This window comes from Hordeum vulgare, chromosome 5H (assembly GCF_904849725.1).
Source record: "Hordeum vulgare subsp. vulgare chromosome 5H, MorexV3_pseudomolecules_assembly, whole genome shotgun sequence".
Classification (NCBI taxonomy): domain Eukaryota; kingdom Viridiplantae; phylum Streptophyta; class Magnoliopsida; order Poales; family Poaceae; genus Hordeum; species Hordeum vulgare.
The window spans coordinates 145,573,895-145,645,983 of NC_058522.1; positions in this window are offsets into that span (position 1 = coordinate 145,573,895).

Genomic DNA, 72,089 nt, shown 5'->3' on the forward strand with positions numbered 1-72,089 from the left:
AAACTCCTTTCCAAGGCCACCAAGGCGAGTCGTTAGGAAAGTTCCCTTATCTCACCAGAAGCTTATTTAGCTCCTGATTTCCTTTTGAAGAAAAACCTTTACAATCCAAGGAGCCATACCCAAAGTGGTTCGGGTCAACTTGTATCTGGGCTACCCAACAAGACGACTTCTCAAAAGCGTCCCAACAAGTTACTTCTCATTCCAAAAAATTTCCTGTTCAAAAGCTAGCCTTTTATGCCATCTTCTTGACCCTTTTATTCAATTTATCAGAATTCGCCCCAGTCATCATGCGACTCAACTACTTCAAAAATGCCACCCCTTATCATCAATCCAGGGTAAGATTATTTCTATTTGTTCGTAACATTACTTTGGCTCCTTTAATATTTGTATATACCTTGATGTACTACATTCATTTTGCCAGGCTCAAGCCAAAAATAGGAAGGTAGGCGGGTCATCAACGAATCCAAGTGCAACTGAGATGGAAACACAGGAGCTTAATCCTCCTGAGTCGACTGATCCTGCTGAAACTCACGTTGAACCCCCCACGGTTCGTCAAGTCGCCTGTGATGATCTACCTTCTCGTGGTGAATCGGCGAATACCAATGATGTGGTCATGAAGGGAAAACAACCAATTGATCTCACCCCGCCAAATCCTCTTGAGAAAACAAAAAAGTTTCTCCTTCTGAAGATAAATTTGTTGTTACTTGGACGGGTTTTAATGCTCGTGTCTTTATTGCATTGGTCAAGCACACCGCCTAGGATGAAGCACTTGACAAGGGAAAAATAAAGTTGAGCTTCCCAATATGGAAATACTTTCTTTTGAAGAGTTGCACTCTGGTTATCTGTATCACCTCTCCATAAGCCGAGAAATGGAGACCAACTTAGTAGGCATGATGAGGAAATGCTATGAGGTATACCCATGCTTATCTCATACTCTATTCCCCCTTATGTAGCCCCCATGAGACGAGTCATCTTCCTGAAGATGAGTCGGGTCTTGATATAAAATAGCTGAAGTTTGACCTGTAGTCCGCAAGGGTCGGGTCATCTTCTTGGATATGAGTCGAGTCTTAATATAGAATAGTTGAAAATTGATCTGTAGCCCCCAAGGGCCGGGTTATGTTCTTGGAGATGAGCCGGGTCTTAACATAGAATGTGGAAAATCGACCCGTAGCCCCCAAGGGTCGGGCTATCTTCTTGGAGATGAGCCGGGTCTTAATATAGAATTGTTGAAATCGATGTGTAGCCCCCAAGAGTTGGGCTATGTTCCTGGAGATGAGCCAGGTCTTAATATAGAATTGTGGAAAATTGACCTGTAGCCCCCAAGGGCCAGGTTATCTTTTTGGAGATGAGTCGGGTCTTAATATAGAATTTTTGAAAATCAACTTGTAGCCCCGAAGGGCCGGTGCCTCTTCCTGGAGATGAGCCGAGTCTTAATATAGAATAGTGGAAAATCGACCTGGAGCCCCAAGGGCCGAGGCATCTTCCTGAAGATGAGTCGGCTCTCTATGTGAGACTAAAAAACAATATACATTAGCCCCCAACTGTCAAGTATATTGCTAGAAATCTACATGAGACTTCTGACAATCCTTCTGACAGCCCCCAAGCATTATGGTGCACTCATCTGCCGGCTCATAAAATGAAATTGATACTCATGTGAATATGTTGAAAAGCAGGAGATTTTAACTCTAGCCGACTCTGAATTATATAGCATGAGAAAAATCCTTGGGAAACAACAGGATGCCCGGGCCACAGCTGATGAAAAACTCAGGGCGACTTATGAAGAAATAGAGAAAATAAAACCACACTTCAAGGCTTTCATAGAAACTTCGGATACTGAAAAAGCCGCTCTGATTAAGCATGCTGAAGTCACCGAGAAAAAGCTAAAGCCAATCACTAAAGAGTTGAGTGGCCTAAATAGCCATATCTCGCAGATGACGACTGCTGTCTTTGGTAAGTAATATATGATGAAGTTTTGTGTGATGATCAAATCTGTCATAGAATAAAGACTCATGAGGCGACTCATATGCGTAAATAACTTGTTTGCAGGTCTCCACAAACGTAATCTTCAAGATGACGACATTGTGAATTAGAAAGCTTTATATACTCTTACACAGCAGTTGTATGTTGGAAGCTTGATGACAATCAAAGCAATAATATGTGAAAAAGACCGTGCAAAGTTCATCCCCGACGTGCTAAGGCGGCTTTCAACAATCCCCAAGAAAATTGAGGAAATGAATAGATCGGCTACCCGAAAAGTTGAAATAGCTGCATTGACCCGGGAATTGGCTTACGCACCTGAGCTCAAACTAGAGAAAATCACTGGAGGTTTCCCTGAAACCAAAGAAGACGGATCGTCTTTTACTCCAAAGGATTATACCACTTGTGTATGGGTGTCTCGCATGCCGGTGAGTCATCTAGCAGCGGAAGTGAACCTGAAGTCCTATCAGCCGGCTTACGATGATGACAACATACAAGTTCGATCTCCTAGTTGTGAGCCAATCAACTTAACTCCTCGACGTCGTAAGCCTCACTTTGCCCGTGAAGTTGACCTGTCCCCAATCTTGCATGAAGAAGTTGAATTCCAGCTTTAACCCATTGCAATTTGGATATGGGTAATCTTCAAATCCATGACCCAGAAGACCTGTAGAGGGCTAATACAAAGGCGTCTTAACAACCCAGACTTTCTTGAAGTTGACTCGGCACAACATTTTGACCGAAAGAAATATGTGATTGTGTAAAAACTTTTAACACAACTTATTTGGGCTCTATGTAGCCTTGTAATAGCCATAGGGTCAAAACTTTTGTTCTGCGTTATGCCTTCGTGCCTGCTGAAAACCTGTGGCATTGCTTTTTGTCAGATAAGCCGCCTTTTTGAAATTTATTGTCTTTCAATTAGATTTTTTCCTTTAGAAGAAGAATGACTTCATAGCCACGATGCTTTGTATGAGCCGTAGGAAAACTGAATCCTTTCCTGGAAAACAAAACACCACATAGGGCATCATATTAGTATAAAAAAGATGGCTTAGGGAATCACGGCAGGTAGACGGGCTTGCTAGGCTCTAGCCATACCTGAAGAGAGGTTTGTGTAATAACCTTTATAATTTAGACAAGCGAATCAGGTTCAAGTCAGACTTCAGTGAAGCAGGTTTCCATGAACGTATGGTTTGTCTATTTTCCATATGTCGTCTCTCACACAATAATTCAATGTGTTAACATTGACAAGTCAAGGTCCATAATGGATTGACTCACCAAGAGTACACCGGGCCAATAGGGGGAGTGGCAAAGGTATATAATCCAGTATAACCATTATAAATCGATATTTTTTTGCAAGCCGAAAGTGTAAGAAAGCTGAATTCAATGAATTGGAAGCCCCCAAGTGACCTATGGTCAAGGAAAAGCCAGCATAGGATACCAGAAGGCAATGCTATTACTGCTAAACGACCTGGGGACTAATAGCCCCCGGGTAAGCCGGCTTGATCCTCCAGAACATAAATTGGTGCCTATGTTTGAACCATGCATCATGGAAACTAGATCTCTTTGGCTTATCAGTATCCATGTTTGGACGATCGCAACGTGGCGGCTCATTCTCTTTGATACTAATAGTGTCCATGTTGGAATGACCTCCTTGGTGGCGGTTCATCCTTTTCGGCAGCTTGCAAAAAACAATAAAGACTCATGCTCATTATATAGGCTGAAATGGCTGAAACCCCGAATTTCTTGGGTGTCGGCTTTATTAACTTGATAAAAGTAGTACAAAATATTGAACTATGTCCATGGATAAGGAGCCAAAAGGCTCTAAGTATAGTAAGGCCGAAGGTGGGCAATGTTCCACGGCTAGGTCGTCTCCTCCTCTGAAGTTGGCTTATCTGGGCGAAGGGCTACCGGATAATAGGAGCCATTATGAAGACTTTTGCTGAGGACGAATTGACCTTCCCATGGGGGTGACAGCTTGTGCATGCCTGTGTGATCTTGAATCAATTGAAGCACTAAGTTGCCCTCCTGGAAAATCCGTATCTTAACCCGACGACTATGATAATGGCATAGGTATTGTTGACATATAGCTGATCGTGTTGTAGCCAAATCACGTTCCTCCTCCAGTGCATCCAAGGAATCCTGACGATCCTGCTCATTATCTGCTTCCACATATGCGGCGACTCGAGGAGAATCATTCCTTATATCACTTGGTAATACCGCCACGGCCCCATAAAGGAGAAAAAAGGGGGTGTAATCGGTGGATCTGTTTGGCGTAGTCCTGATACTCCAAAGCAGTGCAGGGAGCTCGTCGACCCGCAAACCCGAAGTACACTACAAAGGAAACATAAGTCAGGGCTTGATCCCACGCAGAATCTCCTGATTAGCTCGCTCGATTTGACCATTGTACTTCGGATGGGCTACCGCGGATACATCAAGTCGGATATGCTCTTGTTGGCAAAACTGCTTCATGGCGCCTTTGGATAGGTTGGTACCATTATGAGGAATAATGCTGTGAGGTTAGCCAAAACGAAAAATTAGCTTTTTGAGGAACTTGACGACTCTTTGTACTTCACAATTGCTGACCGGCTCCGCCTCAACCGACTTGGTAAATTTTTCAACCACCACTAATAGATTAGTCTTTTTGTCGGAAGACATTTTGAACGGGCCCACCATATCAAGCCCCTAGACCATAAAGGGCCATCTGATTAGGATCATGCACAATTCCTGAGCCGACATGTGAACTTGACGGCCAAATTTCTGACTTCCATCACACTTGCATACTACCTCTTCCGCGTCTGCAAGAGCCGTCAACCAGTAGAAACCATGTCTAAAGGCCTTCGATACCAGGGTCATGAACTGAGTGCAACAAAAAAGTACAAAGTCATAAGCTCAACAACGTCTCCAACAAAGCAGTCAGTGTGATTTCGGAGATTCGGTTTGCATAGGTCACAAGTACATGATAAGCAGGAAAAGAGTAACTTAAAAGAAGAATTTGAGGTGAGGATTTCAGAGTAAGTCTTCAGTCAAATTCTTCAAACAGTAAGGATGAAAGTATTAAACATGCAATTGAGGAAATGAAGCTAGTTGAGGAAATAGAACGAGTTTCTCGACTAAAACAGTAGTTGATGACCCAGTTCCAACTACTGTGACACTTGTACGTTTGGTTTGGAGTGGCTTGGTATTGAATCCAAAGGGCACACAGTCCCGGGACACACAGTCCCTACCGTATTCTCCTTAAGCTAAGGACACACAATCCTCGCACAACACTCGTGGTAAGTCTTCAGGGAGACTTCCAAACCCTCACAAACTTGATCACCCGGTGATCCACAATTGACTCCTAGATGCTCTAGACCATGACGCCTCGCCGTCTGGAGGATGCACAGTCCTCAAAGGTAACAAGCGTTAGTTCCACAGAGGAATAACTTCTTAAGTCATGCTCAATCACTTGGGTTTTGGTTTGGGTTTGGTGTTTGGGGTATTTCCTCACTTGATGATTTTCGCTCGAAAACTCTGAGGAATTTGGGTTGCTCTAAATGACTAGTGTAAGTTTCTCTCGAAGAATCCAACCAGCTAGTGGTTGTGCAGGGCGGCTATTTATAGCCTAGGAGCATCCCGACATGATTTTACATAAATGCCCTTTAATAATATGACCGTTGGGTGGATAAGATCTGGGACAGGTGGCGCGTGGTGCGGCAAAGGTCAGAACTTTCAACTGTGAGAGTCCTCATGTCTCTCATGCTCCCCACTGTGAAGATTTGGTAGATGTAGGATTGAGTTGAGCATCATGAGGAAATTTTTTCCATATGTTTACCTCGACCCCCTTTAACAGTACGGTGTTCCTGTGACTCAAGTATATAAAGAAAATGAAACAGCAAGAGTAAATCCTCAAGCTTCAAAGTCTTCAGTGTATTTTCTTCAGGACACACCGAATACCTCATCTTCAATATCTTTATGAGGAAAATCAATTTCTTCGCAATTTCTTCGCGATCTAAGTCTTCAAGGAATTACCAAAGTCTTCACCTGAAGATATTCATTTTTAGGGGTCTATATTCATCAAATAACTCAAACTCCTCAACGACTTACAGAGCGTGTGTACACTTACAAACATATCAGTCTCTTGATCTATAAATCTTCAAACCACCAAAATCACCGAGGGGCACAAGATGCACTTACAGTCTCCCCCTTTTTGGTGGTTGATGACAAATAGGTTAAGTTCTCAATGGGGATAATAATATGAAATGTAAGTACTCAGTTTGAGGAATTTGAAGGTAAGATACAGAGAAACTCCCCCTGAAGATGTGCATGTTTTGAGAAATTTGCTTTGAACAGCAAATGCACATTGATGATATGTATCATGGAGATCTCCGCTGTATCTTGTAATTCATGCATGCATTTGACATAGACACTACTGGAATCACATAAATTGCCATTTGCCTAGTCTCTGTCGTCTGCTGGCTGATGGAAAAGACCCTCTTTGCCTTTTGCTGCCACAATTCGGACGGCAGAGATCAGTCTGGTGGCAAAGACACTATTTGCCATCAGTCAGAACATTATCGTCTGCGAGCTGACGGCAAAGAGGCATCAGGCAGATGGCAAAGAGCGAGTGCCATCAGTTAGAACTTTGATGTCTAGCAGCTGAGAGGCAGACGGCAAAGAGATGGATCCCTAACGACCGTCGCCGCCACCACCTCCACCATCTTTGTCTCCTGCCTTGTACCTCTTTGCCATCCGGGGCGGACGACAAAGAGGATGGCGCCCTAACGGCACCCCCACACCCCCTCTCTCCCCTAATGATCGTCGCCCCCACCCCCACACCCCTCTCCATAAGGGATCTCCCCAAAAACCCCCACCGCCGCCGGTGCTCGCCCTTCCCTCCTACCCGTGCGCGACCCGCTGCTCGAGCTCGCCCCCTCCTCCACCACCGCCTCCTCCTCCTCCCCGGGCCATCCTCCTCCCTGTGCCCCTCCTGCACCACCGCCCCCTCCTCCACCACCGCTCCGTCCTCCTCCCCGAGACCTCCTCCTCCCTGCGACCCCCTCCTCCACCACCGCCTCCTCCTCCCTGCGACCACCTCCTCCACCACTGTGCCCCCTCCTCCACCATCGCCCCTCCTTTCCATACCCCCTCCTCCAGCACCGCCCCGCCCCCCTCCTCCCCACGCCCCTCCTCCCGAGGAACTCCTCCTTCACCATCGCGCCGCCCCTCCTCCACCACTGCCCCCTCCTCCCAGTGCAACGTCTCCTCCCCGAGCCCCCTCCTCATCTACGGCCGGCCTCCCTGCGCCATCCTCATCGCTCGGCCGTCGCCCTCTCGTGAGTCCCTATTTTCACCTTTTTTTGTCTAATTTATTAATTAGGTTAGTTAGGTTAGTTGTTAGTTATGTTAGTTGTTAGTTAGGTTAGTTGTTAGTTAGGTTAGTTGTTAGTTGTGTTAGTTGTTAGTTAGGATAGTTGTTAGTTAGGACAGTTGTTAGTGGTTAGTGGTTAGTGGTTAGCTAGATATAAAGTGAATAAGAAGAAGAAGAAGAAGAAGAAGAAGAAGAGGAGAGAGGAGAAGAAGAAAGAAGATGAAAAAGGAAAAGAAGGAAGAAGAAGAAGAATAAGAAGAGGAAAAAGGAAAAGAAGGAAGAAGAAGAAGAAGAAGAAGAGGAAGAAGAAGAAGAGAAGAAGAAGAAGAAGAAGAAGAAGAAGAATAAGAGGAAGAAGAAGAAGAAGAGCAAGAAGAAGAAAAGGAAGAAGTGGAAAAAAGAAGAGGAGGAAGAAGAAAACGACACCCTGACACCCCGACACCTCGACACCCCGACACGACGCCCCGACACGATATCCAGAAACCCCGGCATGAAACTCTGCGCAGGTGTTAATACGCCACCCCCGACCCCCGATACCTCTTCGGCCTCTTGTTGACCGAAAAGGTGATCTTCGGCCTTCCAGAGGCTGCCGGCCGCGTACCTCACTAGGAGAATTCTCAGAGAGGAGAGGAGAGGCAGAGAAGAGACGTCTCTGAAACCAGAAGAGTTGGCGTGCTGACCCTTCGATCGTGCACCGCCATACCTGAGGGCGTCGGAGACGAGTAAGTTAGGGGGTTCCTCGACATCGATGGAACCCTAAATGACATCTATATAGGTCATATATTTGTGTTAGGTCATATATTTTTCAATTTTATTAATGAACACCAAATATTTGTGTTGATCGAGTGGATTTACATGTGGAGTCGTCTCGTTGTTGCAAGGTCTGCTATTTGAAGACCTCACCGTGCAATCGATGAGCTCCACCCCTACGTTTCTGGGTGAGTACAAATGACATCTCCTCCTCGCCCCTTAATTTGCTGTGGGTCGGACTTCGGATGAAACTTGCTTGATATAGGTACATTAAATTATCAGCATGCGTGACCAGTATGTGTCTCCTGTTCGAAAGGGTTACAGTTATAAATATGCATGCATTTGCATATATTTATAACTGTTATTCTTCTGAATTGTCCAATGTTATCCATGGACAGCCCGAGTATGTGTAGATTGGGTTCGTTTTCCCATATGCTTTGTTTTGGATCGGATGCATAATTTCGCCAGTGCCTCCCTGTTGTTCTCTGGATACACATCCTCTCTGTTTATTGCCGAGACGTGTATCATGAGAACAGCAGGGAGGTGCTGCCGAAATTTTGCATTGGATCTGACGCACAGCATGGGAAAACGAACCCAATCTAAACATACTCGGGTGGAATTAGGACCTCTCTTTACCTATTAGCGTGTAGGTTGCATGGACGTAATAAAACTGGCTAACTTGATTAACTGATGAATATATATGCTGAATTATATATATATATATATATAGATATATATATTTCTTGTGTGTTTAGTAGTTAGGCAAGATGAGTGATCGTGCGTGGATGTACGCCGGTCACCCTAGTCAGAAAGAGATGACGAATGAATGGTTTCTAAAAACCAAGGACTTTGTGAAAACTGCATTTGCAAATGGCTAGGAAACAAACTGGTGCCCCTGTCCACAGTGCGGCAACTATAAAAAGAGGATAGATGATGTAATGATTAAACACCTACAGAGGAGGGGGTTTAAGCCTAATTATACGATGTGTACATTTCATGGTGAGTCTATACAACGCACCAGAGCTGAGGTGGTTCGTCGTCGCACCAACGAGCATGGTACTGGGATCGAAGACATGGTGCAAGACTTTGATGATGTTCGGGTTTCGGACGAAGAGATGCAGGAATCTGCAAAGGCATTCTATGAAACGTTGGAGTCTTCAAAACGTCCTCTCCACGAGCACACTGAGCTTTGTCAGCTAGATGCCATTGCACAAGTAATGGCTCTGAAGGCTCAGTTCAACTTGGGAACAAAATGCTACGACGCGATGATGACACTCTTTGGACGCTTTCTACCCAAAGGCCATGTCAAGCCTGCAAACCTGTACCGATCGGACAAAATACTTCATGTACTTACGATGCCCTATGAGAAGATAGATGCCTGTGAGAAAGGATGTGTCTTTTTCAGGAAGGAGCATGCACACTTGGACTATTATCCCAATTGCAAGCCTTGCAGGTATCTTGTTGTAGACAATGGTACGGGTGAGAAGAGGCAGACAAAAATTGCAGTTAATGTTCTTCGATATATACCAATCATACCAAGGCTTCAAAGTCTTTTGATGGTCGAAGAGACAGCCAGACAGATGACATGGCACAAATTGGGCAAAAGAACCAAACTAGATGCGGATGGGAATAAGATGGCGGTACACACATCAGATGGGGAAGCGTGGAAACATTTGAATGGATTACATCAGGATAAAGCTGCAGATCCAAGGAATCCTCGAGTGTGTGTCGCCAGGGATGGGTTCAATCCCTTCGGCATGACGGCAACCCAATACAATAGTTGGCATGTATTTGCCATTCCACTCAATCTCCCCCCCCCCTGGGCAGATTATGCAAAGTAAGAACATATTCCTGACGTTGATAATTCGAGGGCTCAACTATCCGGGGAAGAATATGAATGTGTACATGCAGCTGCTTAAGGATGAATTGCAAGAATCTTGGGATAATAGGGTCAAGATATACGATGCCGCTAGAAAAGAAAACTTCAAAATGCATGTGCGGTACATGTACTCGATGCATGACTTGCCGGCGTATGCGCTATTCTTTGGATGGTGTGTGCATGGAAGGTTCCCGTTCCCCTTGTGCAAGGCAGCTCTTCAGTTTTGTTGGTTGCCGGAGGGTGGGAAGTATTCTTCCTTTGACTTGCATAGAGATTTCCTGGATCCTCACTATCAGTTCAGAAAAAACAAGAAGAACTTTACCAAAGGTAAAGTTGTCAAAACCTTGGCACCACATGCATTGACAGGCCAACAGACCCTGGATTACTTAGACGCCCTCGAGCCTTATCCAAAGCATCCTGGTTATTTCAAGGGGTATAATTCAGAACACGCCTAGACACAGAAGCCATGCTTGTGGGATCTTCCTAACTTCAAAGACCTCCTTCTTCCACACAACATCGACATGATGCACACTAAAAAGAATATCGGAGAGGCCATTTTCGGTACATTGTTCGACATAGATGGGAAGACAAAGGATAATCCTAAGGCTAGAGTCGATCAAGAGACACTATGTCATAGACCGTTACAAAACATGCGGGAAGGCAAAGGAAAGCAGAAGTGGTCGAAGCCAAAGGCCTGGTTCAATCTTGGAAGGCTAGCTATGACGGAAATTATCTTGTGGGTCAAAATGCACTTGATGTTCCCCGATGGGTATGCAACGAATCTAAAGAGGGGAGCGAGTCTTGAAAAAATAAAAATATTTGATTTCAAGAGTCATGATTGGCACATATGGCTTGAGCGGGTAATGTCGGTGATGTTACGTAGCTTTATTCCTGAGGATGAATGGCTAGTACTGGCGGAGCTGATCTATTTCTTCCGTGTTCTTTATGCGAACGAACTGTCGCCTGGCGTGGTAGATGACATGGAGGAGTTGGCGCCGGAGTTCCTCTGCAAGTTAGATAAGATATTTACGATGGGCTTCTTTAATCCAATGCAAAATTTGATTTTATATCTACCGACCAAGGCAAGATTGGGTGGGCCCGTGCAACATCGTTGGTGATTTGAAACTGAGAGGATCCATAAGATGCTTCGAGCTAAATGTAAAAATAAACGTAGAATTGAAGCATCGATGGCCGCGGCATTCATTATTGAGGAGGTGGCTAACTTTGTGACAGCACACTACGAAGCCAAAAATTGTCATTTTCATAATCCGAAGCCTCAGTACAATGATGCCGATCCTAAAAAAGGTGGATCCAACCTCAGGCTATTCAAAGGGAAGCTTGCACCAGCCGGTGCTTTGAAACCAATAACGTTGGATGTCAAAGAACTACGGAACATTTTGTTGTATATCTTCAACAACCTAAAATAAGTGCGGTCATACATTGAGTAAGTTCTTGACACATTTTTCCATAACTTCTAATTCCTTTGACCTGCTCTTTTTCCCGGATATTTAATACAGTTGATACGTCGCCAAATAATCGGATGGAGCGGTGATCCAAAATGATTCCGTCGAAGAGTATGAGCATATGGGAAAGCATGGAGGCGGCTATCCCAGTTTCATCTCTTGGTTCAAACAAATGGTAATTATCAATAATGGACCATTTCATTCCTTGGTCTAACTTGCGGCTAATTCAACAATCATTTCGTATTAAACTTGTAGGCTAATTCAGAGTCTATGGACGCCGAATTGAGACAAGCCACTAATAGTTTTGACTATAAGGTGTGTTCATTTGAGAAATACAACATCAACAGGTATCACTTTCGTACCTTCGGCAAAGAGCTATCTATGCCATACCGGAAATCTACAAATTATGGTGTCTCTGCTATTGTTAAAGGTGGTATCGAGTATTATGGAAGAGTTGAAGCAATTTATGAACTTCAATTCTATGGTGAAAACCCACCGAACGTCGTAATCTTCAAATGTTATTGGTTCGAGCCGAAGGAGACTAGAAGGACTCATGAACATATAGGGCTAGTCGAAATCAATCCAAGCACCAATTTAGATGTTCCCGATGTCTATATTACGGCTCAACAGGCGACCCAAGTTTTCTATCTACCATGGGCATGCCAAACTGATAAGAATCTAAATGGTTGGTATGTTGTTTATGAAGTGTCGCCACGTATTAGACAACCTGCCCCAGATGAAGAGGATTACGAACCTCACATTAACCGAGACACATATGACGGAGAATTCTTCCAAGAAACACGTCTTTCCAAGAAACGCTTCGAGAACCGCCGTGCTTCACCCCGGAACATGGAAGTAGATAGCTACAGTGAATCCGACTTCACCCCTGATCCAGAACCAACAGAGCCGGAACTAGAAGAGGTTACTATTGCGGATGACCTGTCAATGCTTGACCGATTATAGAAAGGCCTTCCACAACTTCATGTCGTTGAACCCGATGATCACGTCATTCATGAGAACATGCATGATAGTGATGATAATTATGCATTTATTGAACCAGACTATTATTAATTTGTATGCATTCCAACTTAAATTATATATGTACATATTATTATTCATGTCATGTATTCAATTTTTTTATGTTGTACTAATTATTTTTACTGTTTATCATGGTAGGTGTTAAAATATGGTGGGCGCGGGTCCAGATCGCATGGAGGGTTCTTCTTCATCGGTGGCCCGCGCGAGGGGTGGTACTTCCATTCCATCCCTATCTCTCCGTAGAGCCTTGGCGGACAGTCTGATGACACCACCTGTGAGTGCTTCTTCGTCGTCGGCCTTTCCCGTTACGAGAGGAGGTCGGGCAGGGAAGAAGGGGAAAGGTACAGGACGTGGCCACGGGAGAGGTAGGCAGACTGCTACGCCGTCCTCGCCACCATCACCAGCTCATTCACCCGAACACAGGACTAATATGGTGGACTCGTTTGCGGTGGATGCTACGGGGACTCCGGTCCAGGAGCCTCGGGTCGATGGGCATTCGGCCCGTAAGACTCCAGTCTAGGAGCCTCGGGACGACGGGCATTCGTCCCATAAGACTACGGTTCCTGAGGTTACGTCCCAGGAGACTCCTGCCACATATGCTTCGGCTAACGTGGAGACATACGGATGGGGTGCCTGGCCGGATTGGACCGAGGAGCTGGATTGGACCGAGGGGACGGGTGGCTATTCTGTTGGTGGCGGGGATGAGTCTACGGATAGTGAGGGCGACGTGGTGGATGGGGTCATCGTGTACAAGCGTGGCAATACACGTCTCCCAATCGTACCGGCGACCCGCAAGCAGAGGCCGGTGATTAAGCGTGAAGGGGAGAGGTAAGTCCATTTACTCTTTTTTACGTTTCGCCTTCAAGTTTCTTCAAATATGTAATGCGTTGACCTTGTCATACTGGAGGGGTTGGATACACCCCCTTGTAGTGGGCAAGCCGAACACCGCCGTTGGTGTGCTTTGCTGGACAATTTCCCGGGGTTTGTCACGTTGCCCGGTGAGGGTCAGATTCCTACACTAGGATTTACTTGGGAGCACTACCAGGCTACACGGGCCCCGCCGGAGGAGATTATAGATGGTGTCTTGTGCCACACGAGGGCCGAAATGGTGATCAACACCTTGTCGGTAAATTATCCTTCTACACAATCTAAAATTAACAATATAGCTAATTATTGTACTAATCGGTGTTGTCTCGTTTGATTGCAGACCTTCTACAGGTGTGAGGAGAGATATGAGGAGGCAGCGGCCAATGTTGTCGAGGCCGAGTGCAGGCTGCTATTATAGAACTTGCGCCACGAGGCTCGGTCGCACGCTATTTGAGACTACTATGCCACACGTGGTGTTAAGAAGCAGAAGGAGTGCCGCGAAAAGTATTTGAAGAAGGAGCAGTACATGAAGGTAATTACCTATTCTTAAGGCCTTGTACGTAGTTTTATTGATTTCATTCGTAGGCGTTGCACTTAAATTCTTTTTACTAACTTATAGGTGCCCCCGAGATGGTGTGCGGATAAGATGGATTGTTGGGAGGTGTTGGTGGATGAGTGGTGCACAGGCAACTGGCGAGCCGTCCACGACAATGCGAAGGAGCGGCAAGCCCAAATGGTTGGTGTGCCACACTATCAAGGCAGCGCCAACTTAATTCAGTTCGGACGGAACTGGGTACGTGGTTTGCTTCCTGTTTATGCAATTAATTCTTCATGCTAGCTTTAGCCCTTTACTAATACTTTGTTCCTCCCTTTTAGGCGCATCACAATACGACGGATGTGCCAGAGTTGTACGAGCTTTATGGCATGGCCCATACCGCCTCCTACAAGAAGGCCAAGGCATTCTCAGAGTCTGACCTGGATCATCCAGAGAAGTTCACCAACATCTCCTCCCACCACAAGCTCGTGTAATACAGGTACGTGGGGAAGGCTAGGAAAGGGGAGGAGTTGAACCCGAGCCAGGAACCTTTGGATCCAGAGTTGGTGATGATACCTGGTGGCGGGAAGCCCCATGGCTAGATAGCCATTTGAGATGGGATAATACGTTGTCCACTCACTCTCCCAGAGATCAAGGCGCGCTAGTCGAGCTCCTGTCCTGAGATAACGCCTCGGCCACGACCATTCGATCTCGCCATGGAGGTTAGTTGAACGAACTTAGAAAACTTTCATCCATTTCACTGTGTTTATGGCCATTGATCATTATACTGGTAGCGAGGAATGGTGTTGCCGGCTTCTCTTTAGAAAGAGAGAGCCGCAAACCATGTTGTTCTTGAGAAAGAGAGAGTGGAAAACGAGGTTGTTCTTCACGCTGTTGTTGAGGAGAGGGACCGGACCACGACTCGGTTGTTGGAGGAGAGGGCACGGAATGAGGCGGGTCACCTCCCCATGTACGAGCTTATTGTGGTAAGTTCCTTTTTCACATTAGCCAAATCATGCGTGTAATGTATGTTTCATTGCTAACTAATACGACCGACTCTTAAAAACCAAATGTGCAGTCTATGTGCGAGAAGACCGGTGAGCCCCCTCCGCCGATGCCTGTCTTTTCTATGATTGGCACGGTGAGTTTCATTTCAATGGTCATTATAAACTAGTATTAACATTTGAGTATCATCATGCTAAAGAGACATTGCAAAATATCTTTTCTGTAGAATAACTCCCGAGCGGCATCGCATGACCCTTCTCCAGGGCAACCGTCTCCAAATGCAACCGGCCCGAGCAACCCTGGTGCTTCTCCTAGATGACCATGATGGTAAGGAGATGACACAGTTAGCTAATTTAGCTCCGAAATTACGTAATTAGCTAACTTAGCTCCAAAATGACGTAATTAGCTAATTTCTCCTCTTTCTTCTTCTCCTTAGCTTATTTTCCCAACAAAGACATACTTAGCTAATTATTGTCCAAAATGACATAATTAGCTACTTTAGCTCCAAAATGACATAATTAGCTTAGTTAGGTAAAAACATCACAAGAACCTTGGTTAGCTCATAACTTAGTGTATCTTCCTCCTAAATCACATAATAAGCTCAAAATGGCATAAGGGTTGTAATCATCCCCTTCCTGTTCTTCTCCTAATTCTTCTTCTCCTCCTACTTCTTCTCCTTCTTCTCTTTCTTCTCCTCTTTCTTCTTCTCCTTCGCTTATTTTCCCAACAAATACATACGTAGCTAATTATCCTCCAAAATGACATAATTAGCTAATTTAGCTCCAAAATGACATAATTAGCTACTTTAGCTCAAAAATGACATTATTAGCTTAGTTAGGTAAAAATGGCATAAGAACCTTGTTAGCTCAATAAGGTCATATAATGTGCTTATTTCCTCCAAAATGACATAATAAGCTCAAAATGTCATATATTGTTCTTCTTCTTCTAACTTTTTTATTCCCATTTTGCAGATTAGATTTACTACATGGATGATGGCATTGATGGAGTTCTTTCGTTTTTGTTTTCATTTGAGTTTATGAACAATGTAGAACTATATGTATGTATATATGGATGAACAGTGTAAAACATTGTATGTTGGTTCTTTCGATGTATGTGTTGTGATTGATGAACAAGTGGCATTGATGAACTTTATATGTATATCCTATATGTGTTGTGAACTATATATATGTGTTGTGAACTATATATAATATATGTGTTGTGAAATATATGTATATCATATAAGTGATGTGAAATAACATAAATAAATAAAACAGTGACAATATGGGCTCTTTGCCGTCTGCTAGCTGATGGCAAAGGCCTTTGCCATCAGCTAGCACACGGCAAAGGGGCCATGTGGCAGATAGCTGTGCAAACTAGGAGGTAGGCGGCTTGCCCATGTGTGTACTTTGTCGTATGCTGCCCCGTAAAGCAGACGACAAAGGGTTCAAAAAAGGAGATGGCAAAGAGCCTAAAAAAGGCAGATGGCAAAGAGCTGTGCAAATTGGGCAGCAAGCGACTAGCCCATGTGGGTACTTTGCTATCTGTTGCCCGTAAAGCAGACAACAAAGGGATCAACAAAGCAGACGGCAAAGAGCCTAAAGAAGGAAGACGACAAAGAGCTCCATTAGCCACCTGACGGAGTGGTTCCCTGTCGGCTACCGTCTAATCAACTTTGTCATCTGCTTGCACCTCTGACTGATGGCAAACCCCTTTGTCGCCCGCTTTGTCCAAGCAGACGACAAAGAAGGAGATTTACCGATGACACTAGTCGTAGAAGTTTTGCTGACAGGAGGCTAAAGGCAAAGGCTTTTGCCGACAGTGGAACACCCCTTTGCCGTTTGCTTTGGCAGACGACAAAGGAGCTGATTCCTGTAGTAATAGTATGAGGAATTTAAAATGCATGATGAAAAATGGTGTCTGACGAATTTGAGCATGCATGCATTAATTAACTTGAGGAATACGCATGCGAGGAAAACACACCATTGGGCTTAAGTTACAACACATTACGACAAAAACTTCAGAAGAACCAAGAGTTTGTAACTGAATAAATTTTATAAGCGTATAAATTAAGTGATTAAAAGGGACGAAACTGAGGACTAACGCCCATGAAGATCTTGACTTCTGTGTTGAGGAAGAGGCGTGAGAATTCTTCGAGTCAGACTTCCTTGTTGGGCGAGTTGCAGTATCCGCACGTTCTTCACCGGAATCAGTAGTGCGGAATGAAGAAAATGAGATGTCCACCAAGTCAAAACTGGAATATTCTTGATTTTCTTCTTTGGTGACCATAACCAATCAATGTCGCGAATGAATTCCAATTCTTCAAGTTCCTTTGGAGTCTTGAGGAGATACAATATGGCCCAAGTGCAATCAAATACCTCATGAAGATAATAGTGATTTTTCTTCACAACATTTCAAGTAACATTGAGGGTTTTCACAGTTGAGCCAAACTCGTGTTTTACCCACATGTGATTGTGATCGGCTTTCTAATGAAGACTAAGGAGAAGCTCTTTGTTAGTCATCACCCTTGGGGCCGTTGGGCTTGGAGGTTTTGCTCTGCCATCAGATTCTTGAGTGGAAGTGTCATCATATGAGGAATAGGAGGCAACCTTGTGAAATTGACCATCCAGGGGCCGATTTCCTTCATCAATCATAGACTTGCCTTAGCCCTCAATAGGTTAAAAAGATTTCTTGATGACTTTGGGCGACAGCAGATAACCTAGGTGATTCTGAAAGTCATCTTGGTGGTTGATGGCGGATCTATTTCTGATGAATCTCATAATCCAAGGCACATAAATCTTCAGCTCAAATGGTGACAACGTATTATTGGTCAAAGTCCTCAAGAATAAATCCCGAAGGTTCATTTTGATTCCATGAATCACGTTAAACATGATGTTTTTTATGATTCCAACAACATCTTCTTCGTTATCATGCCCTTTGATAGGTGCGATGGAATATGATGTCTTTGCGTCACCTGAGATATGCAGTATGGCATAGAACTGAAGAATAATGTATGTATTCCAGTCACTGATATTTGTCCAGAATGGCAGTAGCCCAACTTCGTGAAGAACACTCGGTACTTTGTTGAAGCAAGGAATTTCCTCATTGCCAGAAAGCACAGAGGCATAGTAACTAAGTTGAGTTCTGGTCAAGAACTTTCTATGCCTGATATGATGCCTATCGTAAGGATTTTCTCCAGTGAAGAAATGATGTTCATCATATAGATATTCGTTTAGAAACTTTGGCCTCTTTGAGAAGGACTGATGAGGCTTTGAGAAGAATTTATGGCCACGACAATTGCAGTTTCCGGATTTGCAACTACAATTGCAATTTCATCAGGAGTGTTTTTATCCTGTGATGAGGCATTTTCATGAGGGGCTTGTTCTTGAGTTTGAGGAATTTGTTGTGTCGTCGGAGCAGAAGCAGTTTCTTCACCTGATGCAGCTGATTCTTGATCTGGTGCTGATTTCACATGTGAGCTCTTCTCTTCAGATCCAGTCACAATTTCAGTGGCTGCAGGGGGTTGAGGAATTTGTGTCTTCATGGGTGAGTTTGGGTGAGCCTTTTCCCAAAACTCGTCATGGATAACAGGTGTGCTACTGCCAATGTCTTCGTCAGCCTCCTTTTCTTCAGTCGTCATTTCTGGGTTTTGAGGAGGAGGTGTTGAGACCTGAGGAATTTGATCAGCTTGAATTACGTCATCAATTAGTGTGGATGCAGCACCGCGATTGTCATCCATTTCCTCATCCTGTTCTGGAATGATGTGCTCTTCACCAAATGGAACAATCATATATGATGGTGCACCACTGAGGGGAGTCGCATCCACTGGAGCTGATGATGTAATACGCAGGGTCTTGAGGCGTTTTGCCTATGAAGACTTTAAACGTGTTGATGATTTTCTCTTCTTTGCTTTCTTCTCAGCAGCTTTTGTTTTCTTTACGTGTGATGAAGACGTAAGAGTCACTTTCTTCATCTTTGAAGACATTGGTGAAGGAGCATTTTCATCACGCATTTTCAACTTTGAAGACATTCGTGAAGGAGCATTTTCATCTTTGAAGACATTAGTAGCTTAGGGGCTGCAACCCTACTGTTGTATTCATCATTTGCTTTAGTTGCGGCTATGACAAACCTCACTTTGACACCTTTTCGGTCCGCATGAAGACTAGTGTATGCGTGAGTGAGGGTTTTCAGCTCTGCCTTAGTAGAAACAAGTCTATCACGCGTCAGGTTTTGCTTCAAGTACTTTTCCTTTTTAACCTTTGCAGCCCGAGCTTGTTTGGCATGCTGATCCTTCCATTTTGCTTCATCGATGAATCAAGATACCATATGATCGAGTCCGGGTGGAAGTTTCAAATCATCAATTGGTCTATTTGGATCCTCATACCAAAGGTCGATGAAATTTAGCACGACTTTCGGATCCAGTGCAAGGGAGAATGGTGTTGCCAAGCTTGTGCAACCCTTTATTGCCTATTTCTGATGGTGGCTTGAAGAGTTTCATCATCCTATTCTTCACTTCCTTCTGATGCGGAAGGAATGTTGACAACCTATTTAGAAACTTTGGCCTCTTTGAGAAGGACTGATGAGGCTTTGAGAAGAATTTATGGCCACGACAATTGCAGTTTCCGGATTTGCAACTACAATTGCAATTTCATCAGGAGTGTTTTTATCCTGTGATGAGGCATTTTCATGAGGAGCTTGTTCTTGAGTTTGAGGAATTTGTTGTGTCGTCGGAGCAGAAGCAGTTTCTTCACCTGATGCAGCTGATTCTTGATCTGGTGCTGATTTCACATGTGAGCTCTTCTCTTCAGATTCAGTCACAATTTCAGTGGCTGCAGGGGGTTGAGGAATTTGTGTCTTCATGGGTGAGTTTGGGTGAGCCTTTTCCCAAAACTCGTCATGGATAACAGGTGTGCTACTGCCAATGTCTTCGTCAGCCTCCTTTTCTTCAGTCGTCATTTCTGGGTTTTGAGGAGGAGGTGTTGAGACCTGAGGAATTTGATCACCTTGAATTACGTCATCAATTAGTGTGGATGCAGCAGCGCGATTGTCATCCATTTCCTCATCCTGTTCTGGAATGATGTGCTCTTCACCAAATGGAACAATCATATATGATGGTGCACCACTGAGGGGAGTCGCATCCATTGGAGCTGATGATGTAATACGCAGGGTCTTGAGGCGTTTTGCCTGTGAAGACTTTAAACGTGTTGATGATTTTCTCTTCTTTGCTTTCTTCTCAGCAGCTTTTGTTTTCTTTACGTGTGATGAAGACGTAAGAGTCACTTTCTTCATCTTTGAAGACATTGGTGAAGGAGCATTTTCATCACGCATTTTCAACTTTGAAGACATTCGTGAAGGAGCATTTTCATCTTTGAAGACATTAGTAGCTTAGGGGTTGCAACCCTACTGTTGTATTCATCATTTGCTTTAGTTGCGGCTATGACAAACCTCACTTTGACACCTTTTCGGTCCGCATGAAGACTAGTGTATGCGTGAGTGAGGGTTTTCAGCTCTGCCTTAGTAGAAACAAGTCTATCACGCGTCAGGTTTTGCTTCAAGTACTTTTCCTTTTTAACCTTTGCAGCCCGAGCTTGTTTGGCATGTTGATCCTTCCATTTTGCTTCATCGATGAATCAAGATACCATATGATCGAGTCCGGGTGGAAGTTTCAAATCATCAATTGGTCTATTTGGATCCTCATACCAAAGGTCGATGAAATTTAGCACGACTTTCGGATCCAGTGCAAGGGAGAATGGTGTTGCCAAGCTTGTGCAACCCTTTATTGCCTATTTCTGATGGTGGCTTGAAGAGTTTCATCATCCTATTCTTCACTTCCTTCTGATGCGGAAGGAATGTTGACAACCTGTTTAGAAACTTTGGCCTCTTTGAGAAGGACTGATGAGGCTTTGAGAAGAATTTATGGCCACGACAATTGCAGTTTCCGGATTTGCAACTACAATTGCAATTTCATCAGGAGTGTTTTTATCCTGTGATGAGGCATTTTCATGAGGGGCTTGTTCTTGAGTTTGAGGAATTTGTTGTGTCGTCGGAGCAGAAGCAGTTTCTTCACCTGATGCAGCTGATTCTTGATCTGGTGTTGATTTCACATGTGAGCTCTTCTCTTCAGATCCAGTCACAATTTCAGTGGCTGCAGGGGGTTGAGGAATTTGTGTCTTCATGGGTGAGTTTGGGTGAGCCTTTTCCCAAAACTCGTCATGGATAACAGGTGTGCTACTGCCAATGTCTTCGTCAGCCTCCTTTTCTTCAGTCGTCATTTCTGGGTTTTGAGGAGGAGGTGTTGAGACCTGAGGAATTTGATCAGCTTGAATTACGTCATCAATTAGTGTGGATGCAGCACCGCGATTGTCATCCATTTCCTCATCCTGTTCTGGAATGATGTGCTCTTCACCAAATGGAACAATCATATATGATGGTGCACCACTGAGGGGAGTCGCATCCACTGGAGCTGATGATGTAATACGCAGGGTCTTGAGGCGTTTTGCCTGTGAAGACTTTAAACGTGTTGATGATTTTCTCTTCTTTGCTTTCTTCTCAGCAGCTTTTGTTTTCTTTACGTGTGATGAAGACGTAAGAGTCACTTTCTTCATCTTTGAAGACATTGGTGAAGGAGCATTTTCATCACGCATTTTCAACTTTGAAGACATTCGTGAAGGAGCATTTTCATCTTTGAAGACATTAGTAGCTTAGGGGCTGCAACCCTACTATTGTATTCATCATTTGCTTTAGTTGCGGCTATGACAAACCTCACTTTGACACCTTTTCGGTCCGCATGAAGACTAGTGTATGCGTGAGTGAGGGTTTTCAGCTCTGCCTTAGTAGAAACAAGTCTATCACGCGTCAGGTTTTGCTTCAAGTACTTTTCCTTTTTAAACTTTGCAGCCCGAGCTTGTTTGGCATGCTGATCCTTCCATTTTGCTTCATCGATGAATCAAGATACCATATGATCGAGTCCGGGTGGAAGTTTCAAATCATCAATTGGTCTATTTGGATCCTCATACCAAAGGTCGATGAAATTTAGCACGACTTTCGGATCCAGTGCAAGGGAGAATGGTGTTGCCAAGCTTGTGCAACCCTTTATTGCCTATTTCTGATGGTGGCTTGAAGAGTTTCATCATCCTATTCTTCACTTCCTTCTGATGCAGAAGGAATGTTGACAACCTTGATTGGGCTTGGCCTTGTGCCTCTTCCAGCAGTCGTCTTTGTCCTTAGTATGTCAGGTGAAGATTTGAGTACTGAATCTGAGGTAGATGGTACTGAGGAACTTGGATTTTTAGCTTGATGTTGTGTGAGCTATGACTAAAGTGGAGGTGAAGATTTTGCTGCAGTTGAGAACTTGGCAGCTTCTGTTGCAATTTTTTGAGGAATTTTCTCTTTTGACAGTGTCGTTGAGGGTTTTGCCTTGAGACATGGTTTCTTCATCAGGACCTTCTTTTGAGGTTGTTCTATAGCAGAAGCCTCAGCAGCAGAAGAAGTGGCAGCTGCAGCTGCAGCAGCAGAGTCCTTATTAAATTGTGTTACAGAAATGTTTGCCTTTTTTGTAGCTTAGACAAATACTTGTCTTTTTCATCAGGATAGTCCTCATTTGTGGCTACGCTCGAGGGATGTGCTGCTTGTTGGTCTCCTTGTGGCAATGTTTTGCAAGGAGGTTTGAGGGCAAACTTCTTGGCATACTTTGGAGTGACATACATGTACTCCTTCCACTCCATAGCCCGTCTGCATTCAATCTTTTGAAGCCATATGTTGCGTTTTGCCGTAGTCTCTTTTCCATGAATTTCTTCATCTCGCGTGCACTACTCAATATATATTTCCTCTGGAATTTCAAAAGCAGTGTTTTGTTCCAGTTTCTTGCCACCCTTCTGTTTTCTATTTTCCTCCATTTTTCTTCAGCTAAGGAATTTGTATTCTTGAGGAATGTGAGGACATAGGTAATGTTTCTTGAAGAAATGTTGCAAATGAGTTAACTTGATGAGAACCTATTGATTCATCAGCTGACAATTTGTACGTGTGAAAAGAGTATAGGTGCGAAGAACTTGGAGAGGTCATATGCGTTCTCAGATTTGAGGAAATTGAAAAATTACTTAAGTTTAGGAATTTGACGAGTGTGTTGAGGAATTTGACTATACATTATAATCTTGGGTTCCAGAGTTGTGCAGATTCGAAAATTTACACAACTAAGGAATCTCGTGAAGAATTTAGGGGCTTAGTGAAATACATCAAGTGTTCTAGACATGGGTGTGCACATGTGAGAGATTCTTTGAGGAAAAACTGATTTCACGAATTCAAAGAGAATAAATGGATCAAATAGGGACAGTAAAATATGATTTTAATTATCCTGTATGAAGAACACGATGAACTGGGGAGGTAAAAACAGAAGTTCTTCGGCTCAGATCTTCACTGCCCTAACTTGGCGACTGAAGACAGCTACGGCGACGGCGGAGGAAGATGACCCGTAGTCGGCATGAGGCCGGCCACGGCGAGGTCGAGGCAGTGAAGTCGTTCCTCATCAGAGACGAGGATGCTAGCGGTGGCGCTAGGTTTTGAGCTCGAGCGGAGGAGACGAGAGGGAGAGAAGAGTTTTTTACTGAAGGGGGTAAGGGGCTATTTGTAGCTCAGGTGAAAACAGTGTGAAGCAAAAACTTCGGACGAAACTGCCTTTGCCCTTTCATCTCCGCATGACACGTGCTACCCAAGATCGAAGCGGTGGAGATTGTGGTTATCCTATCATGAGTAGTGGGTGCGGTTACTATGGTAACGTTAAAATTAATTTTTGAATGTTCAGGATTTTTTGCCAAATCCTGAGGTGACAAGAACTCTGAGGATTTTGAACAAGTGTCAAACAAAGCGCCTATGAAGAATTGAGAATAGACTGGGTTGAGATTAGCATATAGGGGAGACGGGTCCGATCACATTCACTTAGAACAAATACAAACTTGAAGACTTAGCAATAAGTGAATGTTGTTGAGGACATTGAAAACTTATTATAAAATAAATAGTCAATGAAGATTATCACAGGAAATTTTGAAGAGTTTGAAAGATTTTGAAGACTTTGAAAGATGTTGAGGATTTTGTGAAAAGTCTCAGATTTGAAGAATTTCACCTTTTAAGAATTTCCAACTTGAAGAATTTCAAAGTTTGGTGGTGGCATGACCCACCGTATAAGAATGATGATTTCACCCGCCGCATACAATTGTCGAAGGGCCCTGAGAATCAAATTCTTGATTAATTTCTTCACACATAGAGTGATATTCTTCATTGATTGAAGAAAATCGTTACTTCGTGTGTTGCATATCTAAGTCATCAATTTTCCATAAGTTTTAGGATGTGTGCATGTTTACAAAACAATTGAAGACTCTAGAATATTTAGCTCACAACGCAACTTGCAAAACCTTCTCTCATCCAAGGGGTTTGTGAAGACATCTCCTAGCTGGCCATCAGTCTTCACATGGTCGATGATGATATTGCCCTTGAGTACATGATCACAAAGAAAGTGAAGATGAATCTGGATGTGCTTGGTCTTTGAGTGTTGTACTGGGTTGTAGGCAATCTTGATTGCACTCTCATTATCGCAGTAGAGGGGCGGGTTCATCATGTTGATGACGTAATCTCTGATGGTTTGCTTCATCCATAGCAGTTGAGCACAACAATATCCAGCAGCAATGTATTCAACTTCAGAAGTGGAGAGTGATACGCAGTACTACTTCTTTGAGGACCGGCACACTAAGGATCGTCTAAGGAAATGACATGTGCCTGATGTTGACTTGTGATCCACACGGTCACCAGCATAATCAGAATCAAAATATCCAACGAGGTGAATATTTGGGCCCTTGGGGTACCGTAATCCTAGTGTTGGTGTGTGAGCTAGATATCGAAGAATATGTTTCACAGCCTTATGGTGTGATTCATTCGGTTTTTCTTGAAAACTTGCACACATGAAAACACTAAGTATAACGTCTGGCCTAGATGCACATCGGTACAACAAAGAGCCAATCATAGAATGATATACCTGCTGATCGAAATATGTACCATTTTCGTTAGTGCAGACATGGCCTTTGGTAGGCATAGGTATCTTGACGCCTTTGCATTCATGCATGCCAAATTTCCTCAGAACATCCTTGAGGTATTTCTCCTGAGAAATGAAGATGTCATTGCGTTGTGACGAATTTGCAGTCCTAAGAAGAATTTCAGCTCCCCCGTCATGGACATTTGATATTCCTCACCCATCATGTAGGCAAATTCATCACTGTAATGTTTTTATTTACAACCAAAAATAACGTCGTCGACATATATTTGGCACACGAATAGTTCATTGTCATAGGATTTTGTGAAATGAGTAGGGTCAAGTGAATCGGGTTTGAAGTCTTTCTTCATGAGGAAGTCCTTCAATGTATCATACCATGCCCGAGGGGCTTGCTTGAGGCCATAGAGTGTCGTTTTGAGGCTGATGACTTTGTGAGGATGCTTCGGGTCTTCAATACCTTGGGGCTGAGATACATATACTTCTTCCTCAAGCTTACCTTTGAGGAATGCACTTTTCACATCCATTTGATATAGAGTAATGTTGTGATGGTTAGCATAAGCAAGTAATATTTGAATAGCTTGAAGTCTAGCAACAGGTGCAAAAGTTTTATCATAGTCAATTCCTTCAACCCGTGTGTAGCCTTGGACTACAAGTCGTGCCTTGTTCCTAACAACCTGACCATCATCATCTTGCTTGTTTCGGTAGATCCACTTGGCGCCGATGATATTGTGCTTGCGAGGATCTGGTCTTTTGACGAGTTCCCATATGTCATCTAGCTTGGACTTAAGAAGTTCATCTTGCATAGCTTGAATCCACTCAGGTTCCATGAAGGCTTTAGTAACTTTTGAGGGTTCTGTGATAGACACAAAAGAGGAACACCCACAAAAGTAAACTAAATGTGAAGCTTTTGAGCGAGTGAGAGGACCTGGCGGATTGATGTCATTCAGTATTTTGTCAAGTTCCAGTTCATTTGCAATCCTTAGATGATCTGGTTGAAGAATTTGGTTGGGGTGAGGAATTTGATTTGTAGCATTTTCCTCTAGTTCAGATGCTTGAATTTCATTAGTGTTGGGGACGACTTCTTCAACAAGGGTTTGTTCCTCAATAGGAATGATATCTTCGGTAGCCTTGTGCTTAATATCTTCCTTGGGAGTCTATTTATGTAGCGACCCGATTCAAAACGATTCAAGCCTCTGTGTATCTGTGCCATCCCTGGATCAGTATGCGGGCACACACAGTACATCAGTGTATATATCAAAGAGCAATCACATGTAAATAGCGTGAAACTGATATATACCTTAAATATCTCAGCGGAAATAGTAAAGGGAGTGGAGTCCCAATAAACACCGACGGCAAGTTGAGTGCGGACCGTAACCCTGAATCGTACTCTTACTCGTCGAGGAAAATATCTGCAACATAAGACGTTGCAGCCGTGTAGGACAGCATATTGAATATGCGGGCAAGTCACATAAGCGAGGGGTGAAAAGTAATCATCTATACTATATGCATATATGGCAGGTGGGGCTATAAGTTTTTAGCGAAAAGAAAATTTTCTCCTACATCAAGAGAGGGTTAAAAGCAAAATGTTACTACGTTGTTTATTGTTAACGAGATGGTTCCGTCAACCAACTCTCGTACCCGAGTTGTCAATAATTCCCACATCAATATTATTATTTGTGTTGAGAATTTCAGATAACTTCAGTTCCTTTGGCTCAAGTTGTCCATGACTGTGGACACGGCTAATCGATTAGGTTTGAGTACTCTGCAGAGTTTTGCACACGTTCCCCACAAGATTTGATCGCCTCCGTGTATGTCCTCACAGTTCAGGGTGTTTGAAGACTGGATGATCAAAACATGGTCTTTCAATGGGTCCCTCTGAATCCCTGTCGGTGCCCATCCAATCCTACCGTTCTTCTACATCTGCTAGCACCGCCTGTCCAGAGTCACCGCGTTGTCCAACCAAGCCAGAGCCCATAATGTCTTGTGGCTGTGCAGGTAAGCCTTAGGTCTTGAAAATATCCGTCCGTCTCTTTGAGCCTGGGTGAAGCTTTCCGCAAGACGCCATGGCCGTCTCCAGCATCCCGGGTCATCCACTGATTTCTCCAGGGAGCCGATCAACCGTCCTTCACCCATAGTTGCATTGCATCACGAAGGATTGAAAAGTCTTGACTTAACCGGTCTTGGTTATTAAATTATTCTCCCATCACTCGTGATAAACTCTCAACCAGAATCCCGTCTACTCAAGCATAGCAATATGAAATTTGTCATCCCGGGCCAAGTAACGGGGTTGTTGGGTGCCTACCACATGATACCACAATATGTAACCATAATTTCCAAGTACCTACTCAACATGCAAATTGGGCATAGGATGGTAGAACTACGATGCATAAAACATAGGTGATACATGATCAAATGACTTCCCTGGTGAGGTTGATGAAGAAGAATTATCGTTCTCGAGAAATAACTTGATAGACTATTCGTCACTCTCCGATGAAATCTATATAACAAACATATCATTCACATAAGCACTCATACTAGCAATCATTCTAGCAATCAAAACAAAAGAGAGAGCGAATAAGAATCCGAAGGAAACTTCAAATAAGACTAGGGAGTCTTCTACTACATCAAACACTAAATAGTTTTTGTTCTAACTGAAAATAAAACACAAAAATAGTAAAATAACATAAAACTAAAATATAAATTTAACTAAGATAAAATCAAGTATTTTTCATAAAACTATTTGAAAGTATTTTCAAATGGGAGTTAATCTAGTGGAGAAATCAATTGCAAGTTATTAGGGAACTAGAATTGATTTCATGATAACAAATAAAAATAAAAATCAAAACTTGTTGCAAACCTACTGTTAACTAACAGAAACAAAACATAATCTTTCTGAAATATAAAAGAAAATAATTTAAAACCAACTAAAGAAAGGAAATTAGTCACAATCCTAAAAGACGTGAAACATAAATAGTTTTTCACAAGAAACAATGAGCTAAAATACTCAAACAATTCTGAAGTTTTTACCACTGATAAATAAGATCACTAGTGATCAGTGGCAAAAATAATTAAATTTAAAGCTATTTTTAAACTCCTAGAATAAGCAAAACAAGGTTTAAACTAAATCTGATATAATTCAAACTTTACAATTTCAACCATAGACAACTTATATGTTTTTGAACCCTACAGAGAAATTGTGATCTAGTGGAACAAGAATCAACCTCATTGGATCTCTACATGAAAAGTTATGAGCCAAACAAAATTAGAACTTTCTCTGTTTTGGAATTAGACAGAAAAAGTAGAAACTGATTCTAACTGACAGGGGTACACGTGGCAGCTTCTGATTGGCCTAGGTGGTGTGTGCTGCGGGGCTTTCTAGCAAATGGACGCTATGTAGGTAAAAACACCGGTGAACTAATAAGTGAAGAGAAAAACCGGTTCGGTTATTGTCTAAAGACCGAAGAGGTAACTTGTTCTAGTCTGGATCGTTTACTCACGATCTAACGGCTAAGGAAAGGATGGATACTTCACCGTAGGTTGCAGGAGCTGCTTCTTCTCCAGCGAGACAGAGAAGGGGTGGTGCTTGGGGAGGGGGCTCCGGCGATCTCCGGCGACGGCAATTGCAACAGGGGGATGCGGCGAAACTCCAGCGTCGTCTCGTGGTTCCAAGGGCGGCAGGGTGAGTCGGAGGTGAGCGACAGGAGCTCGGGGAGTCTCTGTTGCCGGCCGAACTCCGGCGAGGTGCGGGGGGTGGCGTGGAGCGGTGGAGCTCTGGGTTTTGGTGGAAAAATGGAACGCGGTGGAGGCGAGGGTGCTGTTTGTGCCGTTGGTTGGTGCGGGGACGGGCGGTAGCGGCCGGGGCGGCGAGGTGGTGTTTCTCGTGGAGCTCCTCTCCTGCGAGGTAGAGAAGGTAGGGGCGAGTTGGCGAGAGGGGGCGTGGTGGCATGGGGAGGAGGGGCCTAGGGGGCGTGGGGTTGGGGTTTTATAGGGGAGAGGAGGGGGTTCGAGAGGGGAAGGAGAGGCCGAATCTGGGGGGATCCCGTGATCCAAGGGAGTCACGCCATGGCTAACTCGAAGGAAAGGGTGGGCTCGTGGGGATGGAAAGAGGAAGAGGAAGGAGGGAAATAAAGAAAGGAAAAAAAAAAGAAAAGGAAGTAAGGGGGTGGCGTGCGTGGGGTTGGATCGGCTAGGGGATCTGGCCCAGAGAAGAAAAAAACTCCCTAGGGCCGTTTCCTATTAAAAGATTTTCTTTAAAACAGCAAGAGAAGGAAATAAAAGGAAACAAAATGAAAATGATTTATATGGGGTATTATATACCAAATCAATCAGAAAAATATTTCCTAATTGATTATCATTTTTCCGAAACCAAAATAATTTTTTTTTAAATTGTTTTTTTCAGAAAAAACCCCTAAGGCTTTACTTTCTTTTTGAAATTATTTTCTCCACAAGGTTTGTGTTTTCCTTAGCTCAAAATATATCAAAAGTGCCCCTGGTCATTTTGGAGGGTCATATTCCTCCTCCTCTCTTTCTTGCTTGCAAGAAATTATTTCCCAGCACTTCTTGCACGAGGAAAACAAATTAGAAATGCAAAAGAAAAATTTGAAAGAATTCAAATGCAAACTCCATTCAAATTCTTTATAGTTCAAGAAGTCATGTCATCTTCTCTCATTGCTTTTAACTCGCTGAATTTGAATTTCCCGGAGAAGGGGAAATTTATTTTATTCCCTCCCATTCAAAAGTTTTTGAAAAGTTTCAAATTTCGCTCAAGTTTCAATCACTCAAGCAAGCAAACAAACAATATAATAATTATATTAACATTCCAAAATTTGGGATGTTACAAACCTACCACACTTAAAATGAATCTCGTCCTCGATATTCGAAGTGTCTAGAAGGAAAGGTTAGGGTTTGGGGGTCTTCTAACAAATCCAACTTCCGGCAAAGTGGGATGCTACCACACTTAAAATGAGTGCTACTGGTCCCTTAAGATTTTAACAAACCTCTGGGGTTTTTGGCATCTGACTCCTCACAGTCTTCATATCTTCCGCTATATTCATGATGTTTCCATCAAAATCGAGGGTTCCTCTATGGATATAAGCTTCTTCCGTTGCTGGGTCTTCTTTAACTCATTCTCTTGTGGCCAATTCTAAATAACATATCGATGGTTCTCATGGTGGTCTACCATTTGTGGTTATCCTGCAGAGAGAGGGGTCTTGTCTTCATCCTCACCGTAAAATTTCCTAAGCGTGACAACAAATGCCATGTACGTGGGGCTTTCATCATACCATTCTAAGGCTTAAACAAAATCTTCAAAGAACGTCGTCTCACTATGGGTAAGTCTCTCAGATTTACCATTCCGAATAGCAAGAGAATGATAATAGTAAGTCGTCATGGTGGCCAAGCCATGTTGCACTGAAATCATTACCTTGTATAAGGTTTAGTGAATCTCGTATACTAACACTTGGGCATCCTCACAAGCGTTGCAGAGTTTCTCTTGTCCACGAACGAAGTTCGGATAATCCATTGGTTCTGCAAGCTGAACAAAACATCTATCGTTTCTTCACCACTCTCAGGTTGTCGTATGCTCCTAAGAAAACGTTTGCTGATACAAGTTTCCTTCTCCAAAAGTATATTACTTGATCCTTGTTAGTCCCGCGATCTGTGGGTTTCAGGCATACTTGGGGTAAATGTGACACGCCGTTGGGTAGTGGGTGGTTCCTTCACACAAGAAACAAGTCACCTGACTAGTTGAGCATTCCTTAGCTGGGTGATTTTCTTCACAATGAGTGCATCCATCCTTGTGTTCTTCCTGGGTGTGTCCTATTTCTCCACAGATCTTGCATGCACAAGTCTTCTCCTTCGGATTATCATAGCACTTTCGAATAAGATGGGATCTTAACAAAGTCTTCTTGAATTCGTCCCAGGTTTCTGCTCCACTAAATCCTTGTATGGCATGATGCATTTTCCACCAGATTGCAGCACTTTGTGTAAAGTATTGAAGAGTGTGTTCCACTTCATACTTCCTTGAGATCAAGTTGCCCCCGAAGTGGTTCTCCATGTTCTGAATCGATATTTCAGCATCCAGATGGGTCATTGGTCCAGAGACTACAAGTCCAGCTTCACACTCCATCTGTTAGGGTTGAGGTTTTTGGCAGGAGATGGGTAAGAGAGGGAGGGAGATACACACAATATTTTTGAGAATAGGTTTTATTTGTGGCTGTCGGAAAACACACACCAATGACGGCTCACAAATCATCGTAACTAACGTGGGTATATAACAGGTGTTTGGACTTTTAATGGTCATATAAATATCTGAACGCTTCAGGGTCTTTGAATTCTTCGGGTCTTGAGAGTCTTCAATGGTGTAGCTTCAATTCTTCAAATGCATGGTGAAATCCTCTTTACTTTGAAGTAGAACTCCGTTGATTCTTCATGAGGTCAAAGGGGTAAGGGTATTGTCTAACTAGTGAAGGTCAGAGAGAACATTTGATGAAGTCAGGAGGGATGAGAGGTAAAGAATGTTCCTGGAAATAAAATTTTAGAGAGATCCTTTCCTAAGAGATTTCCAGTTTCTAGGGTCACGTCCTACAGTCAACATGTGCTCTGATACCATTTCTGTAGCGACCCGACTCAAAACGAGTCAAGCCTCTGTGTATCTGTGCCATCCCTAGATCAGTATGCTGGCACACACAGTACATCAATGTATATACCAAAGAGCAATCACATGTAAATAGCGTAAAACTGATATATACCTTAAATATCTCAACGGAAACAGTCAAGGGAGTGGAGTCCCAATAAACACCGACGGCAAGTTGAGTGCGGACCGTAACCCTGAATCGTACTCTTACTCGTCGAGGAAAATATCTGCAACATAAGACGTTACAGCCATGTAGGTCAGCATATTGAATATGCCGGCAAGTCACATAAGAGAGGGGTGAAAAGTAATCATCTATACTATATGCATATAGGTAAGGTGGGGCTATAAGTTTTTAGCGAAAATCAATTTTTCTCCTACATCAAGAGAGGGTTAAAAGCAAAATGTTACTACGTTGTTTGTTGTTAACGAGATGGTTCCGCCAACCAATTCTCGTACCCGAGTTGTCAATCATTCCCACATCAATATTATTATTTGTGTTGAGAATTTCAGATAACTTCAGTTCCTTTGGCTCAAGTTGTCCATGACCGTGGACACGGCTAATCGATTAGGTTTGAGTACTTTGCAGAGTTTTGCACACGTTCCCCAGAAGATTTGATCGCCTCCGTGTATGTCCTCGCACTTCAGGGTGTTTGAAGACTGGATGATCAAAACATGGTCTTTCAACGGGTCCCTCTGAATCCCTGTCGGTGCCCATCCAATCCTACCGTTCTTCTACATCTGCTAGCACCGCCTGTCCAGAGTCGCCGCGCTGTCCAACCAAGCCAGAGCCCATAATGACTTGTGGCTGTGCAGGTAAGCCTTGGGTCTTGAAAATATCCGTCCGTCTCTTTGAGCCTGGGTGAAGCTTTCCACAAGATGTCAGGGCCTTCTCCAGCATCCCGGGTCATCCACTGGTTTCTCCAGGGAGCCGGTCAACCGTCCTTCACCCAAAGTTGCATTGCATCACGAGGTCTTGAAAAGTCTTGACTTAACCGGTCTTGGTTATTAAATTATTCTCGCATCACTCGTGATAAACTCTCAACCAGAATCCCGTCTACTCAAGCATAGCAATATGAAATTTGTCGTCCCGGGCCAAGTAACGGGGTTGTTGGGTGCCTACCACATGATACCACAATATGTAACCATAATTTCCAAGTACCTACTCAGCATGCAAATTGGGCATAGGATGTTAGAACTACGATGCATAAAACATAGGTGATACATGATCAAATGACTTGCCTGGTGAGGTTGATGAAGAAGAACTATCGTTCTCGAGAAATAACTTGATAGACTATTCGTCACTCTCCGATGAAATCTATATAACAAACATATCATTCACATAAGCAGTCATACTAGCAATCATTCTAGCAATCAAAACAAAAGAGAGAGCGAATAAGAATCCGAAGGAAACTTCAAATAAGACTAGGGAGTCTTCTACTACATCAAACACTAAATAGTTTTTGTTCTAACTGAAAATAAAACACAAAAATAGTAAAATAATAGAAAATTAAAATATAAATTTAACTAAGATAAAATCAAGTATTTTTCATAAAACTATTTGAAAGTATTTTCAAATGGGAGTTAATCTAGTAGAGAAATCAATTGCAAGTTATTAGGGAACTAGAATTGATTTCATGATAACAAATAAAAAAATCAAAACTTGTTGCAAACCTACTTTTAACTAACAGAAACAAAACATAATCTTTCTGAAATATAAAAGAAAATAATCTAAAAACAACTAAAGAAAGGAAATTAGTCACAATCCTAAAAGAGGTGAAACAGAAAAAAATTCACAAGAAACAATGAGCTAAAATACTCAAATAATTATGAACTTTTTACCACTAATAAATACGATCACTAGTGATCAGTAGCAAAAAGAATTAAATTAAAAGCTATTTTTAAACTCTCAGAATAAGAAAAACAAGGTTTACACAAAATCTGATCTAATTCAAACTTAAGAACTTCAACCATAGACAAATTATATGTTTTTGAAAATTACAGAGAAATTGTGATCTACTGGAACAGGAATCAACCTCATTGGATCTCTAGATCAAAAGTTATGAGCCAAACAAAATTAAAACTTTCTCTGTTTTGGAATTAGACAGAAAAAAGTAGAAACTGATTCTAACTGACAGGGGTACACGTGGCAACTTCTGATTGGCCTAGGTGGTGTGTGCTGCGGGGCTTTCTAGCAAATGGCCGCTATGTAGGTAAAAATACCGGCTAACTAATAAGTGAAGAGAAAAACCAGTTCGGTTATTGTCTAAAGACAGAAGAGATAACTTGTTCTAATCTGGATCGTTTACTCACGATCTAACGGCTAAGGAAAGGATGGATAGTTCACCGTGGGTTGCAGGAGCTGCTTCTTCTCCGGCGAGACAGAGAAGGGGTGGTGCTCGGGGAGGGGGGCTCCGGCGATCTCCGGCGACGGCGAGCGAACCAGGGGGATGCGACAAAACTCCGGCGTCATCTCGTGGTTCCAAGGGCCGCAGGGAGAGTCGGAGGTGAGCGACAGGAGCTCGGGGAGTGTCTGTTGTTGGCCGAACTTCGGCGAGGTGTGGGGGCGGCGTGGAGCGGTGGAGCTCGGGGTTTTGGTGGAAAAATGGAAGGCGGTGGAGGCGAGGGTGTTGTTGGTGGTGTTGCTTGGTGCGGGGAGGGGCGGGTAGCGGCCGGGGCGGCGAGGTGGTGTTTCTCCTAGAGCTCCTCTCCTTCGAGGTAGAGAAGGTAGGGGCGAGGCAGCGAGGGGGGGGCGTGGCGGCGTGGGGAGGAGGGGCCGAGGGGGCGTGGGGTTGGGGTTTTATAGGGGAGAGGAGGGGGTTCGAGAGGGGAAGGAGAGGCCGAATCGGGGGGGATCCCGTGATCCAAGGGAGTCACGCCATGGCTAACTCGAAGGAAAGGGTGGGCTCGTGGGGATGGAAAGACGAAGAGGAAGGAAGGAAAGAAAGAAAGGAAAAAAAGAAAAGGAAGAAAGGGGGTGGCGTGCGTGGGGTTGGATCGGCTAGGGGATCTGGCCCAGAGAAGAAAAAAAACGCCCTAGGGCGGTTTCCTATTAAAAGATTTTCTTTTCTTTTTTTAAAACAGAAAGAGAAGGAAATAAAAGGAAACAAAATAAAAATAATTTATATGGGGTATTATATAGCAAATCGATCAGAAAAATATTTCCTAATTGATTATCATTTTTCCAAAACCAAAATAAAAACTTATTTTTAAAATTGTTTTTTTAGAGAAAACCCCTAAGGCTTTAATTTCTTTTTGAAATTATTTTCTCCACAAGGTTTCTGTTTTCCTTGGCTCAAAATATATCAAAAGTGCCCCTTGTCATTTTGGAGGGTCATATTCCTCCTCTCTTTCTTGCTTGCAAGAAATTATTCCCGACACTTCTTGCACGAAGAAAACAAATTAGAAATGCAAAAGAAAAATTTGAAAGAATTCAAAGGCAAACTCCATTCAAATTCTTTATAGTTGAAGAAGTCATGTCATCTTCTCTCATTGTTTTTAACTCGCTGAATTCGAATTTACCGGAGAAGGGGAAAGCCATTTTATTCCCTCTCATTCAAAAGTTTTTGAAAAGTTTCAAATTTCACTCAAGCAAGCAAACAAACAATATAATAATTATATTAACATTCCAAAATTTGGGATGTTACAATTTATCTGGCACAGGAGGCAGATGCTCTCTTTGCGAGCCATTAGTTTCATCAAACCGCACATCTAAAGTTTCAACAACCTTGTTGTGATAGGTATTGAACACTCTGTAGGTGTGCGAGTCCTTTCCGTAACCAAGCATAAACTCCTCAGGTGCTTTACGTGCAAACTTTGAGCTATGGTGAGGATCTTTAATCTAGCATCTTGCACCGAATACTTTGAATAACTTACATTGGGATTCTTGTCAGTGAGAAGTTCATATAAGGTTTTTTTCAGGAATTTGTGAAGATATACCCCATTGATGATGTGACAAACAGTGTTGATTGCTTCAGGCCAAAAGCGACGAGGTGTCTGATATTCTTCAAGCATAGTTCGTGCCATTTCAACCAGAGTCGTGTTCTTGTGTTCAACGATGCCATTCTATTGAGGATTATAAGGAGCAGACAATTTGTGAGTAATACCAAGTTCATCAAGATAATTATCAACACCAGTATTTTCGAATTCTGTCCCATTATCACTCTTGATGTGTTTGATCTTAACACCGAAGTTCGTTGAGGCCCTTGAGGAAAATCATTTGAAGACTTCATGCACTTCACTTTTATATAGAATGATTACAGAATGATGTGTACCCAAGTATAACGAGAATAGTCATCCACGATGACAAAGCCATATAATGATGCTGCATTGGTTAGAGTAGCATAATGAGTAGGTCCAAACAGATCCATGTGAAGCAATTCAAACGGACGAGTAGTAGTCATGATAGTCTTCGAGGGGTGTCTGGATCTCATCATTTTTCCAGACTCACAAGCACCGCAAAGATGGTCCTTGAGGAATTTGACCGATTCGATGCCAATGATGTGCTTCTTCTTTGACAGTGTGCGCAAATTCCTCATGCCTGCATGACCAAGTCGTCGATGCCATAGCCAGCCTTCTGAGGTTTTTGCTAGTAAACACTTGGCTGGTTGAGGACGTGTGGAAAAATCAACAATGTACAAGTCTACTCTCCTAGAACCTTCTAAGACTTTGAATTTGTCAGATTCCATGATGACTACACATCTATATTTTCCAAAGATGATAATCATATCAAGATCACAAAGCATTGAGACTAACATCAGGTTAAACCCAAGGGATTCAACAAGCATGACTTTGTCAATGTGCCGATCCTTAGAGATAGCCACTTTACCAAGTCCCAATACCTTGCTTTTACCATTATCAACATAAGTGATTTTGCTTCAGTGGTGATGGAGTCAGTGGTATATTCATCAATAAGCTTTTATCACCAGTCATGTGATTTGTGCAACCACTGTCAAGAACCCACTCTGTATTCTTGGGTTTGTCATCATGTAGATGAATTAGTACAACTTGCCATCTCATATGCTTCAGACTTGAAGAATACCATATCAATTTCATCAGACAAGAATTTCATCATAAAGAGTAAATTTGAGCACATGTGAAATGTTAGATCATTTCATCATGTTTTAGCTTGCATCCAATCAAGAAATTTCCTCACGTCTCCAGCAAATTCTTCACATGATGACTTTCATCTAGAGACCTGACCTAGAGAAGTGATTAGTTTGATTTCTTCACCACCCTCATGTGAAGGGGTGGCAAAGAGTTCATCATCCTGCGAACACCATATGACAATGGAGGCATTGAAGATAATGCACTTCTTTTCACAGTAGGGGGTTAGATTACTCAAATGAATAGGCAGAAAATTCTTTGAGGACTTATGAACATAATGATTTGAGAAATAATGCTCGGATACATGTCAGTTGTAGTCTCCCTCCATATCAGAAGCATTAGTGCGAGTACGAGAATAATTTTGAGCATTTGAGGAAATTTATCCTCGTGACGACTTTGGTCCACCTGAGGAGTTTGATCTGGGGTTCTGGTTCTTCACTTGTGGTGTCATGAGGACATTCACCTGAAGATTTCTCAAGCAACCTTTGGGGACCCAAATTTTCCTCAAGGGTAGTCCATTCCTGTAGTTAGTTCCAACATATCGAGAAAATACTTCACCAGATTGATTTTTGAACAGTTTATAATTGGAGTCAAATGACTCATAAGAGGAAGAGGACATTTCACTTGCAAACCTGTTAGTGTGGATGGATCAATGGGAGGGCCTTTAGCAACAAGCCATGAGGTTTTGGGGTACTGCTCAGGTTTCCAGTACGATCCATCAACATTCAATTTCCGCTTGTAAGTGCATCTAGTGCCCCTTAGTGATTTTGGTGGTTTGAAGACTTATAGGTTAAGTATCTAATGTGTTTATAAGTGTACACAGGATCTATAAGTCATTGAGGAGTTTGAGAAATTTGAAGAATATCGACCCCTAAAAATGTATGTCTTTAGTTGAAGAAATTGGTCTGAAGCTGAAGAAATGAATCGCGAGGAATCTGCGATGAAATTGATATTCCTCATGAAGATACTGATATTGAGAAGTCCGGTGGTTCCTGAAGAAATTCATTCTGAAGAATTTGAAACGTGAAGATTTACACTTTCTGTTTTACTTTCTTCACATTTGCGTAATAGGAACACCGTACTGTTAAAGGGGGTCAAAGTAACACTATGGAATGGATTTCCTCATGATGCTCAACCCAAGCCTAATCCTACCGAAAGCCTCAAGTGAGGAATATGAGTGACATGAGGACTCTCACAGTTGAGGGTTCCGACCGTTTCGATAACCACGCCAAGTCACTGGTCTTATCCACTCCAACAGTCATATTATTTAAGGGCATTAGTGTCAAATCATGTCGGGATGCTCCCAGGCTATAAATAGCCACCCCCCACAACCACTAGCTGGTTGGCTGCTCTGTTAGAAACTAACACTTGTCATAATAGCAACCCAAATTCCTCAGAGTCTTCGAGAGTAATTCATCAGTGAGGAAATACACCACCCACCGAAACCACAAACCAAACCTAGTGATTGAGCATCACTGAAGAAGTTGTTCATGTGTGGGACTGAAGCCTTTTACCTTTGAGGACTGTCCATCCTCCATACGGTTAGGCGTCATGGTCTAGAACGTTCCAGCAGTTAATTGTGGATCGTCGAGTGACCAAGTTTGTGAGGGTTTGGAAGTCTGCCCTAAAGACTTACCGCGAGTGTTGGGCGAGGACTGTGTGTCCTTAGCTCAAGGAGAATACGGTAGGGACTGTGTGTCCTGGTACTGGGTGTCCTTTGGTTTCAATACCAAGCCGCTCCAAACCAGATGTACAACTGTCACAACAGTTGGAACTGGGTCATCAACGACTGTCTTCACTAAGAAACGGGTTCTAATTCCTCAACTCTTTACTTTCTCTGTATTATGTGTTGATGACTTTCACTGTGACTGGTTGAAGAATTTGCAGAAGACTTTCTCTGAATTTTCTCAACCCCAAATTCTTCACAATAGTTAATCATCATCTGTATTCTGCGTGCCTGCTTACTGTGCAATCTATTTTCACATTCTTCACTCTGAAATACTGTTGGTGTGAACGTTTGCACGTCTGATCCTTTACTGTTTCCGCTGTAAGTTAGTCATAAGTGAGGAATTTCCTCAAAAGGAATTTCCTCAGAGATGAAATTCTTATAATCTCCTATTCACCCCCCTCTAGTCGATATAACGCACTTTCAATTGGTATCAGAGCAAGGTACTCCCTTGTTCTGTGTGATTTTGGTTTAACCACCTGGAGTTTTAGTTATGTCGACTGCAGGCATGTTTAAGGTGACTGCAGCATGTCCTACCTACGAAGGAAAGAACTTTCCCTTCTGGAAGAACAAAATGCAAATGCATCTACAAGCTATTGATAATGATCTCTGGTATATTGTGGAAAATGGTGTCCCCATCATTTCTGCCAGTGTCACTGCAGCTGATGTGAAGAAATTCAAGCAACTTGATTCTCAAGCGAAGAACATCATCTGTGGCCATCTGAGCCCTGGCCAGTTTGGAAGAGTAAGTGCTTTGGGCTCTGCAACACTGATCTGGGAGAGACTGTGCAAGGTAAATGAAGGAGTATCAACCCAACGTGACTCTCGTGTTGATATTCTTCGCAATCTCTTCAATCGCCTTAAGAGACATGGCAATGAATGCTGCCAAGACACCTTTGATCGACTCACTGACATATCAAATGAACTGCAAGCACTGGGAGCTCGAGACATCACTGATCATGAAGTTGTGAAGAAACTGCTCAGATCTTTGGATTCTTCATTTGACACTTCAGTTCTGATGATTCAAGAAAGACCAGACTACAAGATGCTGGATCCAGCTGATATACTTGAAAGGCTAAATACTCATGAATTCCATCTAGAAGAAAAGAGAGATCTATATGTACAAAGCTATTCCAGACCACGTGCACTGAAGGCTAGAGCAATTTCCTCATCTGAAGAAGAAGACACATATGACAGCATTTGTGACCCTGAAGAATTTGGACAGGAGCTTGCAATGCTTGTGAGGAAATTCCAGAGATTTACACGACGTGGACAGTTTGGTAAATCTTGAAGAAGAGACATGAGGAAATCAGAATCTGCATCTGAGGACTACAAGAAACGAACCTGTCACAAGTGCAAGAAATCAGGTCATTACATTGCTGATTGTCCCCATTGGGGAAAGGAATCAAAGAAGAAGAAATACAAGGATGACAGATCTGATGACTCGAAGAAGAAGAAGAAATCTTCAAAATCCTCATCTTCAAAGCCCTCATCACACAAGAAGACTAGTTTTAGAAAGGCTCGGGCACTTATTGGCAAGGAAATGGACTCCCAGGCAGAATCACAGGAATGTGATGAAGAAGAGGGTTCTGGAGAAGACTCGGAATCTGGACAGGCTAGTCTTGCACTAGCAACCACTTTCGTCAGCAAGTCAATCTTCAACCTTGAAGAAAATGATTGCACCATCCAAACTGATGACTATGCTGATGACTTCGCTCCAACCTATTGCTTCATGGCAAAAGGTTGAAAGGTATCAAATAATGCCTACTCCTCTAATTCAAGTGACTGTGAATCTAATGATTATAAGAAACCCAGTTACAGTAAACTTGCTATTATTGCCACTAAACAACAAACTGCTCTGGAAAAGCTTCAGAAACTGCTAGACAAAAGTGATGATCAGTTGAATGATGAAATGAACCTTATCCAAATCCTCACTGATGACATGAAAAGTCTTCAGTCTAGATTTGATAATCTTCAGGATCGTTATGATACACTCCTCACTGATCATGAGAAGCTTTCCTATGAATTTCATCAAAGGAAGCTTGATCTTGAAAAGCTGAGGATGTCTCATGATGATCTTCGTGTGGAAAATGATTCATTACTAGCTCAACAGATCAGCGCTAGTCAAGTTGAATTTATTCCTCCATGTCTTAAAGGAATTGAACGCGAAACTGCTAATTCCTCACCAGAATCATCAAATGCTACTAGTGCTACAAATTCTTCAACTGCACCTGTTGTGTCTATTTCCTCACTTGAGGAAAACACAAATGTTACTGATGAAAATGCAGGGTTGAAGGAATTGTACGTGACAGGCATGTACAAAAGCCTCAAAGGACATCAAACCCTTTGTGATGTGCTCAAAAAGCAGATCTTGAACAGGAACCCGAGGAAAGAAGGAATTGCCTTTGAGAGGAAATTAAATGCTGATGGATCTTATTGGAAACCCGAGCAGTATCCCAAAACCTCATGGGTTGCTGCTACTGGGCCTCCTTTTGATCCATCTAATCGAACTGGCTTCTCATGTGAATTATCCTATTCCTCGGATGAGTCATTTGATTCCAACTATAAACTGTTCAAAAATCAATCTGGTGAAGTATTTGCTCGATATGTTGGAACTAACTGCAGGAATGGCCCTCCTCTGAGGAAAATCTGGGTTCCCAATAGTTGTCTTGAAAATCTTCAGGTGAATGTCCTCATGACACCACCACTGAAGAATGTGAACCCCAGATCAAATTCCTCAAGAGGACCAAAGTCTTCAAGAGGATCAAAATCCTCAACTGGTCAAAACTATGCCTGTACCCGTGCTTATGCGTCTAACATGCAGGGAAACTACAAGGAATATGAATATGAGCGTTACTCCTCAAATCATTATGTTCATAAATTCTCAAACCAGTTCTCTGCATATTCATATGAGTACTTTAATCCCCCTACTGTTAAGAGAAGTGCATTAGCTTCAATGCCACCTTTCTCATATGGTGCTCGCAGAATGATGAACGCTTTGCCACCCCTTCAGATGTGGGTTGTGAAGAAATCGAACTAATCACTTATGCAGGTCAGGTCTCCAGATGAAAATCATCATATGAAGAATTTGCTGGAGACCTGAGGAAATGCTTGATAGGACGCAAGCTAATGATTGATGAAATAGAAATATTTCACTCGTCCTTACATTTCTGTTATGATGAAATTACTGAACTGATGAAATTAGTATCATATTCTTCAAATCTGAAGCATATGAGATGGTAAGCTGTACTAATTCATCTGCAGGATGACAAACCCAAAAATACTGAGTGGGTTCTCGATAGTGGCTGCACACATCACATGACTGGTGATAAAATCTTACTGATGAATATGCCACTAACTCCATCACCTCTGAAGCAAATCACATATGCTGACAAAGGTAAAAGCAAGGTATTAGGACTTGGCAAAGTAGCTATTTCCAAGGATAGGCATATGGACAAAGTGATGCTTGTTGAATCCCTTGGTTTTAACCTCATGTCAGTCTTGATGCTTTGTGATCTTGATATGATTGTTATCTTTGGTAGATATAGATGTGTAGTCATCATGGAATCTGACAGATCCAAAGTCTTCGAAGGTGTAAGAAGAAGGGATTTGTACATTGTTGATTTCTCTGCAGGTCCTCAACCAGCCACTTGCTTACTAGCAAAAACCTCAGAAGGATGGTTGTGGCACCGAAGACTAGGTCATGCAGGCATGAGGAATTTGTACACGCTTGCGAAGAAGAAACATGTCATCGGCATCGAATCAGTCAAATTCCTCAAGGATCATCTCTGCGGTGCTTGTGAATCTCGGAAAATGACCAGATCCAAGCATCCCTCTAAAACCATCACGACTACCACATGACCATTCGAATTGCTTCATATGGATTTATTTGGACCTACTCACTATGCCACACTAACCAATGCAGCATCTTTATATGGCTTCGTCATAGTTGATGATTATTCCAGATATACTTGGGTGCATATCATAGTGTATAAAACTGAAGTGCAGGAAATCTTCAAACGATTTTCTTCAAGGGCCTCGACGAACTTTGGCATCAAGATCAAACACATCAGGAGTGATAATGGAACCGAGTTCAAAAACACTGGTCTTGATGATTATCTTGATGAACTTGGAATTACTCACGAATTGTCTGCTCCTTATACTCCTCAGCAGAATGGTGTCGTCGAAAGGAAGAACAGGACTCTGGTTGAAATGGCTAGAACTACGCTTGAAGAATATCAGACTCCTCGTCGCTTTTGTCCTGAAGCAATCAACACCGCATGTCATATCATCAATAGGGTATATCTTCACAAATTCCTCAAGAAAACCTCATATGAACTCCTCACTGACAAGAAACCCAATGTAAGTTATTTCAAACTCTTCGGTGCAAAATGCTGGATTCGAGATCCTCACCATTGCTCAAAATTTGCACCTAAGGCACATGAAGGTTTTATGCTCGGTTATGGAAAGGACTCGCAAACTTACAGAGTCTTCAACAACTATCACAACAAAGTTGTTGAGACTGTAGATGTGTGGTTCGATGAAACTAATGGCTCGCAAAGAGAGCGATTGCCTTCTGATCCAGATAAGTTGTCTCCTGAGGAAGCAATAAAGCTTAAACCTACTGAAGACATTGTTCCCACTGAGGAAATTGGTGAAGAAACGATCTCCATCGCTGATAAAAACCAAGAAGATGCTCCTGAGGAAATTGCAACAGCACCACTTCCTCGGCCCATACAAAATCCTCAACCAGCTCATCCGAGGATTGCAAACGAAGTAGAACTTGACAAAATCCTCAACGACATCAACGCGCCAGGTCCTCTCACTCGCTCAAAAGCTTCACATTTAGTTAACTTTTGTGGGCACTTTTCCTTTGTATCCATCACAGAACCCTCGAAAGTTGCTGAGGCTTTTCTGGAACCGGAGTGGATCCAAGCTATGCAAGACGAACTTCTTCAATTCAAGCTGAATGACGTATGGGAGCTCGTCAAACGACCAGATCCCCGCAAGCACAACATCATCGGCACCAACTAGATTTTCTGAAACAAGCAAGATGAGGACGGTCAAGTGGTGAGGAACAAGGCACGACTTGTAGCCCAAGGCTACACCCAGGTTGAAGGAATAGATTTCGATGAAACTTTTGCACCTGTTGCTAGACTTGAAGCTATTCGAATACTACTTGCTTATGCTAATCATCATAACATCACCTTATATAAAATGGATGTGAAAAGTGCATTCCTCAATGGTAAACTTGAGGAAGAAGTATATGTTGCTCAGCCCCCAGGTTTTGAGGATCCAAAGAATTCAGACAAAGTCTTCAGACTCAAAAAGGCTCTGTATGGCCTCAAGCAAGCCCCTCGGGCATGGTACGATACATTGAAGGAATTCCTCATGAAGAAAGGCTTCAAACCTGGTTCACTCGATCCAACTCTTTTCAGAAAATCCTATGATAATGAGCTGTTTGTTTGTCAAATATATGTTGATGATATCATATTTGGCTGTACTGACAAAAGATACAGTGATGAATTTCCCTACATGATGAGTGAAGAATATCAGATGTCCATGATGGGGGAGCTGAAATTCTTCTTAGGACTTCAAATTCGTCAACAAAGCAATGGAATCTTCATATCACAGGAGAAATACCTCAAGGATGTTCTGAGGAAATTCGACATGCACGAATGCAAAGGTGCCAAGACTCCAATGCCTACCAACGGCCACCTCGGCACTAATGAAAATGGTAAAGATTTTGATCAGCAGGTATACCATTCTATGATTGGCTCCCTATTGTATCTATGTGCATCTAGGACAGATATAATGCTTAGTGTTTGCATGTGTGCACGTTTTCAAGAAAAACCGAAGGAATCACACCATAAGGCTGTGAAACATATTCTTCGATACTTAGCTCACACACCAACACTAGTATTATGGTATCCCAAGGGCTCCAATCTTCATCTGGTAGGGTATTCTGATTCAGACTATGCTGGTGACCGTGTGGATCGCAAGTCAACTTCTGGCACATGCCATTTCCTCGGAAGATCACTAGTTTGCTGGTCCTCAAAGAAGCAGAACTGCGTATCACTCTCCACTGCCGAAGCTGAGTACATTGCTGCTGGTTCTTGCTGTGCTCAATTGCTTTGGATGAAGCAAACCCTCAAGGACTATGGCATCAACATGAAGAATGTACCTCTCTACTGTGACAATGAGAGTGCTATCAAGACTGCATACAACCCAGTACAGCACTCGAAGACCAAGCACATCTAGATTCGTCATCATTTTCTTCGGGACCATGTCCTCAATGGCAATATCCTCATCGACCATGTGAAGACTGATGATCAACTGGCAGATATCTTCACTAAGCCCTTGGATGAGAAAAGGTTTTGCAAGTTGCGGTGTGAGCTAAATATCTTAGAGTCTTCAAATGTTTTGTAAAAACATGCACACATCCTAACACTTATGCAAAGTTGATGACTTAGATGTTCAACACATGATGAAACGATTTTCTTCAACTGATTAAGAAAGTCACTCTGAATGTGAAGAAATTAACGAAGAAATTGATTCTCAGGGCCCTACGACAATTGTACGCGGCGTCTGTAATCAACATTCTTATATGGTGGGTAACGCCACCGCCCAATGTTAAATTCCTCAAGTTGATTTTCTTCAAATGACTAATTTTCTCACAATGCATTTTTCTTCAAAACAGTTGTTCTTCATTGTGATGATTTATTACAAAGTCTTCAAAAACACTTGATGACTTTCATTTGACTAGATAGACTGTGATTCCTAGTCCTCAACATCATTCACTTATTGCTATTTCTTCAAGTTGATGTTTCTGCTAAGTGAATGTGATCGGACCCCACTTTCCCTCTATGCTATACTTACCCAGTCTATTCAATTCTTCATATACGTTCTAATTGAAACTTTGTTCAAAATCCTCACTGCATCCTTGTCAGCTGATGATTTTGTAACGAAAATCCTCAAATCTTCAAAAATTGTTTCTATAAAGACATAGTAACTAAACCCCACTTCCCACGATCGGATAACCACGATCTCCAATATCTCCACCAAATCGTATGGGAGCTACACGTGTCCTGCGGAGATGTAGAGGCAGGGGCTATTTGGTCCGACATTTTCGCGCCAACAGTAACTTTTGGCTATAAATATGTCCTTATCCCCCTCGGTATCCTCTTCTTCGCATCATCGCTCTCCTGCCACAGCACACTCCACCGAACCCTAGCGCCACCGCTGGTAGTCTCGTCGCCGGTGAGGAAGAGCTTCACTGCCTCGACTTCTCCGTCGCCAGAACCACGTCGGAGTCGGACCATCTTCGTCCGCCGCCGCCGTAGACGTCCTCTGTCGCCGAGTTAGGGTGCATTGGACACTCGAACGAAGAGCCTCTCCAATACTTTCTGTGTTCTTCGTATGCACCTTCTAGGGTAAATATATCCCATTTTTAGAGCAAATTAGATCTGAAATTTTACATCTTCTATGTGAAATCTGTTTTTCCTCAAGATACGATGCACACATGATTCCTCAAACACTACCTATCACCACAATCATTGATGAACTATGCTAAGCATCTAAGATTTTCACAAGATTCCTCAATTGTGTGAATTTTTGGATATGTACAACTCTGGAACCCAAGAACATTATGCTTAGGCAAATTCCTCAACCACTGGTTATATTCCTCAAACTGTCAAACTTTTTCATTTTCTTCAAATCTGAGAACGTATATGACCTCTCCAAATTCCTCGCAACTATACTCTGTTCACAGGTACACACATGTCAGCTGATGAATCTCTCGGTTCTCATCACATTAACTCATTTGCAGCATTTCTGGAAGAAACTCTTCAAGGCTCATCAGAATCCTCAAGAGTTCAAAATCAACAGCAAAGTCCTCAACTGAAGAAAATGGAGGAATAGAGAAAACATAAGGGAGGAAAGAAACTTGAGAAAAACACAGCTGCTGATATCCCTGAGGACATATACTTGGACAATTGTACGCCTGATGAACATGAGACAATGGCCTAGAGAAAGATACGGCTGCAAAAGATTGAACGCCGATGGGCCAAGGAATGGAAGGAGTACAGGTTTGTGACTCCCAAATATGCGAAGAAATTCGCTTTGAAGCCTCCTGGCTGAAGGGCCCCACTTGAGGATCATCAAGTAGCACATCCCTCAAGTCTCATGACAATTGATGACTACCCAGATGAGAAAGAAAAACATCTGGCCAAGCTCAAGAAGCAAGCAGAAGCTGCAGTGAGGAAATTTAATGAATCCTCAGTTGCTGCCTCCAGTGCTGCAAATTCCTCAGCAGCAGAAACCTCAGGCTCAGAAATTCCTCACATGCAGTCCGTGCCATCAAAGCAAAGGGCTCTAAAGCCTCAAGAGAAGTCTGCTCAGGCTTCTGTCACAAAACCCTCAGCACCAAAACCCTCATTACCAAAACCTTCAACACCAAAACCATCAGCGCCAAAACCCTCAGCACCAATCTCCTCAGCACCAAAATCCTCAGCTCCACCTCCAAAGCCTCAAGAGAGACCAGTACAAAAGCATGTCGTGAAACCTACGACCGCCAGCTCCAGCTCCTCACTCCCAGCTGCAACTAGCTCGGAGACAAAGTCTTCAACACCTCTTGTGAAGACTTTGGCAACTGCTAAACGTGCACCTCTGCCCAGCCCCAGCAAAATCATCGCAGCCCCAGCGTGGAAGTGATGAATATGATGATGAAACCCTGCAAGCCATCATCAGAAACAAGCAAGAAAGGGTAGCTCAAGCATCAGGCAGTGCTATTCCTCTGGCCATGGACCCCAAGGTCCTCCTTCACTACATCAATATCTGGTATGAGGATCCAAACACTCCCATTTATGATTTGAAACTTCCTCCTGGCATCAACCACATGGTGGCCACCTTCATAAATGAAGCCAAGTGGAAAGAACAGCAGGCTAGGCAGGCAAAGGTTGCAAAGGCCAAAAAGGAGAAATTCCTCAGGCAGAATCTCCTCAAACTGACTCCTGATGCACAGGTGTCAACCCAGGCAGAGCTGCAAGTATTGACTGATAAGTACGCCAAGCTGTCAGATCACAAAAGCATCAAGAGCAATATCATCAAGCTAGCCACTAGTGCTGTTGATGACTACAACAAGAGAACAGCACCCCCAGCACCAACTCCTCACCCCTTGGTTGAGCTGCCAGCAGATGCATCTCCTGATGAGGAGGAAACTCCTCAAGCTGAGGAAGAACACCAAGAGCGTCGTGTTGATGAATCGGCCATTGAAGAAATCATCACGGAAACTGCAACTGATGAAATTGCTACCACTGATGAGACTGCTCCTGATCCAGCTGCTTCATCAAAGCAGGCTGATGACTCTGTTCCAGCTGGTTCCTCACTACCAGCTGAAAATCTGAAGAAAGAACACCTTCACCAAAAGCTTCAAAGATGAAGAAGATAATTCCGTCTGCATCACACGTGAAGAAAACAAGGGCTGCTGAAAAGGAAGCCAAGAAGAGAAAAACCTCCTCAGCAGTAGAAGAGACAGAGGAAAAGAGCCTCAAAGAAATTGAGGAAACTGCTCCTCTAGACCCAGTGCCTCTCAATGTCACCCCTTCCTATGAGATTGTCGTCATTAATGACCCAGCTACAAGGGAAGATGAGGAAATGAAGGATGTCGCCTCTGAGGAACACACTGATGAGGAAATTCAGATTGACGATAGTCCTCAACCTCTTATTCCTCAGAAAGAGACTGCTCAAGCATGAGCTGCACCAGCTGATGAAACTGCTACTGCCACAAAGCCAGCTGAGGAAAAACAAGATGAAAATCCTCATGCTGATGAAATTGTACATTCTGAGAAGACTCCTCAAGATGAGGAACTGGCTGACCCAACTCCTCCAAATGAGAAAGAAGTGGAAATCCCTCAGCCTGAGGCTCAGCCAGAGCAAGCATGAAGTACCAGCTGATGAAATTCCTCACCTTGAGGAACATGCTGAAGAAAATGTACCCGCCCAAGACAATGACTTCATTGTGCTCAACCCAGAGACTTCTATTGTTGTCTCCTCCCCTATTCGTCAGCAAAATCTTCAGCCAGTTCAGCATCAGCCCTTCTCCAAGCGTCCAAAGTTTCAGAAAGAAAATTTCTTTGAAGAACGCATGTACTTCATCGGAGAGAACCCTTATGACAAGCCTCAAATGAGGCATCTGAAGTTTTGGACAAGGACTCAGATGAACTACTATTCCTCTGTGCTCTGTGGACGCAACAAGATATTCCAGCACAGGCACATTCCTCATGTTGAGCTTGAAGCAATACCTTGCATGGAACCAGTCCTAAGTGTACTCCATGATGCAGGTTTGCTACCAATGTGCTCGGACATATCAGACTGGAATAGTGAGCTTATTCTTCAGTTCTATGCCACTCTTCATATGTCGGGCAACCCTGACGATATCAGCACTTGGGTGTTTGACTGGATGTCGCAAAACACTCACTACAAGGCTCCTGCCCGTACCAATTCCCTCAGATGGGGTAGTGAAGCTTTATGGTGAGCATGAGCTGCCAAATGGTATGATGGAAGTCCTCATGAAGTCTTTGGCTGCACGCAAACCGTCAAGAACCACCTTCCTCGTCCATGAGCTCAAGTACACACCCCGGTCTGTCTACAGAATCCTCTGCAGTGTTGTAGGCCTCATGAAGAATATCCTCTTCAACATCATTCACGGTATTCCTATTAATATCCATGATTTCTTCTTGAGGACTTTGGCCGACAATGCCATGTGCCCCTATGATCACAAGATATATGCCCCGTGGATCATGAGATTCATCAGGACAAGGACAGGCATCAACTTTCACGCTGATTGTCAAAACCATGTTGGTTATATGCCTCCTATCCGGGTCAACAAGAAGACTTTTGAGCCCATTGAAGGAAAAGGAAAATCTGTGATTGAAGAAGGCAGCAGGCCCCTTGATGGCCAGTTCAGAGAACCAGAAGCATATTCTTCATGGGACGATACTGAGACTCGTCCAACAAGCCCAGTTCCTCCGCGCGTGCTGAACACCAGAGAGCTCCTCCTCAGTCTTCACCAGAAGGTGGATCGCAACCACAAATGGGTCAAACGCCAGTTTGGTGCCATTATGAAAACCCTCACTGAAACACAGAACTCTATGAAGATTAACCATCACTATCTGCATGAGGTTTTCGATCGCACCTGGGCTACACTTGCACATCTGAAGACTCGGACTGAGCTTGAAGAAATGGACTTTGAGCGAGACTTTGATTGGTCGTGGCCTCCCAAGAGAAAGTTCAGGCCCATTCCAGTGCCAGACCTTGAAGACAGCTCCTTTTCTTCATTCCGCACTGCTGAATCTGATGAGGAACAACTCGACACAGCCACCGGCCCAAGGAAGTAGACTACTCCCAAGAAGCATCGCGGCTCTTCCTCATCCACCAAGAAATGAAGTCTTCACGGGCGTTAGTCCTCAGTTTGTCCCTTTTTGTCACTTGATGACAAAGGGGAGAAACTCGAGAGTTAGTCTTCAAGTAGGATATTTTTGGGGCTTATAAACTATATTTAAGTTACAAACTCTTGACTCTTCTGAAGTTTTTATGTAATGAGTTGTAACTTAAGCCCCATGGTACTCTGACGCTTTTGAACGTTTTTCTTCGCATGCTTATTCCTCAAGTTTTAATGCACGCATGCTGGAATTCGTCAGATACCATTTTCCATCATGCATCTTCATTTTCTTCATATGATATGTTATATGTATGCATGATTTACAAGACTTAGGGGGAGATCTCCATGATATAAATCATCAATGTATTCCTTCTTCTCAGGAGGCCCATACGGCCTTTGACGAACTTATTAATAGTATGGTTGAGGATATCTTTTCTTGCTCTATTTGCAACGCTCGGGGCCATCTTGCTGCAAACTGTACGGCTTCGCCCGGCTAGTCTGATAACACGGTGGGCCACGCACGATCTAGAGGAGCCTCTTTTATGCGTAATAATTGTCTTACTTGGAACTGTAAGAGACCCACCACCTCCCCTGTCGCTGATATCTCGGGAACTGCTGATACTCTTGGCGAAACAGTAACCCCTGTGAAGCAGTTCCGTCCTGTCTCATCGCCGTCGCCTCGAATTCCCTCAGAGACACCACCGGTCACTCCGCCACCGCCACCAGCAATGGCAAACTTCGAGCTTGATCCCGAGTTCTTCCTCCCGCCCGGTCACAACATCATTGATGGAGGAGTAGAACGGCTACCGCGGACCTACACCACGCCAGCAGTACCCATCACCAGGCGCCATGAGCGCTTCGTCATCGCTACAGTTCATCCTGCGCCGCCGGCCGACGAAGTCATTCAGGTATGACAAGAAGTCGCTGCCCTTCTCCTGCATCAAGGATTCCATGTCCTTCGTCATCGCTGTACATTTTGGGTACGGCGGCTGCAGAGATTCTTCCCAATGATGAGGATCCGATGCCTCTCAATGGCAACCCTCATCCGCTCCCTGGGCAGCTCGTGCATGACAATCTGCAATTTGCTTTGCCCCCATATCCTGCACTAGGCTGGAATGCGGTGCCGCTCGCCCCTGGAGATCCTGGGCCTACCGCTGCAGATGCTGAAGACGGTGGCTGGGGGCTGCCGCCCGTTGATCTTGAGGCTGGAGGCTGGGGGCAACCGCCTGCTGATGGAGGTGCCTGGGAGCAGGCTGCGGCACCTGTTGCGCCCGCTGATGCACCTGCTGCTGCTGCTGATCCAGTTCAAGACCAGGAATCAATGGTGATTGATCAGCCGAGTCCCTCCTCCTCGGAATCGGTGCACAAATTGGTGGACCTTGATCCACAGCAGGGTCATATGGCGGAGGAGCCGGCTGCTGGTGCTGAAAATGTTGATATTGCTAATGCTGATATTGCTGCTCTCGCTGATGCCTCGGACAATGCTGTTGTGCCCGAGGCTGGTGCTGCTGGTCCTGGTGCTGGTCTGGACAATGGGGCTGAGCTGGAGGAAGAAGAGCCTAGGCTGGAGGATGTGGATACAAACCCTCTGGCAATTGTTCTCTACAAACCCCCCCACCCGCTCAGTCGAACCTCATTGTCGGGGTGTCTACGGTTTTATATGGGCCTCCGTTGCCCCCAGTGATGTCCTGGGCACGCACTTTTGATACTCTGATGGGCCCTGCTACTGCTATGCATGTACCTCGTCAGTTCCAGCTGCCAATCCTTGAGCCCATCCTGATCCCCAAGCGATCCTGGGACGTGGCTTTTCATGCTGATACACCAGGACCTTCACTGTCGGACCCTGCTTCTGCCTCGCTCTCATTACAGGAGGTAACCCCTATCAGCCCAGCTTCTTCTTCAGAGGACTTATCCTTTCGCTCTCCTGCTCCATCCAAGAAGGGGTCCCGCAAGAAGGCCACCCCGGTGGTGGATTCCTCGGTGAGGCGATGTACTCGTGGCTCAATCAAGCGCGACGGCTTCAAGCCAATTCTGCAGGAGCTACGTGCACACATCCCCAAGAAAAGGAAGCCCAAAGCCAAGCCTAGGTCCTCAACGTCCCAGGAGACTGAAGATGCACCTCCCGCCACTCCTATCCCATTGATCCAGGAGGTAGGGCAGTCATTGGGCATAGCCCCTTAGAAGCTCACGGTGGATCGACTTATGGAAGATCCTGCTGACTCTGCACCCACATCTTCTGATGTTTAATCTCGTCATGTTAAGCTGTTACTGTACTGGTCTTACGTTCTGTCAAATTTCTGCTGTTTTTTGGTGTTTTAGACATTGGTTGCAGTGGCTATTACATAGCCTTGCTTTTGCTATATCTCTAATCTGCAATGGATAGTCGTTCCACGAGGAGTTGGCGTGTGTTGTGCTGGAATGTGCGTGGCCTCAATTCGGATCATAGACAATGGGCAGTCCGTAACAAAATTGATGAGAGCGTTGCTGCGGTAGTCTGCTTGCAGGAAACAAAGATGCAGTCTATTGAGTTTCGAGCGGTTAAAGGTTTCTGCTCCAAACGTTTTGATCAATTTGCTTACTCCCCTTCCAGGGGTGCATCAGGAGGGCTCATCACCCTTTGGAACTCTTCCATTCTCACTGGTCACTTAGTAGAGTGCTCCCCATATGGCTTGATCACCTCCTTTACCTCAAATCACACAGGTGAATCATGGACTTTGGTTAATGTCTATGGACCATGTCAAGGGGAGGCCCGTGATCTTTTTGTGAGCTGGCTTTACAATCTTCATATCCCCACTAGGGCTAATTGGCTGCTCCTTGGGGACTTTAATTTCCTTAGATCTCCTGACAACAGAAACCTCCCTGGGGCTGATGAAATGACATGTACATCTTCAATGAAATTATTGGGCATTTGGGATTATTGGAGCTTCCCATCAAAGGCAGATCCTACACTTGGTCCAATATGCAGGACACCCCTCTTCTCGAGCAGCTGGACTGGTTCTTTACATCCACCAACTGGATCTCCTCTTATCCTCTCACCCAAGTGCTCCCTCTAGCAAAGACTGCATCTGATCATGTGCCTTGTGTGGTCACTGTTAACACCTCCATCCCCAAATGCAACTTATTTCGTTTTGAGAACTACTGGGTTGAGATGGAGGGCTTTATCGAATGTGTGCAACAATCATGCCTCATTCCTTCAAGAAAGACACACATCTCTGCTATTATCATGGATAAGATGAAGCATCTTAAGCAGGCTCTAATGAAATGGCAGACGTCTCTGTCTCAGTTAAAACATCTTATTTCCAGATGTAATCAAGTGGTGCTATGCTTGGATGAGCTTGAAGAGCTGAGGTCCCTATTCAGGCCAGAAGCTAATTTCAGAAAAATTGTCAATCTGCATTTGGAACATCTGCTACACCTTCAGTGTTTATACTGGAAGAAGCGAGCCACTATTCAATTTGTTAAGGTTGGTGAGGAAAACACTAAGTTCTTTCATGCTATGGCCACTGAGCGGTATAGAAAAAATTCCATTGCCTCTCTCAAGTTAAATGATGGTTCTATTATCTCTGATCATGATCAAATCGCTGCATGCTTCTGGGCATCTTTCAAGGATCGAATGGGAACTTCTCTTGGCATTAATATGGCATTTGACTTAGCCTCCCTACTGGATGAGGTTCAGGGCCTTGACATTCTCACAGAACCTTTTACCAAGTCTGAAATGGATAAAACTGTGCATGATATGCCTAGTGACAAAGCTCTAGGGCCTGATGGTTTCAATGGGCTTTTTTTCAAGAAATGCTGGCACATCATCTCCCCTGAGTTTTATCATCTTGTTGCTGAATTTCATGCGGGCCATGCCCAGCTGGTAAACATGAACTCTTCTTATATTACACTCATTCCCAAGAATAGGTCACCTGAACATGTGGGAGATTACAGACCAATATCTCTTACTGGAATGGGTCTTCAATTTTTGTCAAAAATGCTTGCCAATAGGCTACAATTGCAGATCGTTAAATGTCTTCACAAGAATCAATACGGTTTTATCAAGTCTAGGACTATTCAGGATTGTATAGGCTGGACTCTTGAGTATCTGCACCAATGTCACCAATCCAAGAAGCCTATAGTTATCCTTAAGCTGGATTTTGAAAAGGCATTTGATTCTGTGGAGCATGAATTCATCTTCCAGATTCTTAAATCCAAGGGCTTCAATGATCGATGGATCCTTTGGGTTAGGCAGCTTCTATCCTCTGGATCTTCTTCTGTACTAATCAATGGTGTGCCTGGAAAGAAGTTCATGTGTAAAAAAGGTGTCAGGCAGGGAGATCCTTTGTCCCCATTGCTGTTTGCTATTGCTGCTGACTTTCTACAAACTCTGGTTAATCAACTGCTGGCGAATGGGCTGATTCAGCTGCCTATACCTACTCATGATAAAGATTACCCTATAGTGCAATATGCTGATGATACTCTTATCATCCTACCAGGTGACAAATCGCAGTTGTTGCAGCTTAAGAAAATGCTTTTGCTTTTCTCCCAGTCCAGTGGATTACAGATGAATTATCACAAATTTGCACTCCTACCTGTCAACACTTCTTCTCAGCATCTACAGGACCTAGCAGACTCCATTGGTTGCAAAGTGGGATCTCTACCCTTCACATATCTGGGACTGCCTGTTGGAACAACTAAACCTCGAATCATTGATCACATGCCTTTGGTGGTTAAAATGGAAAGAAGGCTCAGTGTTAGTTCCTCTTTTCTTGCTCAGGGGGGAAGACTACAATATGTAAACTCAGCACTGTCTGCTGTTCCCATTTTCTTTCTATGCAGCCTGGATATACCACCAGGTATACTGAAGCAATTGGAGAGGATTCAAAGACAATGTCTATGGAGAAGAAATGGGAATGATCATGCACCCTCTCTTGCTGCTTGGCCTCTGGTGTGCAGGCCTAAAAATAAAGGGGGGTTAGGGATTGTGAATTTAGCAATTCAGAATGAAGCACTCCTGCTCAAACATGCTGATAAATTCCTCAATCATGCTGATATCCCTTGGGTTCATCTGATTTGGACCACATACTATCACAACACTGTACCTCAGGGTACTGCACTTTGTGGCTCCTTTTGGTGGAAAGACATCTGCAAACGTCTTGACAAATTCAGATCTGTTACCTATGTTCTACCTAATAAGGGTGACTCCTTCTTGTTTTCGTCTGATTCATGGTTACTTGGCAATTCCACTATGCCATTGGCAGCTAGATTCCAACGATTTTTCTCCTTTGTGGCTGACCCTTTCTGCACACCTCAAGAGGTCTTTGCTGCTTTTTCTGATGACAACATGCTATCCATACTTCACCTCCCACTGTCTGCTCAAGCTTATCAGGAACTGACTGCGGTTCAATCTTTACTTCTGGACCTGGACCTTGATCATCAGGCCTTTGACAAATGGGTATGGCGTAAGGATGCTAAGGTCTACACACCGAAGGCCTACTATGCTCATGTTCATAGCAGTATTGTACCTAACCCTCTGCTTAACTGGATCTGGAAGAGCTGTTGTACCATGAAAGTTAAGATGTTTGCCTGGATGCTCATTATGGACAGGCTGAACACATAGGACATGCTGGAAAGGCGTCACTGGAAGGTTTCTGATTCTAATCTCTGTGTGTTATGCCATGCCCGAGTCAAGGAAGACAGAGACCATCTATTCTTCACATGCCTATTCAGCGCCAGAGTTTGGAACTACCTGCAGATCACTTGGCAGGGGTCATCTATGTGGTCTGCTACTGCTACAGCTAGAAAGGACTTCCCTCATCCCTTCTTTGCTGAGGTTGTTTTCACAGCCTATTGGAATATCTGGATTACCAGAAATGCAAAGGTCTTCAATCAGGGACAGCCAAAGTTCAGGAAATGGAGAGCTGGATTTCTTCATGACATTTCTTTGTTAGCTCATAGAATTAAGGCTAGTTTTAGGGATGATCTCCTTAAGTGGATTTCCTTTTTGCCTCCTTGTGGTTTGTATCCCCCTGCTCCTCCCCCCTCTGTACATTCTACAACCTCTCTTGTACATACAGTTTTCATAGTTGCAATACAGAAAATGGCTGTGGGGGGTTTTCCCTACAGTAGCCGGTCAAAAAAAATCATCAATGTGCATCTGCTATAAAAGCTAAATCCTCAAGGTATGCACATCTTCAGGGGGAGTCTCTCTGAATCTTGTTTTCAAATTCCTCAAATGAGTATTTACACTTCATATTTTTGATCCCTGTTGAAGACTTAACCTAATTGTCATCAACCACCAAAAAGGGGGAGATTGTAAGTGAATCTAGTGCCCCTGAGTGATTTTGGTGGTTTGAAGACTTATAGGTTAAGTATCTAATGTGTTTATCAGTATACATAGGATCTATAAGTCATTGAGGAGTTTGAGAAATTTGAAGAATATCGACCCCTAAAAATGTATGTCTTCAGTTGAAGAAATTGGTCTGAAGCTGAAGAAATGAATCGCGAGGAATCTGCGATGAAATTGATATTCCTCATGAAGATACTGATATTGAGAAGTCCGGTGGTTCCTGAAGAAATTCATTCTGAAGAATTTGAAACGTGAAGATTTACACTTTCTGTTTTACTTTCTTCGCATTTGAGTAATAGGAACACCGTACTGTTAAAGGGGGTCAAAGTAACACTATGGAATGGATTTCCTCATGATGCTCAACCCAAGCCTAATCCTACCAAAAGCCTCAAGTGAGGAATATGAGTGACATGAGGACTCTCACAGTTGAGGGTTCCGACCGACATGAGGACTCTCACAGTTGAGGGTTCCGACCCCTAAAAATGTATGCTCAAGTCACTGGTCTTATCCACTCCAACGGTCATATTATTTAAGGGCATTAGTGTCGAATCATGTCGGGATGCTCCCAGGCTATAAATAGCCACCCCCCACAACCACTAGCTGGTTGGCTGCTCCGTTAGAAACTGACACTTGTCATAAGAGCAACCCAAATTCCACAGAGTCTTCGAGAGTAATTCATCAGTGAGGAAATACACGACCCTCGAAACCACAAACCAAACCTAGTGATTGAGCATCACTGAAGAAGTTGTTCCTTTGTGGGACTGAAGCCTTTTACCTTTGAGGACTGTGCATCCTCCAGACGGTTAGGCGTCATGGTCTAGAACGTTCCAGCAGTTAATTGTGGATCGTCCAGTGACCAAGTTTGTGAGGGTTTGGAAGTCTGCCCTGAAGACTTACCGCGAGTGTTGGGCGAGGACTGTGTGTCCTTAGCTCAAGGAGAATACGGTAGGGATTGTGTGTCCTGGGACTGGGTGTTCTTTGGTTTCAATACCAAGCCGCTCCAAACTAGATGTACAACTGTCACAGCAGTTGGAACTGGGTCATCAACGACTGTCTTCACTGAGAAACGGGTTCTAATTCCTCATCTCTTTACTTTCTCTGTATTATGTGTTGATGACTTTCACTGTGACTGTTTGAAGAATTTGCAGAAGACTTTCTCTGAATTTCCTCCACCCCAAAATCTTCACAATAGTTAATCATCATCTCTATTCTGCGTGCCTACTTACTGTGCAATCTGTTTTCACATTCTTCACTCTGAAATACTGCTGGTGTGAATGTTTGCACATCTGATCCTTTACCGTTTCTGCTGTAAGTTAGTCATCAGTGAGGAATTTCCTAAAAAGGAATTTCCTCAGAGATGAAATTCTAAAAATCTCCTATTCACCCCCCTCTAGTCGATATAGCGCACTTTCACCTCTCAAAGGCAATGCCCTCTTTCCTTGGGTTCCTATTCAGAATCTCTCTTTTGAGCACATCGCAAAGGGTTTGATGCCCTTTGAGACTTTTATATATGCATGTCACATACAATTCCTTCAATCCTGCATTTTTATCAGTAGCTTTTGTGGTTTCTTCAAGTCAAGAATTTTATACACAAGAACAGTTGAAGAATTTGTAGCGATAGAAGCATTTTATGATTCAGGTGAAGACTTAGCAGTTTCACGCTCGATGCATTTCAGACATGGTGGACTGAATTCTACGTGAACGTTACTGATCTGTTGAGCAAGCAATGAATCATTTTTCATTCGAAGATCATCATGAGACATTCTTAACTTCTCAAGATCAAGCTTCCTTTAAAGAAATTCATAGGAATGTCTCTCATGGTCAACCAAGAGTGTTCCATAGCGATCTAGACTGAAGACTTTGAACATCTTCAGTGAGGACTTGAGTACGATTCATTTCATCATTCAACACATCATCTCTTTTGTCTAACAGTTTCTGAAGCTTATCAATGGAACTTTGTAGCTTAGTGGCAATGTTGCAGTTTATAGTAACTAGGTTTTTGATAATCATCAGGTTCACAGTCACTAGAATCATAGGAGGAAGTGTGGTTTGGTACCTTTGAACCTTTTTCCATGAAGCAATAGGTTGGCACACAGTCATCAGCATATTCATCAGTGTAGTTGACGTTATCATTTTCTTCAAGGTTGAAGATCGACTTGGTGACGAATGTGGTGGCGATTGAAAGACTCGCCACACCAGACTCTCACTCCACTTCAGAACCTTCCTCTCCATCACATTCCTCAGATTCTTCTTCAGAATCCATTTCCTTACCAATGAGTGCCCTAGCCTTTCTTAAACAGGTCTTCTTGTGCGATGAGGACTTTGAGGATGAGGACTTTGAAGATTTCTTCTTTTTCTTCGAGTCATCAGAACTTTCATCCTTGTATTTCTTCTTTCTTGATTCTTTCACCCAGCGAGGACAATCAACAATGTAGTGACCAGATTTCTTGCATTTGTGGCAGGTTCTTTTCTTGTCGTCCTCACATGAAGATTTTGATTTCCTCATATCTTTTCTTGCATTTCTGTCCATGCTTTGTGAACTACTGGAATTTCCTCACGAGCATTGCAAGTTCATGTCCAAATTATTCAGGGTCACCAAGACTGCAATCTGAGTCTTCATCAGATGATGAAACAGCCTTAGACTTCAGCGTACGAGGTCTTGAATATCTTGGTCCATATAGATCTCTCTTTTCTTCTTGTTGGAATTCATGGGTATTGAGTCTCTCAAGTATATCAGCAGGATCAAGCATCTTGTAGTCTCTTCGTTCTTGGATCATCAGAACTAATGTATCAAATGATGGATCAAGAGATCGTAGCAGTTTCTTCACAACTTCATGGTCAGTGATGTCTATAGCTCCCAGAGCTTGTAATTCATTTGAGATGTCAGTGAGGTGATCAAAGGTATCTTGGCAGCTTTCATTGTCAAGCCTCTTGAAGCAATTGAAGAGATTGCAAAGAACACCAACATGAGAGTCACACTGTATTGAGACTCCCTCATTGACTTGGACAAGCTATCCCAGATAAGCTTAGCACTGCCCAAAGCACTCACTCTGCCATACTGACCTTTGCTCAGGTGGCCACAGATGATATTTTTTCCTTGCGAGTCAACTTGCTTGGACTTCTTCACATTAGCGGCAGAGGTAGTAGCAGTGACGGAGGGAATACTATTTTCCACAATATACCAGAGATCATTGTCAATTGCGTGAAGATGCATTTACATCTTGGTCTTCCAGTAGGGGAAGTCCATTCCATCGAAGGTAGGACATCCTGCAGTAACCTTCATCATACCTGTGGTCGACCTAACAAAAACTCCAAGCGGTTAAATCAAAATCACATAGAACAAGGGAGTACCTTGTTCTGGTACCAATTAAAAGTGTGTTATATCGACTAGAGGGGGGTGAATAGGTGATTTTTACAATTTCATCACTCAGGAAATTCCTAGCGAGGAAAGTCGTGAGTCATGAACTGAGTGCAGCGGAAAAGGTACAAAGTCAGAATTGCAAAGACAACTACATCAAAGTACTCAGCGGGATTCCAGAGATTCGGTTTGCACAGTCACAAGTACAGGATAAGAAGGTGAAGAATAGCTCAAGTGAAGAATTTGAGGTGAGGAATTCAAAGAAAGTCTTTAGTCAAATTCTTTAAACAGTACACATGCAAGTCTTCAACATGCAATTGAGGAAATTAAGCTAGTTATGGAAATAGAATGAGTAGCTCGATGAAGACAACTCTTAATGACCTAGTTCCAACTGCTGTGATAGTTGTACGTCAGGTTTGGAGCGGCTTGGTACTGAAACCAAAGGACATAGAGTCCCTACCGTAGTCTCCTTGAGCTAAGGACACACAGTCCTCACCCAACACTTGTGGTAAGTCTTCAGGGCAGACTTCCAAACCCTCACAAACTCGGTCACCCGATGATCCAGAATTAACTGTTGGATGCTCTAGGCCATGACGCCTAGCCGTCTAGAGGATGCACAGTCCTCAAAGGTAACATGCATCAGTTCCACACAGGAATAACTTCTTCAGTGATGCTCAATCACTTGGGTTTTGGTTTGGGTTTGGTGTTTGGAGTATTTCCTCACTTGATGATTTTAGCTTGAACACTCTGAGAAATTTGGGTTGCTCTAAATGACTAGTGTCAGTTTCTCTCCGAGCAGCCAACCAGCTAGTGGTTGTGGGGGCGGCTATTTATAGTCTGGGAGTATCCCGACATGATTTGACATGAATGCCCTTTAATAATATGACCATTGGGTGGATAAGATATGGGACAGGTGGCGCGTGGCGCGGCAACGGTCGGAACTTTCAACTGTGCAAGGCCTCATGTCTCTCATGTTTCTCATTGTGAAGATTTGGTTGATGTAGGTTTGGGTTGAGCATCATGAGGAAATTCGTTCCATAGTTTTGCCTCAACCCCCTTTAATAGTATGGTGTTCCTATGACTCAAGTATATAAAGAAAATGAAACATATAGAGCAAATCTTCAAGATTCAAATTCTTCAGTGTATTTTCTTCAGGACACATCGAATTCCTCATCTTCAATATCTTCATGAGGAATATCAATTTCTTCGCAATTTCTTTGCGATCAAAGTATTCAAGGAATGACCAAAGTCTTCACCTGAAGACATTCATTTTTAGGGGTCGATATTCATCGAATAACTCAAACTCATTAGTGACTTATAGAGTCTGTGTACACTTACAAACATATCAGTCTCTTAACCTATAAGTCTTTAAACCACCAAAATCACTAAGGGGCCGTAGATGCACTTATAGGTCCTACAACATCTTGAAGGTCCCAAGACCGCAAGCTCATTCGTATGTTTATGTCAAGGAATCCACTCGGATTCACCAAGTCACTCTTACATCTTCCTTAAAGTCGGCCTAGGTGTAAGAGCATATTTATTCATGTGTGGTTTTGGTAATTGATGACAGTCCCTATGGACTAATGGTTGCCTTGAGTTATATTCGAAGGATTTGTCCATCGACACTTCTTGAAGTACATCTGTTGGTTTCAAGGAGTTTATATGGTGACCAAGGTGGTATTCAAGGTCTTATCCAAAGATTGGTCATGTGAGAGTTGAGATTATTGCAAGCATGTCTTGAATAAGAAGATTGTGTGAGCATTCATTCAATACATCATCGTTATGAAGTGAGAAGATAATATACAAGGTTGATCAAGACTAAGTCAAAGAGTGAATCAAGTTGATCAACACACAAAGCGTGCAAGATGTACCGAGAGGGATCACGTGATCCCATGGTATGGTAATCATTGTCCATTACGCTTTGTGTAATAACCCATGGTCTACGTGAGAGTTCTTTGTGGGATTTGGTATGTTTCCATCGGCTTGAGTCAAGAGGAAGATCTCATAAAACCCATGGAGGATGACATCAAGTGGTGATCATCATCAAGATTGTGTTGTGCAAGTTCAAGTGGAGCATCACGAAGAGATCATGCTTGAAGCTTGCCGTGCATTGTGTTGACAATGGACTTGTGATGATGTGCCAAAGAGTTGCTTACCAATAGTGGAGTATGGGGGTGCAATCAAGTAGTCTGCATAGAGCCAACACAATCAAGAAAGGTGGTCAATCTTGAGGAGGATAACATCGTCATCATCTAGCTCAAGTGTACTATGGACAAGGCAAAGGTTTTCCCTTGATAGTTTTTCTATTTTACCGATCTCATACTGTTAGTTCGCAGACTGGGTTATAGGATCGATTGGCGTAATATCAAGGGGGGCTCTCAAGTGCGTAGCTTGATCATATCATTGGTTGAGATCTCAAACAATTGCATTCTTAGCGTCATCATATTTCTTGGTTCTTGGTTGGTTTTTCTCTATGTGGGTTCTTAAGATTATGGCCATCTTCATGACAAGCTGAAGTTCATCGAAAACGTAGTTCATATGCATCTTCTATGATGTTTTCGATGTTGGAGTTTCTACAGGTTCTTCATTCACAAAGCTTACACATCTCTATATAATTGGCATTTGCCACTTTTTGGATAGTACTCGTCATGTGCTATCCACAAAGCTTGAGTTTGCTCAATTCGGAGCTCGTATGCGAAAGTTATGGCAATTTTAGTGCGAGGGCAGGTTTTTTCTCTCAAGTGGAAGTACCGCTGCAGTGGAAGCGGTAGTACGCTTGCACGATACTACCGTTCTCTAGTACCACTGCTACTACCGCTTATTTTGTGGTTGTGGTATCTTATTCGTCTCACACGTTGTAGGGCGGCAGGAGGGAACGGTACTACCGTTTTACTTGGGAATGCATCCCCAGCGATAGTACCGTTGGGTCGGACGGTAGTACTTCTCCATCAGCACTACCTCCTCATTATTTCTGCCGTTTGCATGCTTCTCCTTGAAATTTCATTATAGCAGAAGTACCACTCGCCTGAGCAGTACTATCACTCATGCACGGGTTGAGTGCATAACAATTGGATTTGGAGGGACCGATTTAAGGGGGTCTTCTTCCCCAATAGTCCCCAACTCTTAAGCTCGTGTTCTTCCCCATTGTTGACCTTCTACGAGCTTGTAAAAACTCTCAATCCCTTCAATGATTCTGGCTAGTTCTTTAGGTAAAAGAGAGACGAGATCTAGATCCATATTTCCACCAACCACTTTCTCCTCTGTGTGAGGGAACCCGTTGTATCTAGATATTGGAGTTCTTTGTGGGCTCTTGTTCTTTCTCTCATATTCCTCCATAGCTTTTCTTTTTGTGGAGGGATTTGAGTGTGAGGACTTGACCACTTCATGTTTAATTGCGATTGTATTAGTTGCATCGGGTTGAGTTCTCCGCGGTGATAGGTGGAAGTGAAGTTTGAGAAGCTTATTACTCTTGGGTGCCTGGTACCATAGAGCTTGTTCATCTTGAGTGCTTTGGTGTCCTAGATGCTTCGTAGTACCTCAGAGCTCAATCATTATCGGTGTAAAGCTCCGAGCAAGCATCTGGGTTGCCAATTAGTTGTGGAGATTGTCCCAAGCATTTGAGGTCACCTTGGAGCCACAATCCATTGTGGTGAAGCTTCGTGGTGTTGTTGGGAGCCTCCAATTAAGTTGTGGACATTGCTCCAACCTTGTTTGTACGGGTTCGCTGACCACCCTCAAGAGTCCCTTAGTGGAATCAGGACATCTTGCATTGTGCAAGGGCACGAGTGGATTACGGTGGCCCTAGTGGCTTCTTGGGGAGCATTGTGCGTCCACACCGCTTCAAACGGAGATTAGCATCCGCAAGGGTGTGAACTTTGGGATACATAGTCGTCTCCTCGTAGCTCGGTTATCTCTAACCCGAGTCATTTACTTATGCTCTTTACTTTCTGATAGCCATATTATTTCTTGTTATATATCTTGCTATCACTTAGTTGTTTATCTTGCTTAGCATAAGTTATTGGTGCACATAGGTGAGCCAAGTTGTTTTAGGTTTTGTGCTTGACTAACTAAACATTAGTTTTATTCTACATTTGTTGAAGCATAAACGTAATTAATTTTAAAATGCCTATTCAACCCCCCTATAGGCGACATCCACGTGCTTTCACTAGCGTCAACACTAGGACATAGGAGACATAAGGACGATGTGGGAACTGCAACGTTCGAGGAACTGAAAGTCATACATCAAGTGTGGTTATAACTTATGTTACCTGTAATTGCCTTAGTTATAGCCTATGTCACTAGTAAATGTTGTAGTTACTCTCATTCCTTGTCCTTGAAACGGCTCATTAATGGGGCATGTTGGACTCTATATAAGCCAACCCTGAGCTCCGGACAAGGGTTCAGCACCCCGTTGAAATCATACCCCCTAGAGAAAATGAAAAGCCTCTAGGCATGAGACATAGCTTTTTACCTCTCCGAGAGGGGCCCGAACACGCTAAATCCGAGTGATACGCTTGCGTCGTAGCTAGGCTGCCCCCTCGCTCATACCCCTAGTACTCATAGTCAGGATCGTTGCCGCGACAGTTGGTACCCACCATGGGGCAGCGCATCTAGCGAATTCCTGTGCAAGTGGGTTTTTTTTCATTATCATCATGATCATCAGTGGAGAGATCATATTGGGCTCCCTTAGCTTCACCGCCAACAATTAGGCTCAGGAGACTCCGCTCTACATGGAGGCACTTCTCTTCCCCGGCGTAGCACACTTCTGCCTAGGTGGTTTTTGCGTCTGAAAGCACAAGATATCCATAGGTAGTTTTGGTAATTAAGACCAACATATAGTTCATTCAACTCATGATCCTATCAAGTGCTCCCTCCATCCCAAAATAATTGACTCAACTTTGTACTAAAGTTAGTACAAAGTTGAGTCACTTATTCTCGGACGGAGGGAGTATATTTCAGGAAAGTTCAAAGAGTGGATTGGCTAGGAAATGTGAGAAGGATCCCCCAAGATGCAAATAACACCTATTGGCAAAATCTTCAAGAATCTATATTTTGCATTATGTGAGCAATCACAACTGAGTCCATAGGAAAGCTAATACTATTAAAATGGAATGAGGTATTGAAAATGATATGGTTCCTCAAGTTCTTAGAGATATGCTAACAAAAACATCAGCCAATTTCTCACAAGAATATTATGTCCAAAACCTAAACTAGCAAATTTGGTGACATCAATATTTCCATATTTGTCCCACCGAGTTAGCCTTAGACACAGCCCAAGCCACCCCTGTACAACCGATATTCTGTTCGGTGACGCCAAAAAGAAGTGACCAAGATGCTAGTGCCTAATTCTTCAAATTTTGAATTTTTACGTTTAAAACTTGGAAATTCCAAAATAATAGAGTTGCTTAGGAAAAGATGAATCTGTCTCACCGAGATGTTATCTTATGTCTCACCATGAAGCCGGATGTTAGGACATTTTGCACTAGTCGGCATGTGAGTTTTTACTTCGGTTTCACCGAGTTGGGCAATAATATTATAATGGTTGGATTTTCGGAGATGGCTATAAATACCACCCCACCCCCTCTCTTTCCTAGATAGAGCACTCAAAATAGTTTCACACTTCCACCATTCATTTTCTCAAAGAAAACCACCTACTCATGTGTTATTATCAAGATATTTCATTACAACCATATGAATTTTGATGTCTAGCCTCCCCAAGTTTCTTTCCACCCAATCGTCCTATTCTACCAAGACAAGTTATATGAGAGAGTGATTGAGTGTTGTGGAGACTATGTGTTGAGGCACAAGAAGAAGGAGTTCATCATACATAAACCATATATTACCTTTTGGAGAGTGGTGTCTCCTATATTGGCTAGGTGTCACTTGGGAGCCTCCTATTTCGTGGTGTGGAGTTGAACCAAGAAGTTTGTAAGGGCAAAGAGATCGCCTACTTCATGAAGATCTACCCCGACTGAGTCTTGTCCTTCGTGGACATAAGCCATGATGGAATAGACAAGATTGCTTATTTGTGGACCCTTCGTGGGCAGAGCCCTCGGTGGACTCACGCAGTCATTACCCACCATGGATTGAAGTCTCCATCAACTTCGACATACGATAGCGCCACCTAATGGAACCATGCCAAAAATCTTCGTGTCTTCATTTGGTTTGATCTTCCTTACCCTCATTTACTTACACTTACAATGTCTTTACTTTCCGATGCTATACTCGTAAACTTGAATGTGTAGGCTGTGCTAGACTTGGTAAAATCGCTAAAACTTGACAACCGATGAAATTGGGAAAATATTAAGCTTTAATTTGGTTTAGTAGTCTAACCACCCCCCTCTAGACATACTTTCGATCCTATAAGTGCTATTAGAGCATTGGTATTTGTTGCATTGGTTTCACAATCTATTAGAGTATGGCGTCTAGTGAGGGAAATTACCATCATAGATGTCCATATTTGGATAGTACAAACTTGCAAGTTGGCAGCATAAAATGAAAATGCATATTCTTGGTCATAATCCTATGATTTGTGTGGTTGTTCTTGTTGGCTTGTAAGGTGAATTCTTTGGAGATGGAAAGGAACTACATCATGAAGCGACCATGGAAGACGTGAAGATGTTGCAATACAATGCTCAAGCCCGTGACATTCTATTCAACTACATATGCCCCAAATAATTCAACAAGATAAGTCGTGTTTAGAATTCCAATGAAATTTTGGTTGATATGCACGAAGGAATCGAACCCAGGAGGGAATCTAAGTTGGATGTGCTCCAAAGTCAACTTGATAAGTTCAATGTGAAGGATGGTGAAGCAGTCGCGAAAATTTACTCTAGGCTTGCTCTCATCACCAATGAGATTGCCAGCTTAGGAAGTGAAGAGATGACAAAAAAATTCATCATTAAGAAGATACTTAGAGCCTTGTTAAGAAAGTAGGACACCGTGTGCACATTAATTCAAATGATGCCAAATTACAAAGATCTCAATCCCATGAAAGTCATTGGTAGGATTGTTGCTCGTGGAATGTCACTCAAGGACAAAGAAGAAATTCACAACAAGTCTAGAAGTCCTTACAAAACCACAAGTAATACTCCCGCAACTTCAAGTGACAATCTTGTTACCAATGTAGAGATAAACCTCATGGTGAAGAAATTCCACAAGTCCTAGAAAAATAGAGGCAAGGGAAGAATCTCCAACTGAAGATATGAAGAAAAGCATTCTTCTAGTCATGACCGAAACTGTTACAATTGTGGATGACCCGGGCACTTCTAATGAGTGCATAACCCTTCCAAAAGGAGATATGAGTCACCAAGGAGAAGAAGTACAAGAGATGAGTCACCTCGAAGAGAGAGAAGGAGTAGAGAAGATCGATATCAACGAAGACCCTCCTAGAGAAGCCAGGACTCGGAGAAAAGGACAAGTACACCAAGAGCTACACAATAAGAAGACATCAAGATCATGTTGGTAAATGGGTTTCTGGCTCCGACTTCAACAACCAATCCGAGAGAAGTTACCACTCCAACTCCGGCTATAGTCAAGATGAAGGTGTTGCCGGACTAGCACTCTTATCCCCCAAATCCTATGATTTATTTGATTCACCAAATGTAGGGATTGGAAGTAGCTCCATGGCTAACGACCCCAAGGTATCACACCGCGGATACGTTGACTTTAATAGTGATGAGGATGACTTTCTAGGAGATGATGTTTTGCTCTCTCATAAAACTAGTGATATTAGTCAAAGTGAACTTGCTAATAATCATGCTAGTCAAGATGGACCATTTGATGATGCTAAGAAGGACAATGTGAAATTAGCTAAAGGAATAAACACTCTTAAATTATCTCATGAATCTACTCAAGAGGATCATAGATATATTCTAAGAACTCATCACAACCTATGCTTCGAGAAGCTAAATTTAGAGCAAGAGCATGCGTTTCGTAAAGCTATCAATGATGACCTTCGATAGAAGAGTGCTTATCTTGCCAAAAGACTAATCTTGTCTACCTTTATGCCTCAAGTTAAATCTAAGCAAACTTGTAACAAAGTCAAGAAAGGTTTGTAATCTAGTAGCAACAATAACAATGCTAATTCTAAAGCTATTGCTTCTAGTAGCTCTACTGATGATTATCTTAGGCAAGTTACGCTTCAGAAAGAAAACGATCTGTTGAAAGGAAAAATAGAGAAAGGTGTCTAGAAAAGTCTTTTCAAAGAAAACATTTTGAAGAGATCGTGCGCAAGTAAGGATGGTACCGGAAGAACCAAGGAGTTGGTTTTGAACGAAAGTTCAATGCCAATGGAGTTGAATGGGAGGAAAATCAATACCCCAAGACGAAGTTTGTTCGTCAACAAAAGAAGTATGATCATACTATCTTCAAGGGAGCACAGGCTCAAGATGATCTTACACCACAAGACCACAAGCTAAAAGGCATGGACAAGCTTAAAGAGGAGATTGACTCATTTGAATACCTACCTCAATCCATGGTCAAGTGGGTTTCCAAGTGTTGGTGTCAAAACTGACATATCTCGGGTAAGGGGGTGCGAGGTGTGATATCGCACCGAGGGTAACAAGATACAAAGAACAAAAGACTTCTACCCACATTCGGACCCTCTCGATGGAGGTAAAACCATACGTCCTACTCCTATTGTATCGATATTGTCGCGATGACAGAGTTGCTCTACGTCAAGATTATGAGATTGTGAGCTAAACCCTAGGGGTTATGATGTTGTCTATATGTATGTTCTACATGCTAAACCCCACTGTTTATATAGGCACCAGGGTCATCTTGGGTTACATGAATGTCGGTTACCATATATGGCTTACATGTCAAACGAATCATCCTTTCCTAGGAGTGCAGGCTAAGCCTTTGATAGAATTTGGAATGTGCACACTGTGTCATAAGGACTCCCAAGTCCATCTCCTCGATGGACCCCTAGTCCAGCGATGGACCAAGCCACCTCGGCTGGGACCCCATCGTCTAGGACTCCCTGAGTAGCCCTCAAACTAGTCTTTGACACTTAGCATAAGGATCTTCGTTGGACAATCTTCTTCGGACTTTGGCTCGATACACGAGTTCAACTGTTCTCGTGTAATGTCCATGGCACCTTCTTTCGCCCGAAGTGTTTACCTGAGTTCCAAACACCAAAACTTTGACCAATCCTGAAACAAGGTAGTGACATCTTTTTTCGAATCGTCATATTAATGACATCATGCCTATAGGTCAAAGATTACTCAAACCGTGGCTTGAGGCGACTCTTGGAATGTTGTATCAAAATAGAGATCGTACCCCGAGTTTTGGGGGATATCATCAATCAAGTATCACAGCCCATGCATCCACAATGACTCGATCCAGCCGAAACATGGCGATTTCACCGGCGCGGTTAAGGGGACCGTTCATCTTTCCACCAACCTATAAAGTCCCTAGGGGTTAATATTTTCCCCATGCTCCCTTACTGCTCCCACGTAGGAACACCCTCCACTTCTAGTGACCACAACCTTCCCCGCCCAAGCTTTTTGACCGTCATGAAGACACAGATTAAAAGGGGCAATAGGGCCCTTCAAAGGTGGATCTCGTCGCCATCGATGAGCTCCGGGCAACATGATACATTCCCATAGGTGTCGCTTGTAGATTGTTGGAGCCCAACCAGTGCGTCCTGCTACTTCTTGAACTTGCGTTGGTTTTCCCTTGAAGAGGAAAGGGTGATGCAGCAAAGTAGATAAGTATCTCCCTCAGTTTGTTGAAAACCAGGGTATCAATAGAGTAGGAGGAACAAGCAAGGCCCCAATCTTAGCACCTACACAAACAATCAAACACTTGCACTCAACTCTAAAAAGGGGTTGTCAATCCCTTCACAGTTATTTGCAAGGATGAGATCTGATAGAGATAGATAAAAGATTGCTAGAACTAAAAGTAAAAAAAGTAAATAAATGGTAGCAATATAGTTTTCGTGTTTTTGGTTTATATATCTGAAAATATAATATGGAAAATAGACCCCGGGGCCATAGGTTTCACTAGAGTCTTCTCTCATGAAGGAAAATAATACGGTCGGTGAAGAAATTACTGTCGAGCAATTGATAGAAAAGAGAATAATTATGAAGATACCTAAGGCAATGATTATGCATATAGGCATCACGTCCGTGCCAACTAGACTGAAACGATTCTGCATCTACTACTATTACTCCACACATCGACCGACTCCTGCGTGCATCTAGAGTATTAAATTCATGAAGAACAGAGTAACACGTTAGATAAGATGACATGATGTAGATGGATAAACTCAAGCAATATGATGAAAACCCCATCTTTTTTCCTCGATGGCAACAATGCAATATGTGCCTCGCTACCTCTACTTTGTCACTGGGTGAGGACACCGCAAGATTGAACCCAAAACTAAGCATTTCTCTCATTGCAAGAATTACCAATCTAGTTGGCCAAACCAAACCAATAACTCGAAGAGACTTTCTAAGACATGAAATCATGCATAAAAGAATTCAGAGAAGATTCGAATAATATTCATATATAATCTGAACATAAACCCAAAAGAGTAATACATCGGATATATCTTCATGAAGATCATGAAGAACATAGTATTCAAGAACAAACAGAGAGAAGAAGCCATCTAGCTACTAGCTATCGACCCGTAGGTCTGTGGAAAACTACTCACGCATCATCACATGGGCAATGGAGTTGATGTAGATGCCCTCCGTGATCGATTCCCCCTCCGACAGGTTACCAGGAAAGGCTCCCAGATTGGATCTCACGGGAACAGAGGCTCCCGACAGCGTAAACCTATTTTTTGGTCTCTTTTTTGGTATTCGGGGAATATTTGGGAATTTATAGGACGAAGATTAGGGTTAGGAGACCTGCACGGGGTCCACAAGCCACACCCCCTTAGGGCACGCCCTGCAGGCTTGTCGCCTCCCAACAAGTCTCCTGCCCCCTTCTGGAAGTTTGGCAGGTTTCTTCTGGTCCAAGAAAAATCATTCTAGAAGGTTTTATTCCGTTTGGGCTCCGTTTAATATTCCTTATCTGCAATATTCAAAAAGATGGAAAAAATAGAAATTGGCACTAGGCTCTAGATTAATAGGCTAGTCACAAAAATAATGTAAAATAGCATATTAATGCATATAAAACATCCAAAACAGATAATATAATAGCATGGAACTATCAAAAATTATAGATACGTTGGAGACGTATCAAGCATCCCCAAGCTTAATTCCTGCTCATCCTCAAGTAGGTAAATGATAAAAACAGAATTTTTGATGTGGAATGCTACTTAACATATTTATCCATGTAATATTCTTTATTGTGGCATGAATATTCAGATCCATCATATTCAAAACAAAAATTTAATATTGACGTAAAAAAAATAACACTTCAAGCATAATAAGAAGGCAATTGTATCCTTTCGAAATAAGTCTTAGAAACTTATCATATGGTGTCACATCCCTAACCCTTAAGCAAGATAGCATTGTGCTCATGTCTTCTTTGCATTTGCATCTAATAAGTTTCAACAAAAGCAACAAAGTGGCAAGGAAAAAAAACTCAAAACCCTAGCCACCATTTCAATTAAAGGAAATCTCAAACTAGTTCAAAATCAATGAACCCAAAATGGCCTCAAGAAATGTTCAAACTTTCTGATAAATCATGAAAGTAAATGAGCATTGGAGAAAACTATTTTCTTGACACTTTAAGCATTTTAAATAAATGCAAAAGGCTACTGGTTTCAAGTTTTAAATTTGAAATCAGAATCTATAAATTTCCAAAAATGTTGAAAACTTTGGAAATGGTTGGGGATGTTATAACAATTATTTCAGGAGGTCTAAAATAGTTTTTACTTTTGTTTTGGAGCTGAATTAATTAGCAAAACAGAAAAAAAACAGAAAAAAAATGGAAAAACCTTACGTGACGCCTAGCCTGGCCCGGCCCATCTCCCTCGCTCGTCCCCTCCCTCGCGCCAGTAGGCAGCAGGAGGTGGCCGCCGCCCCCTCCGGCGCGGCCACGCACCTGCGTGCCTGCCTGGCCGCCGCCTCGCGCTGGCGACGACAGGGATAAGCTCCCCAGAGCCTCCCCTATCCATTCCCCACCTCGGTTCTCCTCCTCCTCCCGGATCTCCTCCTCCTCCTTGTTGCCGCCATTAGAGCCGAGCTCGAGCTCGAGCTGCCCGTGCCCCTGGCCATAGGATTCCCTCCCAGAGCACGCCATTAGCTCCGCCTCATCGCCCTGGTCATCTCCGCAGAAGCCGAAGCTTCCTCGAGCCCTGCAACGCCCGCAACGCCGTCGTCTTCCACCTCCGGCCGCCGGATCTCTCCCGTCGATTCGCTTCCTCCAGCGCATCCCCGAGCCCCTCTTCAGCGCCATCGGAACCGCCGTGAGCTCATCGTCATTTTCCCTCTCGCCCCACGCTCTCCCGTGCATCGTATCCTAGTTCCCCACCAAGGCCGAGAGCTTCTCGCCGCCGGCCATGTCGCTGTCGTCGCTATGATGACCGATCCATGCGCCCGAGCTAGGATTCGAGCTCCTGGAGCCTCCAGGAGCGTGTCGAGCCCTCCAGCTGCCCTCCCCGTGCCCTAGAACCGCCCCATATAGAAGGCTGAACTTCGGCCGCTG